The sequence below is a fragment of the Dermacentor silvarum genome, chromosome 2 (genome assembly GCF_013339745.2).
Source record: "Dermacentor silvarum isolate Dsil-2018 chromosome 2, BIME_Dsil_1.4, whole genome shotgun sequence".
Lineage (NCBI taxonomy): Eukaryota > Metazoa > Arthropoda > Arachnida > Ixodida > Ixodidae > Dermacentor > Dermacentor silvarum.
In genome coordinates, this window is record NC_051155.1 from 163,834,205 (window position 1) to 163,895,152 (window position 60,948).

The following is a 60,948-nucleotide window of genomic DNA, read 5'->3' on the forward strand; positions in this document are numbered from 1 at the left end:
AAAAAATATCGCCGACAGCTAGTGTGGCTATACTAGTCCAGGTGCAACCAAATTAGGAAGGCCCACTAAGCTTCAACAAAGTCACTCCCTCACTAGAACAGGAATTTGCCTCCCTGGTGCAGTATTCAGCCACTACCTCCCTCATGATTCCTACAATTAACCCATGACCCTCAGTCCCCAGCGGCGTCGGAGCACCTGACCAAGGCGGCGGTCAGACCTGTGACGCGGTAGAGGGTGCTAAGCATATCTGAGTCCGGACAGGCCACCACTGGAAACTGAACCTGGCAACGTTCAACACGTGCACCCTATCGAGTGAGGCTAGCTTAGCAGGGTTATTTGAAGAATTGTCAGGTATTGCCTGGGATATTATTGGCCTTAGTGAGGTTGGGAGAACTGGTGAGGCTTATGCAGTGCTGACTAACGGCCACGTCCTCTGTTACAGAGGTCTTCCAGATGAAAGTGAATTGGCAGTAGGATTTATAGTCTACAAAGACATAGCGGGCAACATTGATGAATTCTAGAGCATTATTGAGAGGGTAGCAGTCGTCGTAATAAAGCTGAATATGAGGTATAGAATGAAGGTAGTAGGAGCCTACGCCCCAACCTCCAGTCACTATCTTGAAGAAATAGAACAGTTTTATGAAGATGGTGAATTAGCAATGAGAAAAGTGCAGACTCGGTATACTGTAGTCATGGGAGACTTTAATGCAAAAGTGGGGAAAAAGCAGGCTGGTGAGCAAGCAATTGGCAACTACGGCATCGGTTCTAGAAACACTAGAGGAGAGATGTTCCTAGAATTCGCGGAAAGGAATAGGCTCCGATTAATGAATACCTCCTTCAGGAAGCGCAGCAACAGGAAGTGGACCTGGAAAACCCCTAATGGAGAAACAAGGAATGAAAGATTTCATACTCTCTGCCGATCCCAGCATAGTGTAGGATGTAGAAGTGTTAGGTAGGGTAAAGCGCAGTGAGCATAGGTTACTGAGGTCTAGGATTTCTCTCAATTCAAGAGAGAAAGAATAAAATCAGTCGAGAAGAAACAGGCTAACCTAAACGCAGTAAGGGTAAAAGCAGACCATTTCAGGCTGGTGCTCGCAAACAAATAAGCAGCTTTAGAACAGGAAGATGAAGACAACATAGAGGTAATGAATGAAACCGTCACCAGGCTTATCTCAGAAGCAGCAATTGAAGTGGGACGTAAGGCACCAAGGCAACCAGTAGGTAAGCTCTTCCAAGTAACAAAGGACCCAATAAAGAAACGGAAAAACATGAAAGTGTCAAACTCGAGAGACCAAATAGAATTCGCTGAACTGTCAAAACTGATCAACAAGAAGAAAGTAAGGGATATTCGAAATTATCTCCTGTATATAAAGTCATTTCTTCACAACTCTCCATAACAATATTGTTGCCACGCTGCCTTGGTTGGAAGTAGTGAACAGAGGCTGCCTATATAACTAGTGATGAAGTTAGAACGGCCTTGCAAGATACGTCTCGGGGATAAGTGGCAGGATAAGATGGAATAACAGTCGATTTCATCAAAGATGGAGGCAATATTACGCTTGAAAAGCTTGCGGACCATTATACACAATGCCTCACGACTTCAAGTGTACCAGACCGGCCGAAGAATGCCGACATTATAGTGATCTATAAGAAGGGAGACGTTAACAAATTGAAGAATTACCGGCATATTAGCTTGCTTTCAGTAATGTATAAAGTATTCACCAAGATAATTTCCTATAGTTTCAAATCAACGCTTCACTTCAATAGACCAAGTGATCAGGAAGGGATATTCTGCAATGGGTCACATCCATCTCATCAATCAGGTAATTGAGAAGTATGCGGAGTACAATCAACCTCTTTATGTGTCTTTCATAAATTATGAAAAATCATTTGATCCAGTAGAGATAACAGTAGTCATGGAGGCATTGTGTAATCAAGCAGAACAGGAGGCATACGGGAGTAACTTGGGAAGTATCCACAAAGGTTCCACCGCTACCTTGGTTCTCCACAATAAAAGTAGAAAATTACCTATCAACAAAGGGGTTAGGCAAGCAGACACAATTTCCCCCAATGCTATTCACGGCATGCTTAGAAAAAGCATTCAAGCTAATAGACTGGGAAGGTTTAGGAGTAAGGACCAACGGCGAATGTCAGCAACCTTCGGTTTGCAGATGGAATTTTCCTGTTCAGCAAAGCTAGCGATGAATTGCAACAAATGACTAAGTACCTTAACCGAGAAAGTATAAGAGTGGGGTTGAAGATTAATATGCAGAAGACAAAGATAATGTTCAATCGGCTGGGAAGAAAATAATAATTCAGAATCCCCAGTGAACCTCTAGAGTCTGTAAAGGAGTACGATTATCTAGGTCAATTACTCACAGGGGACCCTGATCATGACAAGAAAATTTACAGAAGAATAAAATTGGGTTGGAGTGCATACGTCAGGTAATACCAAATGCTGACTGGTAGGTTACCACGGTCGTTGAAAAGATAAATGTACAATCATCAAATAGGCGAGTTGGGCGTGTTGGTACATTATTACGAGAACTGCAGCGCAATAAAGCACAGGGCCGACACAAAGAAATGACCAGGACGAGTGCTGAACTTACAACAGGTTTTATTGTAGCGTATTTCCTATATATATGCACTAGCCAACACAGACGTCATTGGCTGCACATGCGTAGAAATGCCATCTCTTCATCTGAGAGTTGTATCGATGGCACGCTAACACACCTTTCCCCTAGCCGGGAAATATGGTCGCGGCAACGCGCGGAGGTTAGAAGAGAAAGAGGCAGCGGACATGGAAGATTCGGGAGAAGGGACCATCGGCGGTAAGTCCCAAGACCATCGCACAGGCCAGGCTGGCTACGGGACACCGGAGCGACATCCAAGCACATTTTCGGGGAAGCCGGATGAAGACGTGGAAGACTGGTTGAAGCATTACCAAAGAGTGAGTCGCCACAACCGCTGGAGTACTACGAAGCAGCTCGAGAACGTGGTATTTTTTCTCGCCGGGACCGCACTTCTCTGGTTTGATAACCATGAGAGCGCGTTGACAAACTGGGACGATTTCATCGACGAATTTAAAAAGTGCTTTGGTGACTCGATGTCTAAAAAGAAGAAAGCTGTACAGTCGCTTTCACGCAGGGCTCAATTGCCTGGTGAGACATGCACAACTTACATTGAGGCTGTTTTAAAATTATGCGGAATAGTGAGTGCGACAATGTCTGATGAGGATAAAGAGGGGCATCTCCTGAAAGGAATCGTAGAAGATGTTTACAATTTTCTGATAACGAAAGAAGACCTCAGAACCCCTTCCAACCTAAGGCAGCACTGTCGAACGTTTGAAGCCCTTAAAATGCCGAGAATTTTACCAAAATTTGGGCGCTTAGACAATGTCCCCACCATTGCAGGTTTGACAGTCCCATCTCATGACATCTCCTCGGTAATAGGGCAAGTAGTCAAAAAAGAGCTTGCTCTGCTTTGAGTTGCCGACTCAGCTCATGAGTGTCATCAATGCGTGTTTGACCAACGCCCTCATGCACCACAGGCATCTCGGTCTCGCGAGAGTTATCCGGAACCTCGTGTGACCTAACCGAGTGGTTTGAAAGCAGGAACACGCGCCCTCTTGGAAATAAGGGACGTAGGCCATTTCCAACTCAAATATTTACTACTCGGGCTCCTTCTCCCGTCTACAACCAACCAGCCAGCCCGTTCTCAACGGGGACGACAAATCGCGACTGCCGCACTCGCTACCACTGTGGTCTGCCTGGACACATCGCTAGGTACGGCCCTCACCACCAGCAGCGAGCTCCGCGATTTAATGCCTACACCCCTCCTACATCCGCAGTCGAGCCGTGGTCGTTCTCCAGTTCCTTTGAACGACGGCAACAGGAACGCGCGACACGAGCTGCCTCCCCGATGTCCGACTGCAGCCTTACCCCGCCACCAACGCGACAACGGCGATCCCCGTCACCACGTCGTCGCTCTCGGTCACCGCCACCGCTGGGAAACTAGCTGGTGCGACCGATGGGGGCGAGGCCACAGTACGATCACCTTCATCAAGACCCCATTGTGCAGTGATGTTAAAGAACAAAGTGTCTCTTTACGTAGACAATGTCAGTACGGTAGCATTAGTCGATACCGGGGCTGTAGTCTTTATAATGAGTCTGGCTTTCAAAGATCGTCTTGGGCAAAAAGTATTGTTTGCTTGGGACCGGAACGCTACCTCTCGCGGTGTTGGTGGAGAAATGTTGCGCCCAATTGGTGTTTGTTGTGTATCGATCACTATAGGTAGTCAAAAGTTTAGGGCTGAACTTACTGTGCTCGCACAGGCTACCCATGACGTTATCTTAAGTGTTGATTTCTTGCGTGAGTATGGGGCCACTCTGGATTGTGGTATTGGCGCCATTTCTCTTCGCAGCGCCGTGCGTACTCCCGTGACCGAATTTATTAATGATACCTAGGACGTTTTCTCGGTGTCGAAAGATGTATGTGTGCCCCCACGGACAGCAATGTTCGTACCCGTACACTCGTCTCGTCCTCTTAAGGGATCCTGTTATGGCTTAGTTGAGCCCAATTTCAACAACGCGCTCAAGAAAAAATGTGATAGTTCGTTGCCTCGTGCTCGCCGTCGGCGGTTCTACCCACTTGTGGGCAGTAAATTTCTCAACACAACCGATATCTCTGCCGGCAGGACTTAAACTGGCAAGCTTTGACGAAGAAACTACGATGACTGTTCAAACCGTGGAACTGTCGCTGGCCGGAGAGAAATCCCATCCCAATTCACACCCTGATTATTCCGTTGACCTTGAGCGCATGATCAACAAGTCGCTCCCTTCTGCTGAGCGATGTCTCCTTCAAGAGGTGCCGGCAAGTTAGGCTTCAGTGTTTGGCCGGGATGTCAATGGTGAGCATTTAGTGGTCACTGCCGAGGTTTAGCTCTGTATTAGACCATCTAGCACCATCCGCAGTTTTGACAAAGCAGAGATCTGGGGTGGTATTCCGGGAGACGCTATTGCCGATGCGAGTGGGTTGTTCCAAATCGGTGATGAGTGAGAACTCGTATCTGTTGGCGGCATTCATAATCGTGACGCCCTTTCTGGAGTTACGATCATATCCCCACGCCATATGCGCAGCGTTTAGATCTCCCAGGACGACTATTTGCGACTTTCCTGCCTCCCTACAAATCTTCCTCAGGAGGGTGACGAAGGAAATAGATTCGTCTTTTGGTGGACTATACATATTCAGGATAATCACCGGGAGTTGTTTCTTGCTCTTAGAGAGTAGCCGTACGCACGTATATGAAGACTCGGAAGTTCCAAATCCACCTGCTCAGCCGCTATGTTACGCTGAATTGCAACGGCCGTACGGGATTTGCTTTGCTCTGATGATAGCTCATTATAGGTGGCATATCCTGTCAATTTAACCAGGATCTCCGTCTCTTGGAGTGCGATCACGTCAATTTTGGGGTCGAAATTAGCGAGGGTGAACTGCAGGGCTCCTCTCTTGCGAGAGAAAGACCTACAGTTCCACTGTATGATTCTAATTGATTCCGCCATCGTTGCCCTTGGCGTATGGCTCCGCTCTAGTCGGAAACGATGTAACCATTTTGAGGCCTTTCATATTGTTGCTTTTGGCCGGGGGATTGGGGGTGAGCGCAATGACGGCAGCGGACGGCTGGACCTCCTTGCTTGAGTGGCCTGTTTGTGTTGCGGATTGTTTAGCTATCAGGACCCTGCAAGTTTCAAAGCCTTTTTGCGTGGTTTCCTGCATGACCTGCATGCGGTTATCAACCTCCTGTACGAAATTATTTAGGAATTCCTATAGTTTATCTATACGTTTGGTGAGAGTGGTAGGACCGGGGGGGGGGGGGGGGGGGGGGTCAGGGGCTGCCATTGAGGTAGGCTCTACTAACTTCCTCTTGGGGTTTTTCCCTTCAACAACCTCCATATCCTGGGAGTCATCCTTCCCAACGCAAGCCAAGATCTGTCGCGTGGCGGGCGTGGTAGTTGTAATTTTAGTTTGTTTGTATTTTAGAAATTTAATTTCTTCATTAGCTGCTGCAAGTTTATCATTTGCTATAGCGAGTTGCTTTTTCAGATTATGGATCTCTGCGGCAAGCTCCCTCAACTGTGTGTCCTCTGGTATTCTTCCTCTTTCGGCGTCGTCCGGTGTTTACGGCTGCCTCAGCACTGATTTTTCAGGTTCCTGGTCTTTCTCTGTCATCGAGGCAGGTCGTTGTCTATTGTCAGCACGGGGCCTGCTATTGCTGCCGTGTCTACTGCCACTACGGTGGTGCGCGCTGTAGGTGCGCGCACCCAATGCTCCCTGGTTGATGTTACGGGTGACGGGACGGCTGTGACAAAGAGCATCCCTGTATGCTGTGTTCCCCTACTCAGTATTTGATACTTCCATGAAGGGCGTCTGGGTTGGTTCTTTCCCTTTGCTTGTAGCCTCGGTGTTTCTAGTTGTGCTTTTTTCCTGGAATTGCTCATAAAAGCGGTACCGACAGGTACAAGCCCGGGTTGGATGGCGTCCCTGGCACACGATGCATTGTGCCCAGCATGTGGCAGGTGTGCCCGGGGGAGGCGTTTCATGTTCCTCAGATCCACATCTGCGGCATCGCACCCTTCTTGGGAGAGGGCATACGCCCATGCGATGCCCTGTCTTCCGACAGTTGAAGCAGGCTTCTACTCATTCTCTGAAGGGGTAGACGTCGTATGTGTCTCCAAAGTAGCGGACGTAAGCTGGCAGTGTGGCTTCTGCTACGGTGATGAGTACGTGTCTGGATGAACCCAGTCTCCTGGCTCCGGCCAGTTTCAGCCCCGGATTGCGTTCTTGTAGCTCCTTGTATATCTGGGCATCCCCTTCGCCAGACCACGCGTGGTAGAACACCCCCCGCGTTGAGTTATCCGGTGCCCGTACGTAGGTTAGCATACGGTAATCTTGTCCGTCAAATTTGAGGCTGTTGATGTCTTTGTAGGCCTGTGCTCTAGCTAACGACGGCGTGCTGATGATGGCAGTATTATTGATGCGGTGCACCGTGATCTGGTCGTTCTTCAGGACGTCTTCTGCGTCGGCGTCTATTGCGGCGCAAACGGCTTGGAGGACGGCAGCCGAGCCGCAATCTCGCATATTTATAGCTCCCTGTGGGCGTATAACAACCTTAAGATGCTCCTCAGGCAACTTTTGGAGAGGTCTACGTCTTGTCAGCGTTGGCTGCCTCGCTCGATAGCGCGGTGGCTTCTTCGCGGTCTCCTCCGGGGAGGCTCCTTCAGTGCAGCTCACAGATGTGGTGGCTGCTGAGGTATTTCGCCTAGAAAATTTCCTCTGCACTTCGAACGCCCTCCAGCTGCCATCATTTAACTCGTCTTCGGTAATTACATCTCCCTCGACCGTGATCTCCATCACGTGGGGCTTGAGCATCGTCGGGCGACGCGAACGCTTCAGCTCTGGAGCCCGACACCGCCGGCTTACGCCTAGCGTTGAAGCTCAGCCACTGTGACTTGGGGGGCGCACAGGAAGAAAAACACTCGGACTTGCTCGCCAAGAAGCTATCCTCGGTGGTCCGGATGTCCTTCCGATGGCGTCCAGCAGTTTCGGTGACACGATGTGACAAAAATCCAAAGAATCAGGGATCAACTTTCGGAGCCGATCCACCGATACCAACATGCTCGGCCAACTCTCAGGCGAAGTCCTGCATGTAGGCTCCCTAACCTGCCTACGATGCGAGTGCCATCTGGATATCATTTTCCCACTAAAGTACCCGAACGCGCACCTGTAGGTCTGGTAGAAATGGTGGAAAATGGGTTTGGGGTGTTGGAGTTTCCTCGTAGCAGAATCAGGTTTTCTCGTACAGTCAAATTACAATCCGATGCCAATTGGTAAACAATCCGACAGTGAATCCGACGCCGAATGGTAAAGCCGTACTTTACCATTTTCCTGACAGATTTCACAGTGAGAAAATCAATTTTTGTTCACCAACACCTCGCACCACGTGGTGGGCCTGCACGGTCGAGGTAGTTGGGGTAGTTGGGGATGATTTTCTCCGCCACCTAGACGACATCGCACGCTGGTCGCCGACGCCGGATTTTCTGCGACACGGGGCCGTTAACACTGTTGCGTTAAAATAAAGATGCGCAGCATGTGCTCGAGGCGTAAGCTCAGCACGCGCAGTGTTCTGAAAGCCTAGACGCTGGTCGTCACAGCTGCCGCTCGGCTGGCTGCCTTCGCCCATCTGCGCAGGAATGAGGCACGGCTCGTCGGCCACCGTCACGTCCTCCTACACACTCGTTCACTCTAAGCTCAAGTACGCTTCATCATTATGGGACCCTTACACCCGCTCGCTAACCTAATCTTTAGAATCTGTCCACAACCGTTCTGATACGTTTAACCTTTCTAATCACTCCTAACGTTGCTAGTGTTTTAAACATAACACGAGAACTTGATCTACTGCTCCTAGTTACTAGACGTCGTATTTTAATCACTTTTGTCCGCTTTAAATGCACTATTGAAGTAAAGATTCTGACGGAAGCACGTCTGTTCGGGAGGCATCTTTGAATGCAGAAGCTCTGCTTGTCACTGAAATGTACTGGCTAATGTCGGTGATGACGGGTCGGCCGTACCCCCGGCGTAGGTTAATGAAGTCGAGGTTTCGAAGGCAGCCCGTCTGGTCGGGAGGCATCAATAATTAGATGCAATTTACGGAATTGTGACATCAGTTTTCATTGCTGCGTTACCGAGCTGTAAACTTCATGTTGCTGTTCTCTGACAATTTGCGAATTTCAACAATATTTATTTGAACTTGACAGCCTAAATTGAAACTTCGCTATCAAGAGTCACTAGATTTTAACTTGCTCCTTTAAAAGCAACAAACTTCATCAAATTTGGTGCAGTAATTGCGGAGACAAATGTTTTCTGCTTTCTCGTGTATTTAGATAGAATACTCCGAGGTAAAGCTTCCTCTTAATGTCTGCTGTCTGTGACCATGTGCTGCTTTGTTTGTCTTGTTTATTATTCCGGTAGCAGTTAAATGGACACTCCAGGTGCATTTCTGCCGTTGGCGTCGCCGTCGGCGTCACTGTGATGCTCCGTATAAAAGCAAAGGGCGATGGCATCGCTGTACGCCGTATGTGGTATGGGCGAGTGACAGCGTGCGAGGGTGCGCAGACGATGGTGGCCACGGTGTAAGCACAATAAAGAGAGCTGCTGACACTCTCGCCCCAACGCGCGCGAAAGCGCCGCGCGCTCGCGGCCAGATTATAGAGTGTTTTAGCTGAGCGCTTGCTGTGCGCTCCGCTCAGACCGGCATATGCTAGCAAATGCCAAACAACCGCTTAGCTCCCGGGAACACTATTGCGCTTGCACACAACGCTCATACCGGCAGCGGAAGGAAGACCGCATCCCTCGCTCCGCTACAAAGCCGACTGAGCGGAGCGTGACAGCGTGTCTACTTGGCCTCTTCGTCGTTTTGCAGCCGAGTCGATAGCGCGTCCATAGAGAAAGAAATTCAACAGGAGGGGACACTCGGCAACAACTGGCAACAGGAAGCACGTCACCATACGTCACGCTATAGTATTGATGCCGAACGTTAGCTGCCGCGAGCATCGAAAAAAAGAAAGTGAAATTAAGTTACCAGGCACAGATTTATTTTTTAACCCCTTCAGGTATATAAGCCCGTATGCCGCGAAATTATCCATGTATTGTATTGTTTTCTTTATTTTGGCCTTTCAAACAACATTGAAACACTTTTCAAAAGTACATTTCTGATAGCTTATAAGTTACACTATGGGACATATGTGTCCCTATGTACCTTAAGGGAACCCAACAATTACGTGGGCTTCTTAGCTGCTTCCACCGTAAGACTGACGACAGCAGTGACACCAGCCCGCCGCGCCATGATGCGCCTCCAGACCTGGCAATCAGCCACTTGCCGCTCCTGTCCAGGGAACCAGCTGCTGGATCAGAATCATATACTCTGGGGCTGCTCGGATCTCGCCGAACACTGGAGAAGAGCGATAGCCACCCTTCCCCCTACTCTGAGGCCTCAGGATTTGGACGCCTGGCGCCTTCCCACTGGTCCCCCCGGGAGACGGCGCCTCATATTCCAGTCGTTACTACAATTTTTACAAGAGTCAAAAATGATGAATAATATTTGAACCTCCTCTTTTACCCCCTCCGCCCTGGTGGATTCATTTCCTGGGGGCGGAAACTTTTAATGATTATTTTAATAAACGTTCTAACAACAACAACCGCGCTGAAAGCTCGAAACGCCCATCAAGTCGAATGGCGGGGCATTTGAATGTACAACTCTAACGACAGGCCTTCGAAAACAAATTTCGCGACTTTGAGAACAAAATGACGTCACTTCTGTTTTTAACGGATATGACGTCAAATTATTTTTTCTCCCGCCGGAAGTGTTCCCTCCTCACGCAGATGGCGCTAAGCCACATGAACCGCTAAAGTCCCTATATAAGTACCGCCATCTACTCTTTCCTCCGTCGTCTTCTCTCCTAAAGCGGGTGCTTTTTTCTTTATTGATTGCGAAGGGAAGTCGACGGTGGTGACCCTGGAAAGTCCACGTTGAAACTTTCAGGCCGGGCGCGCGCCGTCCGCCGCCGCCGGCAACTGCGGCTGCGCAGAGGACTTTCAACATGGCTCTGAGGCGAAAAAAAAAGAAAATATAAAGAAGTCAAAGCGCGCGCTATCATCGTCCAATCAGAGATACAGGAGAGAGCGAAGCGGCGCTGGTCAAAGGATGGCGGTACTTTTCTTATTTAGGGACTTTATGAACCGCAGATGAACCGCCATGTTTTGAACGCATGGGCTTCTATGGATGCTTCGCTACCAGGTATATTGACCTTGGTGCATATCGCAAGCTTGCGCAGTTTCATTTCGTAATTTATATGGCAGCCACACTGAATTCGCGCAAGGACGCTTGAATATTTTTCTGAGTGTGAGTGGAAGCAGCGATAAGCATGAAAAACAACATATTCTGGCACAGACACTATTTTCTTTTGATCGAGGGGTAGCACACGGGTTCACGCTTTTATTTTATATGCTTGGATGAACCGCTATACCGGACGAAACAAACTGTGCGCGCGAGCGGAACTTGAGTGGTCATTCATGCCCTGCGTAAGATGCTTTCATGTTAGCGAATCATTAAGCCTGGTACACTTATTACGTTAATCTGAAATAACGAATTTCCTGCGCGCTTTGAGTTTCACTCACTCCACTATCAACGAAAATTTAGGGGAGGCAGAGGAATGCAAGCCGCCGGCGCCGCTAAGCTGGGAACGCTGACCGCGGCGCCATCTATCTGCGCGCATCAGAACTACTGGGTGCGCCCGCGCGCTGCCGAACATATTCTGGACGCTCGCGCGCACGCAGTGCCAACACATAAGTATTCTTACACCGTGATGGTGGCTCAATTGCGCGCGCGCGAGGGAGGAAAGCGTGGAGGTAGCACGCCGTCTTCCATCGCTGCGCAAGGCACCGGGAGGTGGGGAAGCGATGGGAGGGTTCGTTCTACTCCGGAAGCGGCTGCGTACGGCGCGGCCACGCACGCCCTATTTAGAAAGCGAACTGCGATGTGGACAGAGTACACGGAATGCTGATAGCTTCGTATGCGCTGTGTTCTCGTCGCTTAGTTCGCATTGACGCGAATGGCAGAATGAAGGTCAATTCTCTCACTGCTGCTTTTGGGGCGCTTCCTCACTCCAGAGTTTTGACAGGGAGTGTGCGCGGTCATCGAGTGAAATGTGTTCATGTTTGCTTGTGCGCGCGTGACATCACGCTTGTTAATTTAGTTAGTAAAGCGAATGTTTAGAAGTTTACACGGCCGATAAAACTATCGTATCGATTGCATCGTATAGATGTCTACCAATCTGCCATCGCAATTGATGCTTCGCCGTTCCGGCGAGAGTGCCACATTTTTTTTTTAATTTTCACTCTACTCTGTAATGTCTGTGTGGCCTCGAGAGTGAACAAATGAAATGAAGTGAAACAAGCACCGAAATGCGCAGTCTCTGATCCTGATACACTTAATGTATGATGCTGGGAGTGCTTGTTCAGGTAATTTATTGGAAAGGCCGCAATAATTGGCCCCACAAACTTTGAACTTTGCTTACGCATCAGGCATAACCTGTTTCTTATTTTCTGTAATTATAAACAAGGTGTCACGTTTATTTCACCGAAGTCACAGGCAGAGCCTACAAAAGCTTTGGGTTACACACGAAAATGGGACAGAAAGCTGGTTCAGTAATTAGTATTAAAGTGTTTGTTTATCCTAGCAACGGTAAAATATTGACACAAATTGCACATATTATGTCCATAATGTTCCCCAAATGTGAACTTCGTGTTACATGTAGTTCTCCCGGAGCACTGGGCAGCATAGAGGGTAACGGTCGAACACATAAAGGCACTTTATTAACAAATGTTCTGGAAGCTTCTGTATTTATTTCAAGCTATGAAAACTTCACTCATAAAGTACTCATTAAATTGTCCCTCTTTTTTAAATCTAAGCAATGGGGGACGTTTATTTCTCTTAGAACATCAGGCAAACTTAATACGTGCTACTTAAGATGCGCCTGTTAAGCTCAAAACCATTTGAGTGCGCAATGTTACGCAAAACCTGTCAGTAACCTGCAGACTTTCTGCATTTGGTACACATCATCTATGTTGTGGTCGTTATTCTTTGCATATATAAAATTGCTACGACATTACGGTCTCCATGATCAGCGGTAAACAATGTTAGAGTTTCATATAATGCTTCTAAGAGGGCGGAAAACTATGGCCTACAAATTTTCTCTGGCCCTGTGCAGCCATCACATAATTCAAGTTTCCTTGCATATAAACCTTAACCTGTCCCATGTTTTCTCTCCAAAGATGACCTCGATGAGTGATCTAAATTTTTTACGACACCGTCAAGACTGGCGTACAACGTATTCGAGCACTTCTAGTGACTTCAGCAGCTTCGCAGTAAAAGAACGCCTGAGCTTCGCTTCTATTCTAAGGTGTGCAGTAAACCTCTTTTCGTCGATTCTCCGGTGCGGTACGGCTCGTTGTCTAAGAAGGAACTGGCGAGTCTAAGAAACAGTAGGCACGGATGTTCTTTATTTGCCAACAACAACAGGGTGGGAACGGCGAATGCCGGAGTGAAAGATGCGAGGTAGCATTTGTGCATACAAGTAAACAGCATACTTACAGCTGTTTGTCACAGTAACCAAAAATGCGATAGCTCAAACCAATGCATAGTGGCCTTAGGGCGCTCATTCTGTTATACTGTACTTTGGTGCCACCCTTTAATGAGAAATGTAAAGTTTTCATTACATTCAGTTAAGCTGGCACACAACACTTTGTACTAGTGGCAAACAGAAAGCGTAATATCCTTAATTTTGAACAAATGCAGCGTTTTACAAGGAATGCTATAGAAAACGTTATATTTTGTCATATTTAGAAGGACGTCACTGTAAGAAAAATATACTGGCACTGAGTGAATTGTTTTTTGATAAACACGAAGCACCTCTACCGGCTATAATAATGAGTCTCGTTACACTAATAAATATACTCTATTTCTGGTAACATTATTTATCTCACCTGCTTCGGAAGCATTTGAGATTGAAGTGGCTGTGAAGTGTAACCTTAGTTTACTTAAATTATTTTGTATAGAGGCTCTACCTGTCTTACGAATTGCATACCTTTCTTAATAAAATTAAGATGGTCGAGCGCACCTGTTGGATGCGTGCATGTGGAATGACCAAAAACGTTTCTTCATCCTGGTTATGAATCTTCTGTTCTATGTCCGTTCTACACCCATGGGCCGCCACTCATAAAGTTATCTTTAAGTGCCGTCCTCGACTGCCCACCGCCATTGCGATAGTAGCCTTTACCACGCCGGTCACTGTCATAAGTGGCAGGCGCGCGAAATCCGCCGATGAGGCAATGATCTCAAGTTAGACAATATTGGTTAATTCAGGTGCTGTTGGCATTCAACATCACCGCTCCTAAATGCGATACGCTTGTGGGAAGGCGTGAGGCGCACTGTGTGCCGCCTTTTAAGTGCGGAGCGCTATAGGGGCCCGGGATGTCGTCCCTCGTCGATGGTTGTCACGCAGAACACGAGGTCTACGTAATACCTAAAATTGCCATAAGCTTCCCCTAAAAATGGATAAAAAAACCAACCAAGTGTCAAACATTATAAAAGAAGGAAAATATTATGAATTAACGCAGTCATTAACCCAAAATAATGAAAACTCGATCGAAAAAGGCAAGCTGATACCGAAACTAGTCACAAGTGAAAAGATTCCGCTAGGACGCTCTCAAAGACAGCCGTTCCCGTGCTCCGGGAAAGTCTTTCCCACCATGGACGCGGAGCAGCAAGCTCATTTGGAGCGACAGCGGGCACTCGCCCGAGAAAGACAGCGCCGACGCAGGGCTGATCAAGCGCTGCGCGCCCGAGAAACTGAAGTTGCTCGCCAGTGCAGGCAAGCTAATCCCAACATCGTGGAAAGAATAGTTAAACACGTGCGTTGCAAGATAAACACAGGATAAAACAAGACAAACACAAGGAGAACGCAAGGGAAACACCGGCGAAGCACTGCTCCGCATTTCCCCAGCTTTCGCGTTGAGTGGAACTGCATTATCGCCGAGTTTACCTTTTTTTTTATATATATAGAGCCGTTCGAACAAACAGAACAAACCAGCCGGTGCGGTGCTGCCGAGGTGCCCGAACGCTGTTCTCGCTTGGCCCTCATCAGATGCATCATGCGGCGCAGAAGATCGGTGGGTCAGTGCGGTCATCGAGTTCATCCGCCCTGGGCAGCTGCAGCAGCCGACGCCGCACTGACTCCTGGCGCGCCCCGTGCTGAGCGCCGCCATGCGATGGTCGTACGGGGTGTCAGGACAGGGAGAGTGCAGGATGTCCTTGACTGTGGCAATCACATCAATTAGTAGCCCGCCGTTGGCGTGGTTGTGTGTTGCGGTTTGCGATGTCATAATGGCTCGGTGGAATAGTGGCTCGACGCTGCAGCACCTCGGTTCTAAGTCTGACTGCCAGAATCCCGTTAGCTTCACAACAACGAAAAGTCATCCTGAGCAGGATATGGAATTCGTGACGTTTTGTCACGCTCAGGTAGTCCTAAAATATCCCCAACTGATCCTACCTGGATCAGTTTGTCCTTCCAGAGCACATACTGAAAACCTTGCAAACATTAAGTTTGAGGACGTTTTCTGGACCATTGTAGCATGTTACAGGATGTTCCTGTCTTTATTTACGAAAGCAATAATTGTAACTCAACGGAAGCGTGCAAATAAACAATTATTGAAGTGAAAGTTATTTCACTGATACTGTACAATCATTCATATCGGCTACACGTGGCATTGAACTGGGCGGCGACATGCATTTATTCGTGAAGCAGGTATTCACGAAACATTAAATATAAAGTTTATTGCCGCGAACACAGTTATTACAAGTATATAAATGAGATTTTGATGTAATTTCAAGCACTTCCGACATAAATAAAATTTCGAAGAGGAAGGGACGGACAGACTAAGGAGCTGTCCACTGTTTCTTTGTCATGAAAGTGTCATAATCGCAGCGCTTGAAAATCTATAGCATTTTCGAACTAGCCCGTATTCAGTTCTTTTTGAACTATAAAAATAATCACAATCATTTGCTAATCTGTCCACAAGTAATGTAACATCTATAATGCAGTAAATACAAAAGTTAGTCATAAAATGTTTGTATGTGTAAATTAATGAACACAAACCACATATCACAGCTCAGCAAAAAAATATATAAAAATGAATGTAATAATATTGTCTTTAAACATGAAGACTCAGTCCTACACGTATTTCCAAAAGTACCTCACGTATGGGTTGCTTACACCAAAAGAGATTTCCGGCATCACTGTGTCTTCTAATGCGCTCCGGAAAGTTGGCAATGGCTTTATAGTAAGGCAATATTAGGCTAAAGGTTACCAAGCTTTCAAACTATCGAACATGTAATGCTTGATGAAGAGCTTAATTTTGAGTGAGACACGCAAGAACAACTTGAGTTATACACAAATGCAGTCTTTTTGTTCGTATTGCATATGAGTTGTTTTCCTACGCTATTTTAGTGTAAGCCTTATCTCCGGTTATTTCTCGTATCTACGACCCTCCTGCCAAATCACGACAAGGGACTGCAGTATTTAGTAAATAAATTAACCACATAATTTCCCAAATATAAAACAAGAAGCTGCTGAAGCTCCTTTGTACAGCCGGCAGGACTATCATGTCAGTAGTAAGCTTATAGATCCCACAGGCAAGGACGCCGTCTAACAATCTCTAGTTTCGAGCACTGCACGAATTCAAAATTTAGAAATAGGCTTTTCCTTGACTAGCCACGCGGTGCAGTAACGGTCTTTGCTGCCCGTGCTTCACCAACACATGCTAAAATACATTGTTCTGTACATAGTTATACAGTTAAAGCTCGATATAACGAACTTCAATATAACGAAATTCTCCATTTAACGAAGTATTTACTTTTTCATAAGCTCTTGTCTATAAAACGCAATGCATTTAGAACCTCAGTATAACGAAGTGTGTTTACACGCGATTTTAATATAACAAAATTTCGCTGCCGCCGTAAAGGAATACCGAGACAATAGGTTGAAGCTTCCGTGGACGCAGACGGTCAAATGATTGAATTACAAGCGGCTGCCTGCGAACGCACCTCTAAAATCGCGCGCCGCGCGACACGAGCGACCGCCAGTGCGATAAGGTCCTATCGTTTCTCGTGCACTGTGTGCTTAAGGTCTTGCGCTGTTCAGGTGCGAGTGAAGGCGTACGAGGGCGAGACAAGAAAGATGGCGGCATCACGAACGCCGCCTTCACACACGAGCAAAGGGAAAGACGAGGAGGGGAGCGACATCACTCTCAAGCGCGCGCAAGGAAGCGGGGGTGGGTAGGTAAGTTGGCGCGCGTCTCGTTTTCTGGCGCGGCCGTGGCTGCGCGCGGCTGTAAGCGCGGCTGAGCGCGTGCGCAGCCTCGCGCCCTGCTTTAAAGGTAATCTGCCGCGCGTGCAAAGAGTGGGCGTGCCAAGACGGCGTGGCATCATCTAAGCTGTCTTCCCGCGCGTTTAGTACTGGAGCTGCGTAATCGCGAGTTTCGGAGTCCCGTTGAAGAGAGAGAGACAGACGAAGCATTCGCTCCCGCTGCCGGTGCTTTTCACGATAGCGTCGTCCCAGTGCGGGCGACGCGGGGGCGGAGTGGACTCGAAAGCGTGGATTGCTTCGCTGAATTCATACCGCCAATGTCAAGATATCATGGACGTGGCACGAAACCGTATAATTCGTCGCCGACTCCCAACTTCAACAAAATTAATTGTTTTCTCGTTCAAGTTTGCTTGTTTTCGATTGCCCGACAACGCGGAAAATTTTGCGGCCCCTTTCCTTGTGGATAAAATCGATCGGCGAATGTACTTATTTGCATAAAAGGTTGAATTTCAATACAACAAAATGTCGATATAACGAAGCAAATTGCCGATTTTACTGACTTCGTTGTATAAAGATTTAAATGTATATAAAATCTGCCACATCCAGTAATTCTTCAAATGCGTTTTGCAATCACAAGATAGTCTTTCGCTAACTGCTCTTTCTTTTCACTGGTCTTTTCCTTTGATCAATTCTCGTGCTACAAAAAACATGTATTACAGTAGTACACACAACTATAATTTATTCAGAGTGTCTTTGCTTTCTGACAAAACATTTCTGACCCATTGTACCAAGGAGAAAACAAGACAAACAGGGAAAAAGAGAAATGAAACAAAAAATAGTTTTAACGTGGAAAGCAAAGATACAGAAATCTCCTCAACTCCTCAGCGTTGCCTTACGCCAAGAGTTGAAGCGCACTTGTCACTTGAAACCACTCAGTGGGGACTCTAGGAAATATGCGGAAACAATTTACCAAGCCTTACAATGTGATTTATGTCCGTTTATAATCGTAAAAAAGGCAAACGCACACGTACACACACGACGACAGAAAGGCGTACTAGTCAAATACAACTTTAGCAATGTGAAATAGTACCGCCCAGTAAAACAACTTCTAAACTCAAATTAGGTGAAATTAAGTGAAATAATGCACCAGAGGAAAACCGGTGCAATACCGATACTTGAAGGACGACCCAGAAACAGGTAAAAAGAATGGTGCAGCATGCAGGGTGTTTTTTTTTATTATTATTGCAATAGCCATTATATAGACACTCCAGGCGCATTCTGCCGTCATCCTCACCAGTGGCGTCGCCGTGATGTTCCCTATAAACTCCAAGGGTGATAACATCGCCGCCACGTGTCGTATGCTGCATTTGCGAGTGAAAGCGTGCGAGGGTGAGCAGAGGATGACGGCTCAATCTCACGCGCGCGAGAGGAAAGCGGGGAGGATGCGCGCCGTCTTCCGTCGCGCGCAAGGCTCCGAGAGTGGCAGGGGAGGAAGAGGAGGGGTTGTTCTACTGCGGCAGCGGCTATGTATGGCGAGGCCGCGTGGGCCCTATTGTCAAAGCGGTCTGCGAAGAACATTGATAAGATCTTGATAGCAGCTTTGATAACATCCTGCCATAATATAGTGCAGCTGATACACATTCCAAACATGGGAGCATGTACTCTTGTGGGCGATTAAAAATGCACCAACAGAAACATTAAACGCACAGCAGGAAAGCTAGAAGATTGCGCTTAAGGCAGCAAACAGTGCGCGTGATTACATCTTCGACGTGCGGAAATTGTTTCTTGAAAGCAAGAACAACGCGCACCATCATACACAAATAATCAGTCAACCAATCGACTGTTTATGGCTCATTACAAGCACCAAATTTTATAAAAGACGAGCCAAGAACTGTTTTCACTGCCATGTAAGAGATCAGCAGATTAAGAGGGAAATAATTACATATTATCTCTCTATTTGTCATAAATTTTTCGCTACACCGCACTGTTTACTTATTAGCTCATATCTGGGTAGGCAATTTGTATTCAGTACGGAGGTGTAGGCCCGGCTGCAATACAAACATTTGCAAGCATGTTTGTCAGCTTATTACTGCTGTCGTAACAAAAGAGGCAAGTGACAAGAGCTCGTACCTGATAATAATAGTGTAGTCCTTCCCTTTCGCTGATTTCACTCTGGAATGCCAGAATATCCGTAGAAATGTCTTTCAACGCATAGATGGACATAGTGCAACCGTGGAATTCCCAGAACCTTGTATGAAGAACTAACGGAGCTACAGCTACTGCTTGTGTGAACGAGCAAGTAACGTTTCCGGAGCAATGGAAAATTTCGGAGAACGTTCTGGAATGGACAGCGGTTGCTATCGGCGTCCCCGTGAATGGATATATTTTTCATATTGGCCTGATGTTCCATTATGTGTGCAGGGCTACCTGCGCCTTTGTGGCACCTCTCCACGACAGAGACATAATTTTCCTACCTTCCCGTGAAAGGTTTCAGCTTCTGGATCTGGCTGGGGGAGCATACATTTCAGAATTCTTTTTGTGTTCAGCTACCAGAGCCGACGGGTATTTCACCCTAATAAAATTTGTCTCTGTATAACAGGCGCCGATGCTTCATGCTATGAGAGAAGCTGCTGCAGAGAGATTAAGTATTCTTCCTGGCGGAATGATTGACAGGGAGGTTGTAAATAATTGAAAAGGGTGGAGAAAGCTGCCCTCATATAGGCGCCAGCTTTACGTACGAGTAAACCTGATATGCCACAAACTATTTCTGGGTTTAGTGAGGAAAATCACGACGAAACCAATCTTACGACGACCGTCGACATTAATGTTATTTGCATCAATCCGAACTATGGACACACCGTATTGCTGAAGACATCTTTATTTACAATAGATAGTCAGGGAAATAGGCAGAAAATTCTAATCGCACTGATACATCCATACCTACAGCGTCCATATCCTTCGGACTTCACAAAAAAAAAACTTCACTAAACGGGTCTTCCAAACCAGGTTCCGGAAAAAAGGGCCCAAGATAATATGGCCGCGAGAGAAATGGCCCATATTCAATGAAAAAAGCAGAGAAAACCGCTTCCAACCGAATCCAACGCATCGTCACACAAAATACAGAGTGTTTCAGAGTACACTTTTAGAAGTTTATAAATTGCGAGTTGCAGATAGCACAATTCTTGTCCTTGAGCTGGTCTACTCAAGGAGGCGGCCATTTACTTGCTAAAAAATTGAAATGCATAATAGAATAATGAACAAAGGTTTACTAGTTAGATTTTTGTCTAATTACCTTATGGCAGATATTGCTATTACAAATTCTAGCGGGTGAAACTACAATTCTGTAACTGTTAGGTTTTGCAGCTATAAAGTGAAGCAGAATTCTTGCATCCGTGTAATGTACATGCCACTTTTTCATTGTCCCTTCTTTTATCTAACTGCCTGCTATGTCAGCATGGCAATGCACATGGCGATATCTTTCACGGGTCTCTGAACCTTCTTAAGCAAATCGTAATATTCCATATTATCTTCTTTCCTAACATGAATAGGTTCCAAATAACTCCTACAATGTTTTTGTCTTAACATTTTCAGCAGCGATAGCTGAAATTTTCAGTGGGAGGACAGAACTAGCAGTTCACCTGATTTACCACTTTTACAGGCAACAAGTTAACCATAATATAAGTGCTATGCCGATTGCTTAAAAGCTCTTAAGCAATTCTGCACATCTGAAAGTTTATTGAATTGAAGCAAGCTATGAGTGCTGTGTTAATGAGATGGTCGAATGCTCGTGATGGTTTTTTAGGCCAATGTGAAGAAAGCCCCAGTACCCATGTGTTGCTTTACGATGTTGATCTGTATTGATTATTGTTAGTTGGTGAACTGTATGTACACTGCGAAGATATGCACATTCTGGTGCCCTTGCATAATCCGGTCACATGTAAAACATATTACATTTATTATCAAGAGCGCATACATTTTATTAGTTTTTGAATGTGTTGTCTTGATTTCATTCATTTTCAGCGTTGCTAGGCATCCTATTACATAATTAAAGAGCTTCCGCTGATGTAAACAGTTAATTAGAAAATTCAGAACCTTTTAATCACTGCAGCTATAGATTCCTTTAATCATAAGCTCTTTTCCTCGCTACAAAATAGGGGTTCCTAAATCTGATTATTGGTTCCTATAAGCCACTCTAGCTGGATGAAAACACTTCAGAAATTGTTCCAAGGTCCATAATTTCTTTTTCAGTCAAATCAGAATCGAAGAAACACCCTTTGCAGATGACAAATATTACGGTCCATATCAGTTAATAAAATGTTCTGCAAATTTTCGTGGTTATTAAAAAACTTGTTTGTAGCTTTTAGTGTGCCAAGATGTCTTTAGGGGTTTGCGAATATCTGAAACTTTCGGAATAACAAATCGAATAGTGTCCTATTCGCTTCGGTTGTCGAATCGAATAGTCACTATTCATAAATTCGAATATTTTATTACTTTTCGAATATTTCAAAATGTGAACTGCGGCCAATTGAACATAACATTGGAGTAAATGTACGTTAAATTTTCATGCCCATGGGCATAGTATAGACAAAACCTGAGAATACGCACAAACCAGGTTACGTCACTTAGGTAGCCATACTTTACAGGCTATACAACGATCATTCGCACTCTGAAGAGTCATGTGCATGTGAAGAAACTACTTGTTTGCTTCCACTGCTGTTTTATGCTTTTAAGAAGCAACACTTCATTATTTACTATACTGATGACAGAAACTTAATAACTTTAATAGTAGGATGCGAACATCGTTTTATATTAATTGTGATAACGGCTGTTCATTATTCGAAAAGTATTCAATTTGGTCTCAAAAATCACTATTCGCACACCCCTAATGTTTTACCTTAGACCATAAGATAATAATGATGCTCATATGATGTGAAATTTTCACAATATTCTGTGTGCAGTCTGCAACTGTAGTGATTGCCTGTCGTTTTTCTTAACTTGAGATAGCCAAAGTACACTTGGTGTTGTGGCATTGGTTAGCCAAGCACTGTCAAATCATTTGTGAGGCATACTTATCAGTCAGCGCGAGTACAACTTGGGACACAGGACGAGTGCTGACAGTTTTTTGTTAGCGCTCATCCTGTGTCACTCTACCTCTGTGTTCTCAGTTGTTCTCGGGCTGACCAATAAGTGCATCCTTTCCAACTCGCCCATCTTTCTACTTTATTGCAATTTGTGATGCTATGTTTAAATATTCATATGGTATCAGTTTGCAAGTACAGTAGTACATAATCCATTTTTTTTTCAGGGTGCTCCATACCATGCACTGCCATTTCAATACACCAAGGCTTTTCGTGTGGATTCCTTCCCTTTTCAAGGCGACCACTGCTTGCACAGCATCATCAGCCTACCTTCCTTGATCTTCATGTTCCATATGGCAGAAGAAAATACAAAATGCCTACTCTGAAATACATGCTTGGCTCCATGCAGCACTCCCTGCCGTCAGGGTGCTAGAACTTTGTGCAGAGAAAATGTTCGTAATGATGCTATATGTGTAGAGCCTTGGTGGTAAAGTGTTGCCCGCTTCGCCTATGAGAGAATTTCACACTTATGGGTACTGTTAAAGGTTCATGTGTTAAATGTTTGACATCCTATAGAAATTTTCATGTTTCAGTATAAAAGCAAAATTATAGTTGAATTGCTGCTTTTTGTGATATGCAATATACAGCTGAATGTGATTAGCAGTGGTGAAACAGGTGTTGTATGAGGTGGTAAATTGTTTTAAACAGGGGGAGTTGTCTTTGCTAGGGCAACAACTGTTTTCCTTGGCAGCATTTATATAGTTCACTTTTCCCCACTCCATAGACATCTAGGAGAATAAGCAGGGTTGCATAGAGTAGGGTGAGGTAAGTTGAAATGCTCAACATGATGGTTTAGTTGGGAAGGTAAGGTGTGTGGAAGAAATAGGGGAGTTTCCTCAGACCACTCAGATTGCTGACATTGGTGTTGGTCTTTGTGCCGGTGTTGGTTATATAACGCAAGGCACATTTTGAGGCAAGAAATTTTGAAAAAACTCCTTATATTTGTGCAAATTCGGTATGTGCCCCTGGGGCTGCAATAGGTTAGCACCACTGAGGCCACTGGTTATGTGCCCCTGGGGCCACTGCATGGGCATATGCAGGTCTTCAATGAACCTCTTTGACACCAACTTGTGTATGTGCCAATCTTTAATGAACCTCTTTGATACCAACTAGGGTCAGGTGGCATCGCAACAAGCACCTATGTAGTGACATCTACATATGCATCGTTGTCAGCTGGAGTTGTCTACTAGTCCCCTTGTTGGATTGTTAACCTCAGCCTGAGACATCACCTGCTTGACTACTGTTACATTGTGACCATCTTGCTGTGAACTTTTGTCATGTTCACTAGTTGGGTAGTTTGTATTTCAGGTATTGCACATTGCTAAGGAAATTGATTCAGAGTGGGGTGTGCGCCCTTGGCTTCTTTTTTCTTTGCAGCTGCATGTTACATGCGAGCATAGTATGTGGGAGTAAGTTGTATGTAGATATCAATTCGAAATAGCATAGGTATTCAAAAGTACTTTGTTTATTTTCCTTCGGGTCATGGCTGCTGTCAGGCTTACTTTGCATCATTCATTGTAGCATGCTCTTTTACTTGCAAAAAGAAGTGTGACCTGATCAAACAGATACAAGGATTGCCGAATAGCTCATGGTGTTGTCTTGAGCTACTGACTTTTGGTCTTGGCTGCACTTGTGGATTTATAAGTGTACTGAAGCTTGTCAAATCCTTGAATTCTCTGTCATACTTGTTTGCTTGTTTATATCCAATTTATTGAATCAATTCACTTTCACTATGCCAACAATTGCTGATTGTACTATCATGCTGGCACATTTGGTTGTGGAATTACAATAAATTTCCAGACACTTTATTGCTTTGTCATACATCTCGGAGCTCCTCAAAGGGCCCATTCTACTAAACACACATACAAAAAAACTCCCTTCAGCCTCATAAAATTCCCAAAAGGAGCCTAATAAACTCCCAGAGCTTCCTGTAAAAGCTCCTAAAAGGAGCTAAAAAGTACTCCCAAAACATTTGTTTAAAACTCTCTAACTAAAACAAACCTCCTTAAAGGTGTGAAGAGGAACTCCCAGACATTCTCCTATATATTCCCATAAAAAGCAAAAAATTAATTCCCAACGCTATCCATAAGAGCTCCCTTAAGCAAAGCTCCCAAAATATGGAAGCAATTGCTCCCATATTTACACCTAAGCACTCGCATAAGAAGTAAAAATAATTTCCCAAAGGCATCTTAAAAACTCCCTCAAGAAGCCACGCCGCTCGGAAAATACGTTCGTAATAGCTCCCATCGTTTCTCCTTTAAATTCCCAAAAGAAGCAAAATAAAATACCCAAGCAAACCTATAAAGGCACCCAGGGTACCTCATAAAACCTCCCACAGTCCCGGTGTTCAAAGCAGTAATAAAAAACTCCTAACTTTCCTCATAAAGACGCCAGCAGTGATATCCTTTAAAGGAACTATACAAAACTCCCACGGTACCCCAAAAAAATCCCAACAACAAGGGTGTGAATAAAAACTCCATTCTGATGGAGTTTCTCGTGCTCCCATTAGGGTGTGAGTTATGCAACGAGCCTAAAACTCCCTAAAAGGGTAAAACCTGTTAAGAGTGTACGGAGGAAGTACAGTCGTTTTCGTGTGTTTTCCATAACGACCGCGGATGCCTTGCGAGCTAGCCATATGTACTATACAAGTTCGTGTATCCTTTCGATTTGGTTTGCGATTACGTTAATTTTTTTCGTTGCTGTTGTTGTAAATTGGGTAATTACAGTCTTATCATTGCCGAACTGTAGCTAACAGAGTGACAGACAAGCAGGCAACACCCAGAAAAAGGCGTCGTCTTTTCCGATTGCGTTAGTTAGCCGCTGCCGATATATGATGCCGCGAAGGAACTGTTACTGTCACAGCTTTAATCAGTGGGTACCGATCTGTAGCAACATAACGCAGGAAACACATCAAAATCAGATCATAAGGCTTGGTAGGAAGCGCCTGGATTTCAAGCTAATGCCGTATGTCACGTCCTCTGTCACACAGCATGCTCTACGAAAGACTTAAGTCTGTATCTGCCTCCGGAATCGATTGACTGGTTGATTGATCAGTGACTGATTGTAATGAAAACGTGAAGGTTGACAGCCATCATGACTCTGACTTTTCCACAGCGATATAAATGAGTTAAACGATTAAATGTTGGTGATATTGACGTGAAATGAATGAATTAGCTGGAGAAATCGCGTCGGCGTCCTGAGGTAAAAGCACCGGGGTTTAAACTGAATGCAACACGGCCAAAGCGACAGTACTCCTCGGGACATAGAAGGCGGCAGAACCGCGCTAGACGAGAACGTATAGGATATGCGAGCTCTACTACGGCGTCGTTACTCCCAGGGAGCCCACACGCCACCGTGCAGTTCGGGGAAGGCGTTCGGGTCGACTGGTCTCAGTCTGGGCGACATTGCCGTTGCTTCGTACTCTTCCAGCTTTCGCTTCATCGACGCCAGCAGCTGCGTAGAGGAGAAAAAAAAGGCTGTGAGAAAATCACCTCGCGGCGGCCAGCCTGCGCGCATCGAGGGCTCCTCTCAGCCTTGAACTTTTGCGTCACTTAAAAAAAATTAACTACGCAATGCTAGCTGCTTTGAACATCATCTATGGTTTTGTCCCACGTAGGTTAGTCTTCCCTTGCATAACAGGTACAAAGAAAGACGGCGCCCATATCCTACATCTGCTGCAGTCATACTACGATATACAAGTAGCGTTACCTGCTCTCTAGTGGACAAAGTCAGGATGAAAGGGCTGAGCCGAAGAGGGGGGCACCGGCTGGTATATGTCGCTCCTCCCTCTCCTCCTCAATCCTTTCATCCCATGTCGCGATTTACATCAAGAAAGGTGCACTAGATGCCTGGCTAACACGGCTGCCACTACAGATAGAGGTAGTGTCGACGGTGACGGTATGCAACAGCACTATATAACCACGACAAAACGATAGCAAATTTGTAGAGAGCTATACGGAGTAATGATAGTAGCTTAATCAGCTGTATAAACGTGGACATGCAGCAGCACCGGCAACACGCAGAACTGTTGTCGACGCCGTCGGCGTTTTGCCCGCGGTCGCACAAAATGCGTGCGGCGTTGGTGACTGTTGCCGGAGCCTCTGATATAAATAGGCACTTGGTGCCGCAGCTAAACGACGCCCCCCCCCCCCCCGGCCTTTCGCGCGTCGGAAGAGGGTACGTTTACTCTACATATATGGTGATTGTAGAGGAGGAAAGAGACGCCTACTTCTGCAGCCCTTAAGGGAGCTGCAGAAGATAGCGCCAACCTTTCCCTTTCCCTCAAGAACCACTTACCTACCTACCTTAAGGGAGCACAGCGCAGAACGCGCGTTTGTTCTCCGCCGTGCGTTCACTCCCCGTGAAAGCGCGCGTCCCTCGCGCTCTTTCACTCGCACATACAGCGTTCGGTTGGCGCTGAGCCGTGCTCCCTCAAGGGCTGCAGAAGATAGCGCCAACCTTTCCCTTTCCCTCAAGAACCACTTATCATCGCGTGGCGACGATTTCATCTCCATTGACGTCATACGGAACCTCACGGCGACGGCGACGGCGACGGCGACGGCGACACCGACGGCAGAAATCTACCGTCTTTATGCAACCGAAGACAAAAGAGAACACGCAACCAAGTTGTAAGCCATTATAGAAAGAAAATGTTGTTCATTGATCGCTGTTGAGTAGAAAGAAAAAGAAATTCACCGACGATTACGATACTCCCTAATGCGAAATTTGAGCGCAGATCTACGCCTGTTTTCCTTTCGCGATGTACTGTGGCTTGCGCGGACAATCAGTCTCGTGCGGCACTTCGCAAACGGAGCGAAGTGTGGCGCGACCGCCTCGCTAATTATTCTGGAGATCGCGAGAGCCAGCTTATGGGTTACGCGTGGGCGCTATTCACAGCAGCCGTCGCAGACAGACTTTCCATACGACGCGCGCTACTCAAGCGCATCTCATATCCATGCATCGTCGCCGCACTACGCTTTTCTTCTCACGCTTTCGCCATACCCTCCTCCTCTGCTTTCTGCCTCATGGTTGCGCTGCACCCTCCTCCCCGCTTTCTTTCTCCCGTCTATTATCCTCTGCTGCGCTCCGCGCGTTTGCACAGGCTACCATGGCTATAAGATGATGGCGAAAAGAGAACGTTACTCGATGCAAGGTGCAGTGATACCGTGCTTTGCGACCTGCGATTACACGCAGTAGCATGCGCTCGTGGCAACCTTGACCCTGCCGACTCTCTCGAAACAGGTTCTATTCATGGCATTCGCCTGCTAGCGATACGGTTTATTGACGACTGCGTAATTAAACTCTGCGGGCTCTTTGTCCCAAGTGCACAATATACGATTATGCATTGACAGTTGCTTAAACTTTGGTAACGGTGCGTTCACTGGCCTAGCCGAACTGAATGACCAAGTCAAGGTGAGTCGGTCAATATAGCTTTGTTGGAGTGAGGCGCACTCTTGCGCCGAGAACTTATAAGTGTTGGTTGTTCTTCATTCGACTATGCAGCAACATTACGAAATGATAATGAATGACCATGTCATAGCTAGGAGATCGAAACGACTCATTTCTTCTAATCACAATCAGTTTACCTGTTCTGTGCTTACCTCAGCCTCGGTATCTGCAAGGTTGTGCAGTTCGCAAGGGTCCTTGCTCAAGTCGAACAGGTAGGGCGGTGCTCCGCTCACGAAGTTGGAAGATTCGCTCGTATCGTCACACTGTAATACAGCCTTCTGGCGCCACTGGGCCGACGCTCCGGTGCGACTGGCATTGTTGTGGAGCAGGCGCAGGGCACGGGCGGCCTTGGAGCTCGACGTCAGTTCGTCCAGGTCTTCATCGGGCCTCGGACTACCGGGAATCGGAGTGCGTTCGTCGTACCTGCATGCAGACGTCACCGGAGATATATTCTTGAGTATAAAGACAATTCTGTCGTAATATTTTTCAAGGGAAGCTTGTATTGCCTCACAAGTGGTGGTGGTGTCACGCTAAAAAACCCTGCTGCTCCCAGAGTAGAGCAGGTGCGGAGAACCCTGCACCGGCGCCGGATCACGTGACGCACGCGACCAATCAGGGTCGTTTGGTGTGTCTCGGGGAGCTAGGGAAAGGGAAGAAAAGGGCGTTGGCGCGCGATCCGCCGGGCTTCCCTCGCGTCAGATCAGTTTCGGCGCCCGGATGGGAAGGCCGAGCGTGGTGCGTTCCGCCGAGGAGCAGGCTGCGTTTGAGCAACGGCGCCGCGAACTCGCTCGGGAAAGGGCTCGTCGTCGACGTGCCGATTCTAGTGTGGGGGCTTCCGAAGCCCAGGCGAAACGTCAGCGAAGAGCCGCAGACCCCGAGTTGCGGGAGCGCGATGTTGAGGCCAAACGTGAGCGAAGAGCCGCCGACCCCGAGTTTAGGGCAAACAAAGCGGAACGCCTGCGACAGCGTCGTCTTGCCCTCCAGGAACGCGAAAACGGTGATGCACACCTCGTAACTACGGGAAAGTAGTTGGTCAGATACACGCACGACAAGCTTCGCTTGCCCAATTTGCTCGACAGGGGAAGGGCTGGTGATTTTTTTCTTTTCTTTTGGCGATAGGCTCTTTTAAAGATTTGTTATCAACATTTTCCCGACGTCCAAACGCAGCAACGGCCGACTCCGAATTTTCTTTTATTTTGTTTCCTTCTTTTTTTTGAGAAAAATATGGCGCATGTCTTGTTACCGTTCGTGAAAGAAATTAGGCGAGGAAAAAAATTAAGAAAAAAAAACGTGATCCCAGAGTTAATTTAGAATAGAGGCTACAGACGCTTTAAAAATCCTGCATGCGCATAGGGTAAATTAACACTGTTTATAGCCTCTTTCTTTTTCCGTCGTCATCTGCAGAGTCTTCTTTGTTTAAACGACGCCCCACGGGACTTTGTTAATCGTTTTGTTTGTGAATTGAATCAATCCATAATACGTTAAAGATCACAATAAAACCAATTTTCCGCTAAGGGTAATTCGCTTATCGTCTAAGTGGCTGACATCCCAAACACTGTACCCTCCTTGACCGTTTCACTTTCTCCTCGGCCATATTTAGATATCTTTGCGAGGTGCCTTTTTAACGAGTGGGGCTTAAGCGAGAGTGGTAAATTGTATTTCTTGGACTAACAAAGTGAAGACCTTATCGAGAGAAGACACATAACATGTCATAAAATGTCGTAGAAGTGAGAGCGTGGGTGGCGACGCCACCTGTGAATTCCCGTACCAGCCTCTCGTATAAGCTCATATATATAATAGCGATGTCTGACAAATCAATGCAACTGCGATGCACTGCATTCGAGAGACAAATAAAGCTCAGCCTTTTCTATACCCATTCCTGTACATGAAGGAGCCAAATACGTGCATATATTTTGCGAAATCCTCTGCGACGAGCAATCGCTCGTAGTGGATGTCGCGATTGGACAGTATGGGAACTTTGATCTTTACTTCTTCCGCTGACAGCCTATATACCTTTCTAAGGCGCAGATTTTTTTGCGATTCCTCCCGGACTTTACTGACCGTGGCTGCTGGTGCTGCCTCGCCGAATGGCTCACACACAGGACAACACTCGTAGAACGAACCGGTTTGTATGTAGCCCCACCTGTAAGTGCCTCTACAGATGTGCCGGTGACCGACTCTATAGAATCAACAGAATTACGCATGCAAACCATTAGGGTTACCTAAATATCCTCACCACGACAAATATACACCGTCAAGCGCACACTTCGTCTTTTTTTTTTTTTTTTTGAAGCGAAGCTTTCTATGCCTTTTCCTCTGGGTTTGAGGTGCCTGTATGGTCAGTTTATCGCCGAGTAAAATGTATCGATTCTGGAAACAGTGCAGTAGTAAACTGAGCCGATTCCGCAGAATATATAAAAGTGGTCAGATCTTGGAGACAGCGTAATCCGCGGTCGCATGGATCGCGTGGATGTTGTGGCGGGGGTTTATATGCGCATTGCCCTATATCTTGCCGGGTAGGCATGTAATCGCTATGCTGCAGAACGCGCGTTAATACAGCTTTAATTAACTAACCGCTTCATGACCTTCACAATTTCTTTCCCGCCAAACGAAGCAATCTAGTAGTCTTTTAGCCTAATTTATTGTTGGACTACAATTTTACAGCTTCGTGCGCGACGGCGCCAATTGACGCGCTGGTGTGCAGAGTGGGACAGGTCAGACGTGCCTTATTTGGACGCTTGCAAAATCAGTCTTAGGTGCGGCACTTTAGCGGTATGGTCACGATGCTTTTATATTAACAGATGGACATATCTGTGTGTAGCCTCTTACGCTGTCATCTTGTATTTATACCTGCCACCCAAAGTCGTTCCCAGCACAAGCTTGTGGTCTCCGTGTCGCAGCGCAGCCGTGTTGCTCACGGGGTCGATGTTGTACAAAATGTCGCTGCGTGGAGACGGAATGTCTTCCGACAGGTGCCACCACATGTCGATGCCGTCCAAATGCTCCAGGCTGGTTGGATCACCAGCCTACATGTGTGCACGCACAGGTTACGTGACACTCACTGCGTCGAGTCAGCGCCTTCGAAACCACGCGTCGGGAGCACTGGTTCAGATACGGGCATACCGGCAATACAAACTAGATAAAGCGGGATTTCCATACTTTCGGATTGTGCATTAAGGATCGTCATACTCCCTGATAATAAGCTAATAAGTCTTCAAGGGCAATACGCTGCCACATACGCATTATTATATGGAAGTGGACTGTAATAACGTGACTTATCTATGTTATACACTAGTACGTTTTTCTGCTTAATGCTATCCTTCAGAGTATGATTGTTAGGTTCTGTGTAGGGCATGGATGGTTCAGAACACATGAAGACCCCAGAAGCCTTTCGATGTGTTCTGCTCTAGCACCAACATCCTACAGTAGATGAACGACAGCTACACGAGAGGAAATTGTATGAGCTTCCAACCAACAGTCTGATCAAACTGACAGGGCTCATGGACAATCTATATATAAGCCACTGCTTTAATGTCTTACATGAGGTCGGGGGGGCTCCGCATTATTGTTATATACATACCTATATCTGCCACAGGGCAAGCCGTTCGGTTTATTTCAATAATCGCACGTCTCCTGTGACAGATTATACAAACGTTCTTGTAGTTGTCTTATGCTGGCCCATGGCGAAACAAGCACTATACGGGACCAGAATAGTAGCAGCATTGACTTTCGTATTTCTTAGCGTCACAAAATACGAAACACTGAAAAGCACTACGAGCAACCGAAGTTTACGCTAGACAGTAATATAGTTGGTAGCAATGCTTGTCCCGTCTCCTTTCTGCCAATTTCCCTCTTTTTCGGCGCTAAAAGCACTCATATGCCAATCTGTAGTATTTATCCCGTCAGCAGGAAGCTTTTCTATGGAATGACAGCATGTGCGCTTGAGAAGCAGCTACAGCCGAACCCGGATATATCGAATCTGAAGGGGATCACAAAAAAAGTTCGATGTACAAACTAAAAAAAATTATACAAAAATTTTCAGGGGGATCTTACGGATATTCGTTATGCACACTAATTCGTTACATGCGGGTTCGTTCGATTTATCCGGGTTCGACTGTATAGAGAACAAGATGTGCGCAATGAGATCTGACCGGCGGCCGAGTAGAGCGTGGGCAGCCAGTCGGTGACGTGCATGAGCTGCTGCGACACCCGACCGTGGGCAGCGAGCAGCGGCGACCACAGGAAGGCGGCGACCCTGGAGGCGCCCTCCCACAGGCTAACCTTGGAGCCGCGCAGGGGCCAGTTGCAGCCGCGGCTGGCGTGCGTCCCCCACGGGGCGCCGCCGTTGTCACTGCTGAACACCAGCACCGAGTTGTCCAGCATGCCCGCCTCCTGGAGGGCCTCGACCACTGCGCCCACGGACTCGTCCAGCGCGTCCACCATGCCTGCGGCAGGCGACATTTTGGCTCGAGCGCATATGCGCACGTACACATCCGCATACCGTGTGTGTGTGTGCGTGTTGCGTGGTTCCCTCCAATTTTTTAATGCGAAGCATTTCTTGGCGAACATTTGCCACTTTGACAGTATCTATCTATCTATCTATCTATCTATCTATCTATCTATCTATCTATCTATCTATCTATCTATCTATCTATCTATCTATCTAGCCGCCTACGTCTTGGTGTGCTCTCATGGTCGTTTCGTTAACTTGGTAGGTACCAAAATTGGCGTAATATGAGAAGAGTGTATGATGAACATAAATGATAGGTGATGACATGAATGTCATGACATGTGTGTCATGTAGGTCATGAAGCAGCCGCCTACGTCTTGGTGCTCTCATGGCCGTTTCGTTGGTATGTAACTTTAATGGGTTCGGACATGGGTACTAAGTGAAGTAAACACTATAGGAAAATGGGAGAAGTCAAAGTGATGAGCATGACTCACCAAAAATGACAATGACTCAGCAAAAATAATTAATACTGAAAACCATTGGAATGGGTTCGGACGTGGGTGCTAAGTGAAGGAAACACTAAAGGATGATGGTAGAAGTCATAGTCACAAGCATGACTCGGCAAAATTGACAATGACTCAGCGATCAAAGATTAACACTCAAAAACCATTGAAATGTGGTCGGACATAAACGATAGGTCATGCCGTGTCATGTAGGTCATGAAACAGCCGCCTACGCTTCGGTGCTCCCATGGTCGTTTCGTTAACTTTGTAGGCTCCCCGCACACTGCTTCTCATAACATCGATTCCCACAGGGCGTGGGATCTGCCGGCTTTTTTCAGTAGCGCAAGGTTCTAACACTGTGCAAGGCTGAAAAGACTTGCGACCTTTTGCATGCTGCGCCGTTGACATATGCGTGCTCTTGCTCGTCGCTTTAGGATGCAAGCTGTCGAACTTGCGCTAGCTAGGTGCAATTATACGCGGCTTAATGAAACAACCGTGTTTGCTGCGGAGCCGCAATGTGGCAATATCAAGCATGCACTCGGCGAATGATGGTTTTCAATTGCATCCGATGTTTAGGTGTACACCTTTTCGTTTTTCCCGCCTTTCTTTTCTTTTCTCTTTTTTTTTTTTGACTGATTAGACATATGACGCACGAGCGGCTTCAGATAAAGTGACAGGAACCAGTGCAAAGTTAAGTGCGACTCGCTATCGCTAGTAAAGTTCTGCGTGGTTAGACATGTCGGAGGCGTATATGACACTGAGAGGCTTCAGACAAGAAACTTCATGAACCATGTGAGAGTGTTCGCCATGTGCAAAACCAAGCGCCCAGGGTGCTTTGATGCTTCTTATACCATTAAGAGTTCTGTTGTTTGTCCCATGGATACCACGCCTACTCTTAATTGTGTAAAATGTTTAACCCTGTCACTTTTAAGGGTGTAAAAATGTTTATATGTGGGCACACCGAAACATCAGACTCCTAGCTAGCTGTTGGTTAATTTCACTGTGTCTGGCTCTGTAGCTGCCTTTTCTTTCCGTCCCTGCTGTTTCTTTGCAAAGGCTTGTACATTATGACCGTCCGGAGGCGCGCCTTACCAGCGTACACGGTGCGGTTCTCCTCTCCGATGTATGAGAACTTATCGATGTTCTCCTTGGGCGCCGCCAGCGGGACTTCAACGCCTCCGTGCGGCGCCTGGTGGCTCAGGTACAGAAAGAAGGGCTGCACGATTGAAGGAGTACCGTATTTATTCCACAAACGCCGAAGGCAAAGAATTCACAGTTCGTGCGAATTTAAAAATGTGGGCGTGAAAGAACAGAAAAAAAAGTGCTAGTGACTCAGTTACTGGAGATTCATTGAAAGGGCAATATGTATAGTCGCTGCACAGCTAGTCAGTAATGGTGCTCTGATCTAATGCGTTTTGAAGACACTGGACATATTCTGTCTAAAACAATTTCGCCAATGTCCAACACACGTTATGCTTTCTTCGTTTTTATTGCGATAGCAATTATATGGACACTCCAGGCGCATTTCGGCCGTCGCCGTGAGGTTCCGTATGAAGTCAGAGGCCTATAAAATCGTCGCCGCGCGCAGTATGCTGTATGTGCGAGTGAAAGCCTGCGAGGGTGAGCCGGCGATCGCGGCTCAATCTCGCTCACGCAAGTGAAGGAAGCGCGCCGTCTTCCAGTCGCGCGCAAGGCTCCGGGGGGCGGGTAGGGAGGGGGGGGGGGGGGCAACGCATTCTACTTCGGGCGGCCGCTGTATCCTGAAAGCAGTGTGCGACGGGGACAGAGTCCACGTGGCGCTGTGTTTTCGCAGCTTAGTTCGCGTTGATGCGAGCGGCAGCCAGAAGGTCAATTCGATCGCTGCTGTTGCCGCGTTTCCTCACTCCAGCATTTTGACAGCGAGTTTCCGCAGTCATCGAATGAGATTTTTTCATGTTTTCTTGTGCGCGCGTGACACCACGTTTGTCAATTTAGTTAGTATACCTATGTTTACAAGTTTATGCGGCCGATAAAACTACTATCCTAACTTCGTATAGTTGTCCACTAATTTGATATCGCAATCGATGCTTCGCCTTCCGGGCACAACTGCGACTTTTTTTCTTCTAAATTTCTTTACTTTGGGTTTCAATAAATGTGGGCTGCTAGCACGTTAAGATTTAGAAAAAATACAGTAACGAGCGCTGAATTACAAGAGCCATCGCGTTGAGATATATAAAGGAAGTTTACCACAGCGCAACAGTGCCTGAAAGAGTGATGGTTTCTATGTTGATGTATTATGTTGTATGTTACGCGGCTGTTTCTTCAGTAACTGAAGGTTATGTGCTATATACGGTATTTTCTTTTCTTCTTTCTTGCCCTGTCGGGTTTTCCAAGCCGCGCACGCTTACACTCTGATAATATATGTTGCTCTATTATCTACATGAAGCGCTCAAACTAAAGAGCACGAAAAAATAATAATAAGCAGTGCACTTGCTGCCTGTGTCCAAAGTGTATGCGTTCTGTTCGTTCTCAGCAATCTGTTCTCAATCGTTCTGGTACTGAAGACTCCACCATTGATTTTTATCAATGGTGTCATCAATCTGACTGCATTGCGTGTGCAAAGACACCGGCAGCTTACTAATACCATCCAGAACAACAACCAAAAAAAGTGTATCATCACTGTTCTATCAGTAAGAACATATTGGGTGGAAAACTATAGAGGCTGCAAGTTTGAAAGGAGGTTAACTTTACAGTGCAATGAACGGAGAAAAGACGAAGGACGGGCACATACGTTTGTCGATAAAACGCGGATAGATGCTATGCTAGATGAGGTTGATATTTAGAGGAACGAACATGAACCGGTGTTGTATCGGATTAATATAAATCGGTGCCAATGGAAGGGGGAAGGGAAAGAGGATTAAATGAATGGCTTAGTTTATAAGCATTGTTCTTGCGCTCTGCGGCCAGCAGACACGAACGAAGACAATTAAGGGAGGAAGGAAAACACACGGAGAAGTACACGGTGAATGCGCTTCTTCGCGTCAGATTACACTAACCCTCTGGTCACAACCTTTGAAACATTCGGCGCATGCGTTCCGTGCCGCTTTCGCGTCTTCTTTCCTCCTGACAGCTCGCGCCGTGTTAGAGTGCATCTATCGTCGCGACCGGACCACTTTCCTCACAGAAGCTAACGCTATACGTAGAAACTGTGTGACGTTGTGCCGAGTTAATAATCGCCCAAGTTAATTATGTTTTTAACATTTCTTCGCCGGAGCGCAAATTCCATAGGCGGTTTAACATATGTGCACCAGAGGACATAGCCATAGGTATACGTATGGTGTATACCACGTATAGTCGCTGATGACGTAGACCACAACGATCGCCATGTCGTAAGCTGGCACACGTCGAGTGGCCTGTGTAGAAATAATGCCATCGCCGCCGTATACAGCGTAGTCCGACGACGACGATGACGACCTACAGCGTGGTCGTCGTCGTGCTATCGCCGTCACACACGCGTACGCTATCGTCCCCACACAAACTACTCAATTCACGCAAACACATACCTGGTATGACTTTGCGGACACCCAAACAATTCTGTATAGTCAGGTACCTGCAAAATGCTTCGCATAACATCTATTCCCACAGTTCGTGGGATTCTCACTTTTTTTTTTTTTTTCTGTAACAGCTAAGGGAGTTGAAGAAGTGGTGACGGCGGTTGCTGCCTTTATTTTACACCACTGCGAATCAATGCAAAGTATATAGCCTCACCTCGGATGAGTTGTGGCTCTTGATCAGCTTAACAGCTTGGTCGGTGAACAGTGTCGTGGAATAGTGGCCGCTCTCGTTGTTTGCACTGCTGACGCCTTCCCAGAAGTCCAAACCAAAGTGCGTGCCCTGTCAAAAGATGCGCATACCAACGAGTTTTCACGGCGTGTATGACGAGCAGTAGCTGAATTATTTCGTGATTTCTGTTTTTTTTTTTTTTTTTTGTGTGTCTGCGTGAAACGGTGTGAGACGAATTGTGTGTTGGCTATGATGCACTGTAACGTTTCCCCGCATCGGGACCCAATGGGGACCCGAGTTATTTTGTCACAGACAATAACTGATGCGGTTGACCAGTGTTGTACACGTTCCTCTAAAACAGGAACGAAAGCTCGTTCCTCGTTCCTTCCAATCTTGAGACGAGTTCCCGTTACAAGTTCTTTTATGCGAAAGGAACGTGTTCCAGTTACACTTCTAACATTGGAACGTGTCGTTACATTAACGTTACATTTCATTTTTTTTAATTAAAATATGGTGTCGGATAATGCTGCGGCGAAATAAAGTGTGCAATTTAAAACTCACGTAGAACTACGTATATCATAAGAATTTGAACATCGCCGGCGGCAGATTATCTGGAGATAAAAAGAATCCAAAGAAACGCTCCTAGACGATTTTATTTTTTCAGGCAGCACCGGACATACTCCAGGCATGTCTAACTGCAACTTTGGTGCTCGTCTATTACAAGTGCAACACATACGGCACTTTCCACTTCGGTCTTCGAATGCGCAGTCAGGATACTGCGCTTCAGATGGGCAAATAGAAAGTTACTCACATGCACCAGTATCCTCCTGAGACCCGAAAACAACAACGGAACATAATCGCTCGTCAAGGTGGTTTTTACTGTCTACTGTTATGTCTTGAACTTGAAAAACAATTTTAAAATTTGAGTACCATGGATGGATGCCAAAAGCTCCGTCTCCATGTACGTGAAAAAAAATGGCTATCTCGATTATCTCCTCATGTTAGTTGTGATAAAAACTGCATTTAATTGTTTAAGCGCTGAGATGAAGATAGAACTACGTGTAATACATTGTCGTGTTGCTACCGCGTCCGGTATTTTCACGCAATCTCGGTGACTTCGAAACACGCCTCGAGGTTGCTTTCGGCCGGTCTGGGACGACACAGAGGTCTAGACCAATTTATTGTCAAATTTCTTGAAAGCGGATGACAAGAATATGAGTAAACCACTTCTTTACAGTTACACATGCACCGTACTTCATACCAAGAGTGAATATTTTGCGTAATCACTTCCGAGTGAATTTCGAAAAAAAAAGTTTAAGGCAATGCGCAATGTATTGCACAAGGGGTCTTAGGAGGATATAATTAAATTTCTTCCACAAGAAACCGCATCGAAAGGAACACTACATAGGCGTCTAATGAATGCTTGTGCAATATTGGAGTATGAGAGGGAAAAAATGTCCAGAATAGAGATTGGCAATTTTAGTAAAGACCCTTGTTTGAACTCAGCAAGAGTTGCATCTCGATGTTGGTGTCCGACAGGCCGGCATGGAGGAAAGAAACTATAGGAGGGAGCGTCACGTGGCAATATTGAAGCCTGGTCATTAAAAATATATATATAACGGAGAACTCACGAAAGAAAATGAACCATAGTCACGTGACACGTGACTGCGCGGTGATTGCGCCTCACGTGGTCGCCCATCCGCCCTGCATGATGTGTTGTGGAACGTTTACAGAAGGAACGCCGTCCAATGGGGTCCCTGAATTGGGACTCCACCTAGTATTGTAGGGAGCTGGCCCACCATAAGGACTGGTTTTCCGAACAACCTCTCTGTAAATAATACTTTAATAAATGTTTACCACCACCACCACCCTCTGCCGTTCCTTCGTAAAAATAGCGAGTTACCGTTACAGTTCCTCCGACCCTTAGCGGAACGGTGGCGTTCATCCGTTCCTCCCAAAAGGAACTAGTTCCAAGAACGCCGTTCCGTACAACACTGGGTTTTACGTTCGAAGGCATGCATGTACAATGCGCTATTACGAACGCCGTACAGTGTAAAAGTCAAGAACAACCTTTATCAACCGGGGTTCTCTGACGCGCACAAGAGCATGTGTAGATAAAAACGGACAGAGGAATACGAACACCAAACTCATACGTATATACTCATATAAACTCATACGTATATAGTTTCAGCATCTTGGACGATGTCGCAATTTCTCTACAGCGCATTCTATATATATGGGTGTTTACGAAGCTTGCTATGCTTGATGCCATTTTCGGTCGAAGCCTCAAGCTTGACTCACAACCGACGTTGCGTTTATTGGTTCATACAGTTGACAAATTCTTAGGCGCATCGTCTCGAAGGGCTCGCCAGACGTTTCGCGCACAATCTTTTAGGCAACGATCGTCAGCGGTGCGTACGTCCCTGAGATGTCGTGGGCTCGAGTAGGCCTACATACGTGAATCGAAGATTCGGAAACACTCACTCTGCTCTTTAGTGCTGTGACGCGAGAAATCTCTCAAGACACTCACTTTCCAAATCGCTGTTGACAAATATTCAAGCCGACGTCTGCTCAGGTAGCGTGGATCGATGGAGGAGGGTGCAGTTTTCTTTTTTTTTCTTTTTTTCTTTTTTTTTTTTTTTTTTTCTCTTTGAAGTCGACTCGTATTGGGCTTCGGCTCGGGGGCAGCCCCCGCACGTAATCGGGGATCGTGGAGTCCGGCCAAGAATCGAAGCACTCGTGGTGGGGTTATTTGCGCTCTGCCCGGTGGGCCGCGCCAGTTTATTTTGGCAGAACGAACGCTAAAAGACAGGAGCCACAACAAGGGAAGGCAAGCACGAGAGCGCTCACGCACGCCGATGTTTTCTCATTATCGAGTGCCACCCGTAAAGAGAAGGAAACAAACAACTGCTGTATAGTCGTCCGCACCGCCTTCGCGCAAGAAAGGAAACGCTGGCAAACAATAGCCGAGTATACGCTGACCCTCCATGAAAAACTTGCGCGCTCTTGCCTATGTATACCTCGGTTTGACTTCTTCCAAAAATGAAAGACCGCCCCTGGCTTACTTCAGAGGATGCAACGTTGCGCAGAAGTCTTTGATGAAAAGGTGCTCGACCTTTTACTTCACATGTTACTGAAGACGTGCTCAACACACGTCTCTGACTGGCCGCTGTAACGTCCAGGAGCAAAATATACTGATACAAGTGGCAACTTTCTATATATATACACGCTTGTACAAAGTTTCCTTCTTTAAGCACGTGAGTTTAGATTACCCGACGACACAGACGCTATACGTGGTGTATGTATGTATGTATGTATGTATATATATATATATATATATATATATATATATATAGTGTGTGTGTGTGTGTGTGTGTGTGTGTGTGTGTGTGTGTGTGTGTGTGTGTGTGTGTGTGTGTGTGTGTGTGTGTGTGTGTGTGTGTGTGTGTGTGTGTGTGTGTGTGTGTGTGTGTGTGTGTGTGTGTGTGTGTGTGTGTGTGTGTGTGTGTGTGTGTGTGTGTGTGTGTGTGTGTGTGTGTGTGTGTGTGTGTGTGTGTGTGTGTGTGTGTGTGTGTGTGTGTGTGTGTGTGTGTGTGTGTGTGTGTGTGTGTGTGTGTGTGTGTGTGTGTGTGTGTGTGTGTGTGTGTGTGTGTGTGTGTGTGTGTGTGTGTGTGTGTGTGTGTGTGTGTGTGTGTGTGTGTGTGTGTGTGTGTGTGTGTGTGTGTGGTGTGGTGTGTGGGTGGTGTGTGGTGGTGTGGGTGTGTGTGTGGTGGTGTGTGTTGTTGTGTGTGGTGTGTGGTGGTGTGTGGTGTGTGTGTGTCGTGTGTGGTGTGTGTGGTGTGTGGTGGTGTGGGGTGTGTGTGTGTGTGTGTTGTGGGCATGGTGTGTGGGTGTGTGTGGTGTGTGTGTGTGTGTGGTGTGTGGGGTGTGTGGGTGTGTGTGTGGTGTGTGGGTGTGTGTGTGTGGTGTGTGTGTGTGTTGTGTGGTGGGTGTGTGGTGTGTGGTGCTGTTGGGTTGTGTGTGTGGTGTGTGGTGTGGTGTGTGGGTGTGTGTGTGTGTGTGTGGGTGTGTGTGGGTGTGGTGTGTGTGTTCGTGTGTGTGGGTGGTGGTGTGTGTGGGTGGTGTGTGTGCCCGGTGGTGTGTGTGTGTGTGTGTGTGTGTGTGTGGTGTGTGTGTGTGTGTGTGGGTTTGTTGTGGGTGTGGTGTTGTTGTGGTGTGTGTGTGTTGTGTGTGTGTGTTGTGTTGTGTGTGTGTGTGTGTGTTGTGTGTGTGTGTGTGTGGGTGTGTGTGTGGTGTGTGTGTGTGTGTGTGTGTGTGTGTTAAAGTACAGGCAGATATCGGATTGTGCAGTATATGCAGGTGTGCGTAATTCCATGTGGATGCAATAAAATGCTTCTCATAATCATATAGGCCGGCACACTGTAAAATAATTCGCAACTCCTTTTTTTGCTTTTACGGGTGTGCAAATTATTGAACTGTGCACGCCCAAAGCTTCACTGTTATGTGCTGCTTGAACGTGTTCACTGGGAAATAGCCCGTGCGCGGACACATTACAGAGGCGGTAATTAACGTACAGTAAGCTATAACGGCAACTCTGCGCTAAATACTTCTAACAGATCAACGTAGATCGTGCTTAGACGGCCAGGTATCTAGACGATGACCCTGTAGTCCCCGTTTTCTCAACGCTATTTCCACTCAAGTATTACCGTGAACAAGCACACGACATTAGGGTTGCTTTCCGTGGACTGAGTCGTCAGTACGACATATATGCACGAAATGCAGAAAGGAAGTGGTTTTTTTGTATGTGTGTGTGTGTGTGTGTGTGTGTGTGTGTGTGTGTGTGTGTGTGTGTGTGTGTGTGTGTGTGTGTGTGTGTGTGTGTGTGTCTACATACCTCTCTGATGGTGTGGTTGTAGAAGTCCTCTTCGCCGTTGTAGTAGCCGTAGAAGGTGTCGAAGCCTCTGTACGTGGGCGTGTACTCGTCTTGGAGATAGCCCAGGTGCCACTGCAAGTGCGAGACGAGCAGATGCGCGCACCATTGCACGTGTCTAAGAACCTTATAGCTATAGAAATTCAGATAAACTTTGCCGTCACTTAAGCGCTCTGTGGGGATTAGACAGCATTGACTCGAAGAATAATTGCATCCTATCTTGTGTACACGAATTCAAACACGCACAGGAACGTCGTTGAAGGATTTCTTACGCTGAGATTGATCCCGCAAAGCGTGAACTTGGCGCGATTATGCCACGTATGGTTGCATTTATGTACATACTGTGATGTGTGGTGCGCGACGGTGATATTTGTGGTGTGCTACAAGGTGCGGTGCATTTCAAACAAGAAGCAGACGACAAGGAGAGCGCGCGCCGCTCTACCGCGCCGCGCCGAAAACGACGACGCCGAAGACCGTCCGGCTCGTGAACACGCGGCGCAAGAAAAGAAATGAAAAGAAAAAAAGCCAATCCAATCACAGAGGAACACGGAGCCTCGAGCAGCCAATGAGAAGTTGACGAATGGACCAGAGCAGCAGAAAAAGGAGCCGCGCTGGCAGTAGGGGGAGGAGTTCCAGAAGCGACACCAGGACAAGGTCGGCCACCGGATCGGGAGTTGAAGACGGCCGTCGGGTTCCGGACCCGAGCCACCAGGACTTCACCCGGCCGGGGCCTCCTGCCAACCCGTTCCTGGGAGTCGCCACTCTTCCTGATCGTCAACCGCTGACCGAGGCCTGCAAGCGTCTGCGCCCGTGGGCAGAACGAGAGCTGTCGGGCTTCGGGCCCGAGCTCCACGACCAGCTGCCCGGCCAGAACGCCGCCGCCGTCAACCCCTGCTGCCAAGCCGCCTACCTCCCCGGGCATCGTCATTCTGCCCGATAATCAACTGCTGCTGCCCGAGGCCGGTGAGCGTCTGCGTCCGTGGGCAGAACCTGAGCTGTCGGGCTACGAGCCCGAGTGCCACGATCAGCTGCCCGACCAGAACGCCACCAGCGTCGGCTCGTGCTGCCGAGCCGCCTGTCTTCTCCCTCCGAGCCAGAGCTGCCACGCTCTGGCAGCCTGTACGACGTTCCGACACAACGTCTTTTGGTGAGATCAACAACGCTTCTCTCGTCGTCTCGTCTCCGCTTCGCCGCGTCAAGACTGTAGTGCATACGCACACCCGCAGCCTGCCCGAACTTGCCTCATATCATGAGCGTTCTAGCTACATGTTTTCATGTTATCTTTGTGTGTTTGTTTTTATGGGTTAATTTTCGTTTCTAGTTTCATTAAAAGTTTGTGTGTATTTTTCACAACAAACGGCTTTGTCCTCGATTAGGTTCTGGGAGGCTCCGCCTCAGAGAACCGCCAGAAAACATTAACACAAAAAAGAACCTGGTCATCACAATACACCCTTTTGCAAAATTTAAAGCCTTCCCCGGACCGTGCTTTTTATGTTCTTGAAGGCATCGCACTAACTTCTTTAGGTGGTTTCTCAAATGAACGCCGAAAAAAAAGCGCTGTTTGTTAAAGCAGCAAGAGAGAATACATTTACAAAAAGCTGCGTATGTAGATTACATTTAGTTACTGCAGGACCTAAAAACATTTTTTTTTTCGATTTTTGATGGCTTATAAATGTGTATATTCGGAATTGAACATGGCGGCGGTAGCGACGTTGTGCGAGCGTTTGAGAGTATAGCTAGAGTAAATCTTCACTGTTCGACAAACCACATTACCGCTAAAAATTAAAACATTTTCCAAGGTTAAAAAAATACTTACAGGGCACCGTAGTTTTGTAACAGGTTTCAACTTCAATTGATGAGTTGTGCACGCTGTATGCGAGAGTAAACCTTTCCACTCGAAACGTAAAACCCCAGTCACACGGGCATATCGAAGGTCCTTTGAAGTTAAGGAGCATAGAGCTTTCAAAGGAACATTAGTTCAAGGGATATGTATCAGTGCTATACGGTCGCCAGGTGGTCTCCGCTGAAGATTTTGACAGAAACCGCAACGTATTCTAAAACAAAAAAGTTACGAGAAAAAAAAATTTCACGAGGACACTTCGATGCGTAGCAGCCGATAACCAAATCGCACATGGCACCCATTTTGCTCACGAGGGTTGCAATGTGTGCTTGTTGGTAACGCCTCTTAATTGGAGGGTTAACGGTAGCGCGATTAAAAGTACGAACTGAATTTCGATAACAAACTGTTTGAAGTTAGCACCGTGTGTGTCCCTGTGTGTCTTCTTTTGTTCTGTCTTTTAATCGCGCTACCGTAAACCCTCCAAAACCCACTTTGCGTCGGTGTTGCCGATTGTGACAGGCCGTGCCGGCGCTGTTGTACCGGCGCATTCATCATCGAGACTGCGGGTGTCACAAAAGTTTTTAGTGCTTATAAACTTGTTTTTAACAGGTAAAAATTAAACCTTCGTATTTATACAGAATTTTGTTTTCCTCTGCCGGACGCCCTCTAGGCTCAAAAGTATTCCATTGAGATTTCAAAGGACAAACGCGGACTCCTTTGACTCAAAGCTGCCTTCAACTAGGCCTCCTTTGATGCGCCCATGTGACAGAGCGCGTCTTCCCTTGAAGTAAAGGATCTTTGATTCAAAGGACTTTGAAAGTGCCCGTGTGACTGGGCTATTACTTCTTTCCCGCAAAGGAACTTTGCCGGGAGGGAGATACTCCTTTGTCGTGTGTCACTGCGCGTGAACACCTTGCCGGTAGATGTCCCCTTACCTAAAGGACTTTAGAGTGCTCGTGTGTCAGGGGTATAATAAGCTAGCCGTAAAAAGTATGGTGTTTCACGGAAAGCCAGCCGCGCCCCATGGCAGCCAGCGACGCCGCAGCTGCTAGAACACCTGGCGCAACCTACCGCCTGTGTACTGCGCATGCGCCGACAGCGAGCAACGGCCATGTAAGCCGGTGCGCGGCGGCGCTCGATCAGATGCAGCCATGGGACGTACAAAGATAGTACGTACTCCCGAAGAAGAAGCGGCGATTCGAGAAGCGAGGCTTGCCGCTGTACGAGAGTGGCAACGGCAGTGACGAGCAGATCCAGAAAACGAAGCCAGGGAAAGGGAGAACATGATCCCGAGTATAGGGACCGTGAGCGTGAGTCGAATTCTGCGCGTATACGGGTTCTACGCCAGGATCCAGCCTACCGGGAAGCCGAGTACGAGCGGCGCCAAGCTCAACCTAGTTACTGCCAAGTTCGAACCTTGCTACAACCAAGCTCAACCTAGTTACAACCAAATTCAGGCCTAGCTACAACCAAGTTTAAACCTCCACACAGCCAAGTTCAACCTAGCTACAGCCAAGAAAACGCCATCAAATGGGCCAGCTTCGCTGTGTCTTAAGCCTTGCGCGGCCGGCCGAGTGCAAGCATTCGCCTTTTTCTTGCGATAACAATTATACGGACACTCAAAGCGGATTTCTGCCATCGGCGTCGCGTCGCCGTGAGGTTCCGTATGACGTCAACGGCGATGAAATCGTCGTCGCGCGTCGTATGCGCTGTATGTGCGAGTGAAAGCGCGCGAAGGACGCGCGCTTTCACGGGGTGCGAACGCACGGCGGAGAGCAAACGCGCGTTCTGCGCCGTGCTCCCTGAACGGCTGCAGAATTAAGCTTATCTTTCCTCCTTTACAATCACAATATATACAGAGCAAACGCGACTTCTTACGTCGCGCGAAAGGCCATGGGAGGACGGGAGGGAGGGAGGGAGGGAGGGAGGGGAGGCGACGTTTAGCTGCGGCACCAAATGCGTAATTATATTTAAAAAAAGGTGCGAGGCGAGAAGGTGGTAAACACTTCCGACGCTGCTCGACGAGTGTCCCGTTCTGATCTCGTCGAAAACCTCCGAGCCGCCCCCAGAGGCACCGGCAACAGTCACCACGCCACGCGCGTTCGGTATGAATGCGGGCAAAACGCCGACGGCCTCGACAACAGTTCTGCGCGTTGCTGGTGCTGCTGCATGTCCAAGTTTATACAGCTGATAAAACTGCTATCCTTACTCCGTATAGCTCTCTACTAATTTGCTATCGCAATTGATGCTTCGCCTTTCGGGTGAAACTGCAACTTTTTTTTCTTTATCCACTATCATTTCCATTAATTTATCATTTCTTTAATTCTATTAGTAAGTACAATTATTTTACCCATTGTTGTTCTTGGTGTCTATGTTTTTCGGCTTCCTATGATATGATTAATAAAATCGGGCCCCTCGATTCCCTTTCTCCCGTCCCTCCTTCATTATTTGCGCTAAGCGACCATGTGGTCGACGGTATGACATGAACCGACAAGCCCAGCAACAAGTTTTATTGGGCATTGTCTCATCCTGGAGTGACGACGAAAACAAACCCCGTTGTCGACACGCTGGCTGCAGGCTGAGAGTTCTCTTGTTCATCAACTCAGTGGTGCCTTATGTATCATTTTATGTATCTTTAACCACACAAAACCCAAACACTATCCCACATCAGCGAAAACTAGAACAACTTGCTATATGTCAGGTGATGCGTGCATTAAAATCGCCAGCGAGTATGCGTGGTGGTGGGGGTGTTGTAGCGAGAATGACAGAGAGGCATTGGACGCCAAATTTGCTGCGAAGCGGAACATTCGCAGTCTCACAATTGTAAAGGAGACATTACTTAACCATTTTGTTAGTCATATCTAGGGCTTTAATAGTTGGTTGTTTTTTTCATCCCTAGCTTTGTTTTTGTACTTTTATTCGCTTGCCATATTCTTCTGCTCTTCCTGTCGCTTCAAACAACCTATTCAAACCTCTCTCTCTCTAGAACTTGTTTCCCTTCATTTCTGGCTACGGATAGTACAATCGCATGAAAAAGATATCATTATTTGAGTCAAAATCAAATTAGAAAATCTGCCAATTTTCTCTGGCCTATCGAAGAACACTATTTGGAGTTTACGCTATATTTTAATTCTTTCGCTTAAACTCAAATTTTTTTAGCTATCAAACTTGGCTTAGCAAAACTTATCGGGCTTTGTGTGGTGTATTCAAGTTATTCGAAATGTCTGCTTGAAACACGCACAGTTCTCATTCGGACCTCAAGATAGAACTTGCTCTTTCTGCAAATGTGTTAGGGGTACACTTCACAAGTACTATGCAATGGGACGTTCATGTAAGCTTTGTACTCCAAAAACTTAGCCGTATAACAGGTGTTTTAAATCGCTATAGATATACTTTACCCGTCTCTGTAAAATTATTAATTTATAATGCTTTGTTTGTGTCTCACATACAGTGTGGGCATCTTGTATGGGGCACCACGACTCAGTGTAACTTGAGTGAATTATTTCGTATGCAGGAGAAAATAATACGTGCCAGCGCTAATGTACCGGATGCCGCCCATACTGAAAACCTGTTTGAGAAATATGACATTGCTACAGCCCATAACATCTATAACTGTAGACTATTACGCGAATATTACTTTGGTACCAAACGTAACAATACCTTACTTGTAGAACTTGCAAAACTATCCGTCAATTCATACCGCTATTCAACTCGTACACCTGAAGTATGGAAGGTTCCGCGTTCTAGAACTAACTACGGTTGTAAAATGTTGTGTAATAACCTTCCAAGATTACTGAATTCATATGATAGAGCAGCTACAATTTACAGGATTTATCGCTGTCAGAATTTAAAATTCTGTTGCTTTCACCTCTTTAGAGCGCGTTTGTGAATGTTTAATAATGTATCTTATGTTCTTTTTTTTTTCTCTGTTACCAAGTGCCTATCATTTAATCATTTCAATGCCGCAGTGTGCTTGCATTGTTATTACGTGTGGAAACATTTCATTGTTTTTCATATATTGTATAACTGCAATGTTTTATGGCCTCTATATAAATACAATATATATGGTGCTCGATGTGTTACCTCATGCAACCATATTGTACCTAGGGGGGTGAGGTTACCTCAAGCCGCGTTTGTGCAGCCTTCTTTCCCTCATCCACCTCCATTTATGTGTGCGTGTGTGCAAATAGAAATCAATAAATCAATCGCCGCGGCGTCACGTAAATCAGCAAGCGCAATTGCCTTGCGCATTTATGCAAGTTCTCTTTGTGTTGGACAGCTGTGTGTATTTCCCGCTTCATTCTTAGGTTGGAACTGACTATAGACAGTGCTTCCGGTATAGCAGCGCGGCAACTCGCCCTCACCTTGCCGACCATGTGAGTGACGTAGCCGATGTCTTTGAAGTGCTGCGGCATCAGCTTGAACTGTAGCGGCAGGCCCCAGGCTTCGGCCACTTGTATCACCGAGCTCTGCATCCCTGCACGACGGTCCACATAAATGACATTTTCTATGTGGATGAGGACAGCGGTGACGGCTAATTTTCTTTATTTTATCCTATAGATGATAAAAACAACAAATAAAATACTCTGCGAGCAGAAGCCCTATAGTTATAACCACGAGAGCCACAATGGGCTCAAGGTCAACCGTGATATAAACAAAAATAAGTAACATGATCCCTTTGACCTCCTCCCCCTCTTCCTTTGATCCCTTCAGGAACAAAGTGATAACTTTTCGGTGGCCAAGTTGCTTAGCAGTGGCGGAAGTCACGACTTGCACATTAACATTCAACACGACTTTGAATTAACCAAACTTCATTAATTAACCGCGTATACTTTAGGGCGCTGTAATTGTAGAATCGCACGTTGTATAATTGCAGATTTCGACAGCTAGCGCTCAAAGGATAACCTTTTGATGAAAACTTTGTTACCCGGTTTCAAAAATTACGGACTCGAGAAATGTGCTGTTGTATGGATTGCTGTTCCAGTTAGCAATTTCTGCCTATTGCGGTTTTCTGACGTGCGGAAACTTATTCACTGGATCAGCAATGCATTTCGCTGCAGGCTCATGCAAGACACATAGTTTAAATAACGACCCTACGGGGGGAGGAGGGGGCGCATGTTGGAATTGCATAGCATGAAGTCAGCCAGTACACAAACCATATATGTATTGTGTATTGACTGACTTCAACTCTGCAATTACAACATGACCACCCACCCGGTGCATCGTATAGAGATGTTGCTTAAAACGTTAATTAATGCAATTTTGGCGATTATTGCCTGTGTTGATGATTATCGAGCAAATTGTAATATCCGCCGGGGTTACGAAGCTCGCGGTCGGTAAACGTTGTCAATTTATTTTGAACCCTCCAATAAAAAAAATTATCTGAGACTGTCGTAGCAGAAACACGTGGTCTATGTTTGTTTCGGACTGCCCCACCGCATAACGTAGTTCTTACATTTATGCTTATGTGCAAGTGTGAATGTTGTATGAGCACGTTTACATGAATGGTGTGTAGAATGCTCCCTGGCTCCTGCGTGATGTACGACTGTCTCGGGTGCCGGTCTATGCTGCTAGTGTTCAGTGCCCGTATAGTATGGTGTAGTGACAATATATCTGTGCTTGTGAAGACTTTTATGACTCGCGAGTGTATCGATTTTTTTTATTAATCTTGCCTGACTAGGGTATTTGAAATTTTGGAATTTCGGGCCTCAAAGAGGCCGACATTCCCATTTTCTACATTTAAATTAATCATAAGTAATAACGACTATTATTATTATTATTATTATTATTATTATTATTATTATTATTATTATTATTATTATTATTATTATTATTATTATTATTATTATTATTATTATTATTATTATTATTATTATTATTATAACAACACGCGGGGCACGCGCATTCTTGGCGACTGTCGAGAGAATTCAATTCTCCTACACCGTTCCGCAAGTTATACACAACAATCTGTCTTCCTCAGCTCGAATACGCGTCGGTCGTCTGTAACGGCAGTTCTAGATCCAACAGTGACATTATAGATCAGGTCCAGAAAAAGTTTCTAAGCATATATCATCACCGCTTTGCTAACACGGACTCTGGGCCCTGCTCTAGCACTGTTGGATTATTGCCCTTACTTCGCTGCCGGCGTAATCGCGCTGACCTGCTTTTCCTTTTCAAACTCCTTCACGGTATCCTCATGTGCCCCGAACTCCTCAGTTGTATCAAATTTCGTATTCCGCGCAAGATCACCAGAGAACACAGACCTTTTTATGTTGCTGCCTGTCACCACCAACACTCAACCGTCCACAGAATACAGAGTCTTTATAACGCCCACTTTTATGACCTTGATATTTTTCACAACTCTTTGTTATGATGTGAGCTTTCCGTTGTTGTGTCTTAGTTTCACATATTCTTCAACTTCCCTTCGCCTCCTTTTTATTATGTATGCATATTGCGCCTTTGGTTACATGTATGTACACTTCTCTTTTCAAGATTTTTTTTAAAGGAAGGTATCGAGACACCGACCAATAAAGGTTGAAATATATTTAAAAATACATTAACGTTTCGGCTCCCCCACGGGAGCCTTGTTCACAATGAAACATGCGGCAGAGCTCGCGCCCTTTTAATGTGCGGCTCAAGACATGACCAAGGCATTTGGCATACATGGACGGCAGATTATAAGTGCCTTTCTCCGTTTTGCGAGCCTCTTTTCGGCACACGACAAAAATTAAGTGCAACTCTTCTCATGACGTGTGTATAGACGAGGAATCGTGCCGGGAATCGTTTCGAAACTTGACTTGTAAGATCGAGTACGCGTTTTTACTGCATCATTATAATAAAGAGAGTACAAATGACATACCCGCTGATGTCTTGAGCCGCACATAAAAAGGGCGCAAGCTCAGCCGCATGTTTCATTGTGAACAAGGCTCCCGTGGGGGAGCCGAAACGTTAATGTATTTTTATATATATTTCAACCTTTTTTAGTCGGTATCTCGATCCCTTCCTTTTAAGTATGCATCATCCCGACCAGACGGGCTTCCGTGATACTCTCAACTTCAAGATTTTTTTTTTTGTTTATTCATTATTTTTGTAGCGTTAGCTACACTGGCCGAGCCAAGCCCGTTTCGCGCGGCACATCAGGAGCCGTGCTGCGCATGCGCAAGGATCAGTGATGTCACACGGCTTGCGCACCGGAGCCACCGGAGCCGGCACCTCTCGCGCACTCCGCCGCCGCCGCGCGCGACTCACCGCCGCCGGTCTGCGCATTCCAGAGGAGTGACGTCGTAGCCGTGGTAGACGCACTGGCGCCGGCGCGCGCTCGCTGTGCAGTCGCCGTCTGACACTGCGCTGGAGCCGCTGCGCTTCTGATTGGCGTTTGCCAGTGTGGTATAGCCATGGAGAAGGAGATCGCAAATGCTGCTCAACAGCGCAGAAGAACGGAGAAGCTTGACTCATCGGATCCCGAAGTAGTTGCCTGGCAATTAGCGGTTGAGCGTAGGAGACAACCAGGAAAGCTAAGAATAATCAGCTGAACCTTTGCTAACGCTACGTATATCCTGGCATAGCCGAGCTAAGCCACTGCAACTTTTTTTTTACTGATATTCCCCTGCTGTATTTCTTTTTCTATGTATACGTGCGCCAGCACCTAGACCTTTCGGTTCTTCCTGGGCACGATAAATAAATTATTATTATTATTATTATTATTATTATTATTATTATTATTATTATTATTATTATTATTATTATTATTATTATTATTATTATTATTATTATTATTATTATTATTATTATTATTCGCCCCACGCGGCAGGCCGCATCTTTTTTTTTTTATCCAGCGGCCGTGATCATGTTATGTGAACGTCAATGGCCAAACGTCTTCTTCTTACGTGGCCACTATAGCGGCGTCACTCAGGGATCAGTATTGGGACTACTCCGTTTTTTAATTTTTATTAATGACGTTCTTTCTGCCATTCGGCATTCTTCATTCCTTCTATATATGCCTACGACATAAAGATTTCTAAGGCAATTCATACTGTTGATGACTGTCGCATCCAGCAGTCTGACCTGTTTTCTTTTTATAAATGGTGCACAGATAAAAAGATCACCTTGAATGCTGCTAAGACCAAAGTCATGACTTTCACCCGCAAAACAGCAAGCATTTGTTTTTCTTATTCTGTAGATTCTATGGCATTGTGTAAGGTGTGTGAGATCAATGATATCGGTGTACTTTTTGATACAACCTTACACTTATCAGGTCACACTAAACGCGTTGCAATGCAGGATATGCGCACTCTTGGCTCTGTTTGCAGACTATCGAGAGAGTTAAATTCTCCTATACACCGTTCCGCAACTCGAATACGCGTCGGTTGTCTGGAACGGCATTTCTAGATCCAACAGTGACATTATATATCGGGCCCAGAAAAAGTTTCTAAGCATATATCATCTCCGCTTTGCTAACAAGGACGCTGGATCCTGCTCTAGCACTGTCAGGTTATTGCATTGCCCTTACTTCGCTGCCGACGTAATCGAGCTGACCTTCCGTTTCTTTTAAAATTCCTTCACTTTACCCTCGCCTGCCCCGAACTGCTCAGTTGTATCATGTTTCGTATTCCGCGCAAGATCACAGACCTTTCCATGTTGCTGCCTGTCACCACCAACACTCAACCGTCCACAGAATACAGAGTCGTTATAACGCCCCCTTTCATGATCTTGATATTATTGCGATAGCAATTATATGAACACTTCAACCGGATTTCTGCTGTCGCCGTCGCCGTGAGGTTCCCTATAGATAAAATCTTCGCCGCGCGCCGTATGCCTGAGCGGAAGCGTGCGGGGACACGCGCTATCACGGAGAGCGAACGCACTCAATCTCCCACGCGCAAGCAAGGAAGCGGTAAGCCAGCGCCGGAGGGAGCGGGGGGAGGGGGGGGGGGGGGTCACTTCTACTCTTCCAACAACCGCGCTCGTCGCTCGCCCGCACCGTCTCTTATCTCCACACGGCTCTGACCTTTATGCGCCGTGCATTCGCCGCTCAGTTTCCGTTGAAGCGATAGACCGCACGTACCTTCGCCCGCTGCAGCGTATGGGCTTGCTGCCAGCGTTTTGACAGTCGTTGTCTGCAGTCATTCAGTGTGATCTGTTCATGTTTGTTTGTGCGCGCTCACACCACGCTTGTTCATTCAATTAGTAATAGTCGGGCCACATTTTCCAACGCACGCTACACATGCAATGCTGCCCGGATCGGCAGTGCAGCGCTACAGGTGTGTCCCTTCGCACGCGCTGCCCACGGGCAGCGCTTCTCATCAACACCACCGTTTCACACGCGCCTTCTCGTGGTCATCGAGTCTCTCTTCATGTCGGTCTACTTACGGCGCAGCACACCGGCTTACTTAATCAGCTCATGTTTACTACAATTCATATTGCTACCAAAGCCGCTCACCTTACTTCGTATGACATTGCTGTGTTGCTACCACCTTCATTGCTTCGCCCTTAGGGCGAAACTGTTACATTTTTTTTCACAACTCGCTGTCATTGTTCTGTTCCGAGCTTTGCGTTGTTGTGTCATAGTTTCACATATTGTTCAACTGCCCTCCTCCTCCTTTTTCTTATGTCTATTTTGCGCCTTGTTGTATGTACTCTCTTCTATTCAAGGTTATTTTTATTCATTGTTCTGATTTACTAATATTCCCCTGCTTGTTTTTTTTTATGTATGCTTGCCCCAGAACTTAGACCTCATGGTTGTTCCTGGGTACGATTAATAATGATTGATTGATTATTATCATTATTATTTACACTCTTACTTTCAAGATTGTTATTTTTCTTTTTTTCTTTTTTTACTGATATTCCCCCTGCCATTTATTTATTTATTGTTATTGATGTATGTGTGCGCCAGCACTTAGACCTCATGGTTGGTATATAAATTAATGATTGATTGATTGATACTTTGCTTCCATCATCATCATCACCACGTATATGGGTCCGCAGGCGCGGAGTCTATACCCACGTACCGGTGTGTATGGGATACAGCCCCGTCATGAGTGCCGCTCTGGACGCAGTGCACACGGGCTGGGTGTAGTAGTTGTTGAGCACCACGCCATCGGCTGCCAGGGCGTCCATGTTGGGCGTCGGTATCTGGGCGGAGCCGTGGAAGCTCACGTCGGCCCAGCCCTGGGAAGGTTGCGCACGCTGACTTTGAATTGAACGCTATATAGAGCACCGCTATTGGTGCACCACATTGGCCAGAAGTGACGCCGACAGATCCTTACGGGCTCTTAAAGCAGCCGTGTGTCCAGACAAAGCGTATATACAATTCTGTATTTCATACCATAGCGCTGTCAGTCACGAGCTGTAGAGGTCACGTGACCAGGAGAGGGTGAAAGCCGCGCCGGAGAGGGCAGGTGACGTGACCAGCAGAGGAGGAGAGGCGCGCTGGGAAAGGAGGCGACCAATGAGAGGGCGCGAGCTGGGGGGAGGAGGCGACCACAGTGAAGCTGTGCATTCGCGGCAGCTTGGATGGCCCGTACGGCGCTACTTGCGGTCGATGGGACGCGTCGGCGTCCACGGGCGACGGCGTTCCTAGCGCGTTGCGGGGGATGGGATGCGATCTGTCGAAACAGTGGAGATGTGGTCATTCCTTCGGTCTAAAATGAAGACTGAATGAAGCTGCATTTTTTTTCTTTCTTGTTTTTTTTCTTTTTTTGGTTGCACCAGGGAGGTTATACCACAGAAATATCCTGCTTCACAAGAAACTGCATGCACGTCCTTCACCTTTCTCCGTTTTGTGAGTCTCTTTTCGGCACACGACAAAATAAATTAAGTGCAACTCTTCGCATGGCGTGTGTGTAGACGAGGAATCGTGCCGGGAATCGTTTCGAAACTTGACTTGTAAGATCGAGTACGCGTTTTACTGCATCATTATTATAAAGAGAATACAAATGACATACCCGCTATGCGATCATCTACGCGCATAGGAGGGTGATATCTGAACCTCATTGTGGAAGGAACTCTACACTCAAGTATAGGTATAGGGAGGCAATACCAGGTAGGGTAAGGGTATACGCAGGGGCGGCGCCAGGAGGGGGGGGGGGGGCGGCCGCCCCCCAGAAATTTTCGCCAGCTTCCCCTTTGACCCCCCCCCCCCCCTAAGAGCGCCGAGAAGCTGACACAAGGTAGGCGGTATTGAAGAAAATGTCAATTTTTATGTCTTATAATTTGGAGGCAGATGCATGAGAGCAGCGCTGCTTACAAAGGACGGCCTTGCTTGAGCATAACAATTTATTATAGGAAATTTCTAATCACATGCAGCTACCCTCTCGCTTCTGATAGAAATGGCGCTTGAATAACAGCGCGAACTGCTGCAATAACATAAAAATGGTTCCAACGGTTCTAAACAGATTTAAAAATGGGCTACACTTCTTCGGTCTGCTTGCGCGAACCGGCAAGTTCGTGCCTCGGATGTAATAGCCTCTTTTTCAGGCGCCTTCCGCGCACAGGCCTCTTCGGCAGAGAATAAGCTTCGCCCTGCGGAGGTCGCATAACCGCGAGTGCTGTGTAACCGAAGGCCGCACACATATACCATGCGGCATATACGTGTCATATGCCGTGTAAATATACTAAATTTCAATTTATATGTTATACTGCGTTGCTGCACTAGCTTATTCACACTGGTGTGTTTAGAAGGCCTTTAGCCCAGTCAAGCTGCTAAAAGATTTTAGCCATTGAGCAATTGGTATCCGCATCGCAACCCTGTTGTGCTCTCGGACGAGTGTGTTGAACATACATAAATAAATGTTCGCTTTTTTCCAGTTCCTTTCATTGTTAAATGACGCAAGGAAAGCATACCGAATAACTACAAAGTCCAGTTAGCTCAATAAAACAAAATAAGAAACACGGTCAGAAATAGTGGGGGAATTTGTATTGCACAGAATCGTTGTGCTGAGCAATGACTGACATCTACTGAACATGCGCAACCTCGATATCTATCACGTTGCACTTAGCTAAGCAGAACGCCGTGCACGGTTATCAGAGTCTTGAGCGACTGAAGGAAGCGTATGAGCCATGTAACAAGATTTATCTCGGACTTCCGATCGATTAATTTTCAACATTTATAAAATAACAGAGGAAAGTGGAAGGGACTTAAACATGGTCAAAACACAACGCATAAGTTCCCCGCCTCCCTGCCCCCCATCCCCCCCCCCCCCCCCCCGAAGGAAGTCACTTGTCGTGGGTGCACCCCCCAGTAAAAAAATCCTGGCGCCGCCCCTGGGTATATACGGGTAGGGGACGGCGAGGCAGTAAGCACAGCAGGCACTCCACGTGCGTGCATTTAGTCACGTACACTGCAGCTGCGCAAAGGTGGCATGAATGTAAACTCGGAGGTCACTCAACAGAGCCTTAAGGAGACAACTCTTGAAGACAAACTCAGTCCAGAAAAGAAATCACTGCTTGAAGGGATCAACATGCCATCGCGAGCTCTAACCGCTGCGTATGGGGTGAATGTAATTAATGCAAAGTCACAGCAGGTTCTGGAATTGTGGTGGACTTATATTATAAGGTCCTTCATTTTCGGGATTTATATATTTAAGATTCGAGAGGTTAAAATTGTGTGCTATCTTTTCAAGAGGAAAACCGGGGAGAAATTCAGATTTTCACTGTCTGGTAGTCCTAAGCTTGGAATCTTCCTGATAATCTTCACAAACTAATACCACAGGTATCTCCTTTTGGACACAAGCGTTTTATTTAAGAAAACGCGAAACGACTCACAGGAACTTTAACTGAAAAAGAGAGCTGCTCGCAAGTCATGTGACCAACTTATATATGCGAACTTCGTTGGAAACGAAAAGAAATAGAGGCGTGTTTGGCGATCCCTTGCTTGATTCGTTCTCCACATCAATCACAAGCCCTTGTTTACGTACATCATTTAGATTTTGATAGTTTCTGTTTCCATCCTACAGACCTGTTAGGGCTTTGAACTACATTACTCGGGAAAACGTCCTCTCAACATCACAACTACCGTTCGCAGTGCAGAGCAAAGTAAGTGCAGCGTTCACTAACTTTGAAGCACAAAGCTTTGGCGTCCTGCCAGTTGTACAGCACCCGAGTGCTGTTCTCGGGGCATCGTTCTAGCAAATATTACTTAAACTCATTCTTTAGAGAATCCACTTCGTGGGGAACTTCAGAGAGGAGGAGGAAACAATTTTATTTTTGTCAATTTGGCTTAGTGAGGGGTGGATAAGGCGATGCCTTATACAGCCACCTCCTCAGCTTTTTTGATGGCCCGAAGTTGAACCTCCAGGCTCGGGCTCATGAGTATTGCTTCCCGCGCTTCAGGCGAGGGAGTGGCCAGAAGATCTGGTGGGGGGGTATCTCCCCTGCAGTCCCAGAGAATATGATTTAAATAGTCTATGGACCCACACAATGAGCAGTGTGGGCCTGTCAAGTCAGGGTCTGGTTTAACCATATGCTAGGACGCCTCTACATCGAAGGTCTCTACAACGAAATGACCTGTGTAACGAAGGAATACTTCTGTCCCGGTTCTATTGCGAGCTGTGCGGTGCGCGACATTTACAACGAAGTGCCCTGTATAACGAATGATTTCGGAGGCCCAAGCACTTCGTTATAAAGGCATTCGACTGTATGTATATAGATGGATTCTTGGCTTGATTGTGCGTCAGCAGCTTCACGTATGACACGTTGCACCCCCGAAAACTGTGCCAAAACAGGAATTCGGCAACGATGTCCTACGGCTTCAATTGAGGCTGTCGATGCTGTTGTTACCTCAAAGCACTCACGAGAGGGACTGGCTATATACCGAAGGCGACGAAAGCTACACACAGCAAGGACAAATGAAGGAAATAAGAAATAACGAAAGGGATCATTGGGCGATCGACATAAGGCCCGAAATGTACGCACCAGGTCGTCGGCGAAAATGAAGACGATGTTTGGTGGTTGCCGTTGCTCCGCGACCGTTCCCAGTACGGCAAGCTGAAGGGCCACCGCCAGGAGTGCTGCGAGTATCTGTCGGACATGGAAGAGCTTCCAGCCGTCAATGCCCGCTGGATCGTATGAATTTATCTTCGAGACGACTCCGCAGCGCGCTTCGCGCCACTTATTTCTTTATAGTGTTTGAGAGCAACAGTAATCAAGGCTGGTAAAGTATCCTGCCGAAACAGTTTTTATTCATTTAGTGGGAAAGGGTTTGTACTTGAGAAAACTGAAGGCTAAAACTTCCCTCGTTTAAGCTCCGCGCCAGCCCTGGTAAGAGAGTCTGGCGCCAAAAACTTGAAAGGTTTTTTCTCGTTTGTGGGCCGTTCAGACGCCCGAAAAGTTATCGAAAATCGCTAGGTTGAGGGCTTCGTTTCGTTTGTAACACGATGTATTCCTTCTTTACGTCTAACTAGACCCGCGTATATAGATGCTGTCAAAATTATTGACGTCACGGAGTTGGTTCGGGAACTTCAGGACGACGTCGCCGCCCATCTCTATTTGTTTGTGCCTAATTGTCTGGCTTGTCTAGTTTCTTCCCATGCTTGCATGGTATAGGGGTAGCCGTTTCGGTATATATTAATGCAGCTTAACTGAATATTCCTCTTTATTGTTCATTTAAAACTTCAGCTTATGGTGAACTGGTTATGCGACTGTAATACTGTTGTTCCTGTTATTCTTTTTCTTTTATTTTTTATTCATGCCTTTCCTTTTCATACCATCATCATCTTCGTCTTCTTCTTCTCCTTTTGTTCGCCTTCTCCAACGTTGAGTAGCTGGCTAGAACATAGTTCAGGCAGATCTCCCAGCCTTTTCTCTCATAATAAATCTCTCTCAACTTATTCTGTCGACTGCCCCCTTTATAAGCTTCGTCTAAACGAACGAGTGTCGTCCATTCACCTCTCAAAACCAAAACCGTGGACGTAACTCTAACTACACCTCTGCCAGTAAGAATGATTCAATACTGGTGCATAATCGCTGGTAATTGTGAGTAAACCACGTATTTGTACTTTCTGATAGCAGCGCACGTCTCAAAGCATTTGTACACAAGAATGAAGAGTTCGAATGTACGAACCTGGACAGAAGCTGCCATGGTTGTTGTTGCCTGAACGATTTTCGTTCCCAAAACTTGTCGCTCGTTTAACTGCCGGCTGCTTATATATATGAGCTGCATGTGTGGTCGCTCCCGGCTTTTGCAGCGGGCACTGTCACGTGATGGTCGTGCTCAGGTGACTGAACTCGCCGTTCGGCTCTTGTGCCTCCTGTTGCCGAAATCTAAACGCGAAATAATTGACGCGCTGCAGTCTTGTCCTACCGCGCTTATCTTCCTAATGGGCGCTGTGCTTTATGTAACGAAGGCGATGCCAGGCTTTGTACTTACGCATAGCGTACATTTCCTGGTCCACAAAACACTTCCTGGCCCTCGGGACAGAAGCAAATTGGCAACCTGTTCGATTTCCTTCACCGTTTTTAATTTCTTAAGCTTGCTTTCTCTTCGCTTTATTTTCTTCTTTCTTTTCTTTTTCAAAGGCCACCTGCATAGACTGAGGTGCGCAGGTGCGTGGCGATAAAGCATAGACGCAACACCAGAAGGCAAGCCCCAAAATTAAGCGTGTTGATAGATCCCGCAGATTATAAATAGTTTGGCAACCACGCTAGGGTATCATTTGACGGTAGGCTACTTTAAATAATATTGTGCATGAGGTGAAGATGATTATGATGATGACGATGATAATGATGAACCTGTCATGGCTTGTACCCAATAATAGGGATAGGCCAAGAAGCGGCCGGCAGGAGGTGGAGATCGATAAGGAAAGATAACCATGCATGCGATCATACTTGAATCATAGCACGCTGACGCAAAAATACTGAGAAAAAAACATTTGTCAACCAATCAGTCAACAGGCCCCAACAGGGTTTCACTCAAGCTTTTGCGGTCGAAGTCTTGGAGAATCCCGATAATCTCGCCAATGACAGTCTTTTTCGCGGTCCGCGATAAGCAGAACAGAAACATTTAGCACTATATATACTGGTCAGTCGAATTCCTAGCATCCAGATTCATATGCCAGAATCCAGATCTTCATTAAGCCCGCCAGATTGCAATCATCTAGACTGTTAAAGGGGCCCTAAAGGAAAATATTAAGTCGAGTTAGATAGAAAGTTCAGGCTTCTGTAATACCGAATTCGTTATTCGTGACAAAAACAGAGCTTTTGTAATTGATAAAATGATGAAAATAGGAAACTGGAGTGGCGCCACTTGTTGTGGACTATGGTATATCTCATATGTAACGTTAGCTGGCTGATTCCCAGAGAGCGACTCCTATGTCCGTCCACTGGGAGCTGTATTGCTTTCTCTATTTACAACCGCTGAAACGGTATCCTGAACCCAAGCAAAGCCGCAGAGCGACTTATGCAAGCAGAACACCTGCAGCCGCGACGCAGAGCTAAATGAAGTGTTTCTAAAAGACATAACAGCGGCCTATAAAGAAATCACGTGCATGCAGATACGTCAACTCGTGCGTTTTGGCGCGGGTGATTCAAATTGAGGAGCAGAAGCGAGACCTTCGGTGGCAATTTCCTACGCAACAAAGTGATAGATTGGCTCGCAGGAAACGATGATAGACTTCTAGACGACTATCGATCTAGCTTGACTTCATATTTTCCTTTAGAGTCCCTTTAATAAAGCTTGCTGCGCATGTCAGAGGACGAAGAGCTATAGACCAACAATTGAAGTGAGAAGTGTCGAATAATTTAGAAGCATATGTTCGGTAATGGTATATATACGCGTAAGGATGGTGATTATTATGACCAAATGTTCTGTTTTGTCGACGGAGGAAAATATCGCAATGACGAAGATTCTCTTCCTGCGTACAGTGAGAAAAATCAGTGATGATTGGGACGCATATTTCGAGGCAACAACAACAACGTAAGCCCATGAAGAGTGAAACCGACACGAGGACGTTATTACACCGCACTTGCAGCACGTAGAGGTCACGTATACAATGGCCTTGCTCTTTGAGCCGTGGCGTGTACCAAGCTCCACACAATCAAATCAGGATGGCGTTCGTGCATGTCTGAGAAGTACCACGCTGCAGTCACGAACTTAATTACGAGACCGATTTACAGAAACTTGACTCTTCTTCTGGCAGAGAACGTCACAGAATGTGCGATCTGTTTGAACCCCAAAACGCACGAAGGTTACCGTATCATGAAAGATGAGGGCTGTCGGAGCATGCTTTATGCTCAGCTTCACAATGATATAGCCAGGAACTCGGCGCGAGCGGCTTGAGTCAGAAGTCGGGTTGACCATCCCGATCCGACCGCTTTCACATGCATATTGCCAAGCGGGTTTGGCGATTCAACCAACCCCTTGCAGGTGGGTTTGCTGGTGGGGCTTTGCTCGGCTCGACCCGTTAGCGTTTGCATGTGTTGGTTGCTAGCGCGGGCGAAGAGCAATGAGACCGTGAGCGATGAGTTCCAAACAAAGACTGAACCTTTTTTTTTTATTCTCTCACGAGACACGGGGAGGCGCGTGCGCCAACAGACTTGCCTTTCAGGTTTTTAGCGTGGTGTTCAAGAGTGACGCTATAAACTAGCCATTTAAATGCGGGCCATTTATAGCGGCACGCGGATGGCGTTCACTACACATGAACCCGATGACCGGTTTTTGGCATGACAAGCCGCCTCGACCCAACTTTATCAGGTTCGTGTAAACGTAATGCTGCACTTAAGTGGAAGCTACGGGAAGTGCTCTGACGCCCGACACTGAGCAGATGATGAAGGACATGCGTGCATTTGCATGGTCATGTTCCTGATTGGCTGGTGCTATAGATGTAGCTTCCGGCCACTCCAGTGCCACATTATTGTGGCGAATACGCGGAAAAGGAGTCATTTATGCGTCTTCAGAATCAACTG

The 60,948-nt window shown here is 46.5% G+C and overlaps 1 protein-coding gene across 1 annotated transcript; it reads right to left on the reverse strand.

Moving 5' to 3' along the window:
* Positions 1-24,929: 24,929 nt before the first annotated feature.
* Positions 24,930-60,343, reverse strand: LOC119440530 (arylsulfatase B). The gene is made up of 11 exons (XM_049662956.1): positions 60,236-60,343; positions 56,962-57,066; positions 53,058-53,217; positions 47,415-47,527; positions 41,175-41,285; positions 36,266-36,391; positions 33,611-33,734; positions 31,704-32,010; positions 30,416-30,574; positions 27,718-27,988; positions 24,930-25,570 (listed from the first exon to the last, which is right to left on the reverse strand). Exons 1-11 carry the CDS (start codon positions 60,341-60,343, stop codon positions 25,445-25,447), a joined length of 1,710 nt encoding a protein of 569 aa, XP_049518913.1. The 3' UTR covers positions 24,930-25,444.
* Positions 60,344-60,948: the final 605 nt, after the last annotated feature.

Excerpts from the sequence above, each read along its gene's own strand:
- LOC119440530 (XM_049662956.1), bottom strand. The coding sequence starts at position 60,343 with ATGGTCAACCCGACTTCTGACTCAAGCCGCTCGCGCCGAGTTCCTGGC. Across the intron at positions 27,989-30,415 it reads GGAACGACTTTGGGTGGCAG|GTACGACGAACGCACTCCGA; the intron begins GTATAAATACAA and ends GTCTGCATGCAG. Across the intron at positions 25,571-27,717 it reads TTGCAGATACCGAGGCTGAG|CTGCTGGCGTCGATGAAGCG; the intron begins GTAAGCACAGAA and ends TCCTCTACGCAG.